Raw genomic sequence first — 63799 nt, 5'->3', positions numbered from 1 at the left:
TTTGTAAAGACGTGTCTAAGGTCATGCCTTCGGGACCTGTGTGAAACATATTATTGTCATGCAGCCCAGACGTGCACTACAGTTTATGGTCATATAGCTGGACCATGGTGATGATAAATGGCAGCCTTTGGAGGCGATAGAGTGAGCATGGTGGTGTCTATACTTATTTCGGAGAAATGGGAAGTGGATAGTGGTATCCACTAGCTAACGGCGAATATGGATGGTGGGATGGTTTGTTGTTATGTGAGCATTGGTGAGACTCATTGGAGAATGATGAATGGTAATGGAGAAAGATAGATTTACTAGGGAGGTGGTGAAGGTTGTGTGTGCAAATGAATGGGTGGGTTAGGGAAGACGTGCATGAAAATGCACGTAAAGGGCGTGTGTGCGTGTGTGAGGGTGTTTTTAGGGTCATGCCTCCTGGACTTGTGCAAAGCAATTATCGTCATGCGGCCAAGATATGCACTATAGTTTAAGGTCACATAGCTTGGACAGTGGTTACGTAGTTTAGAGTCATGCAACTTGGACCATGCAATTTAAGGTCGTGCAGCTAGACCATTGCGTGGGTTGCCGTGTAAGTAAAACTCCGTGGGGGGATAGAGTGGCCCGATTAAAAGAGGACTCACTTGGGATTTATGAGGTAAATATGACTCCACCTAGATAATGAGCAATGGTATGCATGTAACTCCACTGAGAATGGCAAACTGGAGCACAGATGTAACCCCACTGGGAATTAAAGAGATAAGAATGACCCTAACTCCACTAGGGATTGGGCTGCAATACGGATGTGACTTCTAATGGGGATGAGGGACAGTGGTCTGCTTGTAGCTTTAGTTGGAATGACAGTCCGGAGCATAGGTGTAACCCTACTGGGGATAGTGATAGATTACACCCGGTGGCGAGGTGCGTCCATTTCACAATTTAAAGTCATGTGCATGGACTATTTTTCGCGTTGTTTAACGTCTTGCTATAGGGACGTGCGTTACAGCTAAGGTCTTGTAGCTCGGACCATGGATATGCAGTTTAAAGTCATGCGGCTAGGACCATGCAGTTTAAGGTCATGCAACTAGACCTCCACTACGATTTAAGGTCATATAGTTTGGACCACAGCTGTGCAGTTTAAAGTCATGCGGCTAGGATCATGCAGTTTAAGGTCATGCAACTGGACCTCCGCTACAGTTTAAGATCATGCAGCACGAACCATGGTTGTGCAGTTTAAAGTCATGCGGCTAGGACCATGCAGTTTAAGGTCATGCAACTGGACCTTCGCTACAGTTTAAGGTCTAGTTTAGACCATATAGTTTAGGATCGTGTACCTAGACCGTTGTGGTGGAAAGGAAATGCGGTTCCATGAGGAACAGAGTCGTAACTGAAGACTTGACTCCCTGGGGATACATAATGGTGGCCATGCAAATGGCGCTGCGTTAGGCCTTGATAATGCGCATGGCGTTAGCTTCTTGTGAAGGGCACGACGATAGTTTCTTGTGAAGCGCATGACGATAGCTTCTTATGAAGCGCACAGTGAGAACTTCTTGTGAAACGCATGGCAATAACTTCTTTAGTAAAGCACGTTGTGTTAACATCGCACCCCATATCGTCGTCTGAAGACGAGGACTGGAGCATCATTTCGAGCTTGTGAAGGGTACTTTTTGTAACCCTTGTCTATAAATGTCACGACCCCATGCCCGACCCCCTTGCCATGCTCAACGGAGGGTGACCGGTTGCGGGTTCGTGAACCATATGTCACGATTGCCACTCAAGTCGGAGTGCGCTCATCGCTTTATCAACGCAGTAAACAAAGCAAACCATAGCCAGGAACTTAAAACCATGGTACAAAGAGCAGAAGAACATCTAGAAATAGAATTCCCAGTCAAACTAAAATCCACTAGATATAATTTCTTCCCAAAAGTATTACAATGCGTTTCGTGTATCAAGGCCCATTAGCACATATATTCAACAATAAATAGGTGGAAATCATTGCGGCTAATAGGTGGGTGGCGTCGTCAGGCACAGCTCTGACAGAAGCGGCGTTGGCAAATGCGGCTTTGACAGCCAAATCCTCTTTTCCATGCACGGCGATAGCTTTCTTCGCACGTGGCGATACGCCAAACGGCACTAGTTCTCTCTTCGTACACGGAGCTAGTCCATTCGCACGCAGCGTTACATCTCCACACGCATGGTGTTACCTCTTACGCATGTGACATGGCCCCTTATGCGCACGGCGATACTTCCATTCAAGCGTGGTGATACCATTTTACGCACGGTGTTACCCCATCACTCCACAGCTGGCACTACCTCTTACCACACAAGCGACGATGTTCTTTTATCTCTCTCATCCTTTCCAAACGCCGTTGCCTCACACTCCCTACCGTGCATGTCCTTCCCTTCACTTATCTATATGGTTGCGAGTGTGTTATGTTTAGGAGAATTGGGGTCCTTATATCATCCCCCCTTTAAAAAGGATTTTTTCCCCAAAATCGCACGTATGACATCCAACAATCGAGGAAGGGGCATCCTCACATTCACCACCGTCTCATACAACTGTCTATAGTGTTATCCCTAGCATCACATTGTCTTATACTTTATACTTCATAGCAGTACACAGAGTGTGCACCAATTATCCAGATATTATATCTATTCATGTAAACACTAACAAGCTAATACATACAGACTAGGTCTTTCAACCATGAGCAATCATAGCCGATCAGCAACTTCCAGCTGCCTCGCTGGGATCAATCTCCAGTTAGGGTCCAACAATATTCACAAAGTGGCATCTTACAAGTATCAATCATACAGTAAATGCAAAACACACATCTTACTAATATCAATCATGCAGTGTACATCGGAGCACGCATCGCAGAAACACAGAGTCACAAAATCAGAAAAGCGGGTCCTGCGATACACCCAAAGCAGGCACCACAGAGTCACAAAATCTCAACTAGAGAGTCGGGCCCTGCAATACGCTCAGAGCAGGTGCCATAAAATCATGAAACCATGAAGTCACACAGTCAGAAAATCATATCCAACAATATGCTCAACGCAGGCATTCTATTAGTACAATCACAATATCAAGTCCCGCAATACTTTCAAAATAGGCACCCTACAACATCAGCCGTGGTCACGCAATATGCTCAAAGTGTACACCACAAAATCACAAAGTTAGACCCTACAATAAGCTCAAAGTAAGCACCCTATACCAACATCAGTCGTGGTCACACAATACGTTCAAAGCATGAAACAAAAAATCACAAAGTCAAGCCCTAAAATACACTCAAGTAGGCACCCTATACAAGCATCAGTCGTGGCCACGCAATACACTAAAAGCATGCACCACAAAATCAAAAAGTCAGGCCCTACAATAAACTCAAAGTAGGCACCCTATACAAACATCAGTCGTGGTCACGCAATACGCTCAAAGCATGCACCACAAATCACAAAGTCAGACCCTATAATACACTCAAAGTAGGAACCCTATACAAACATCAGTCGTGGCCATGCAATACGCTCATAGTGTGCACCATAAAATCACAAAGTCGGGCCCTACAATACGCTCAAAGTAGGCACCCTATACAAACATCAATCATGGTCACGCAATTCTCTCAAAGCGTGCACCACAAAATCACAAAGTCAGGCCTTACAATACACTCAAAGTAGGCACCCTATACAAACATCAGTCGTGGTCACGCAATACGCTTAAAGTGTGCACCACAAAAACACAAAGTCATGCCCTACAATACACTCAAAGTAGGCATCCTTCTAGAAACAACTAAGGTCATGCAATATGCACAAAGCACGCCCTAGCACTTGCTATAATCATACCATGTTTCACTCATCAAGTGGTACTCGTTGTGAGATTGAACACAGATCATAACATCGAACATTTATCACTACAATCACATGGCTCACATTAGTTCTCAACTAGATGGGGTAAGAAATACCCCCGATCAAAGTTCTACACAATCATCACACAGAAAGGGTCTCCAACCGGTAGCACACAATTTAAGCACAGCCAGGCAATAAAGATTCAAACTTTATTATATGTGCCAAAATATGGTGTTACAATAACAGTGAGAGGAAACAAAGTCCAACAAAATTCTAGATTTCACATTACAATCTAAACACACTTCTAGCTCTCTGATGTTGAGGCCTTAGCTACTTCCCCATCATTTACAGAGACCCGACCCCGAGTCTTTGGTTTGGGCTTGTTTCTCAATGTCGAGAAATTTCTAATCAGGTGGCCCGACTTGCCACAATAGTAACATGCTTTTGTCTTCAACCAGCACACAGCCTTGCTTCCTACAAGAGGTACAATGCACTAGATGGCTTTGCTTGATGTCACTCTTCAGGTCTTGCCATTCCTCTGACTTTTCTTTTCTCGTGGACCCCTAGAGGGCGGAGGCCCTGTCCTTCGCTTCTCTTTTCTCAGTCGGTAATCATCACAATCCTTTTCCACCCTCCTGGCCAAATCCACCAGCTTAGTGTAGGCCATAAGGTTGGCCGACAAAACTCTCCCTCAGATATCAGGCCACAAACCTATCTCGAACTTCCTCACCTTCCTAACCTCCGTGTTAACAATATGCGACGCGTATCGGGATAACTCTGAAAATTTAGCCACATACTGATCGGAGGTTAGATTCCCTTGTTGTAATTCTATCAATTCAACCTCCTTCCTCTCTTTTACTGACTCTAGGAAATAATTTTTATTGAAGGCCCCTAAAAGTCCTTCCCAAGTCGGTATTACCTCTTCCCCTTCCCAAAGCTTGCTGGACCGTACGCCACCAATGTTCGGCATCCGCTTCTATCATAAAGGTACCCAGTCTCAACTTCTACTCATTTGAGCACTGTAAAACTCCAAAAACTTTTCAATTTACGTCAACCACCTCTCAGCTTTTTCTATTCCTCCTTGCCCTAAGAAAGTTGGGGGTGTCAGCCTCTTAAACTTCTCTATCAGATTATTACCATTCTGTTATAGGGCAGGGGTGGATAAGGCCCGCATCGACTCTTTCATCATTTGGGTCATGGCCCCCAAGGTTCCACAAAATTTGCCGAGGGCATCAATGTTATAATCACTGGAATTCGCACAGTAGCCACGAGCTCTCAACATCTTCGATCTAATCACAAGGACACCCAATCACTACTCCACCCTAAAACCACTCTAAGGACACTCCTAAAACTCCCTAGGCCAAAGCTCATATCCTAGCTGCTCTGATACCATATCTGTCACGATCCCGCACTCGACCCCTTGCCGTGCTTGATGGAGGGTGACCGGTTGTGGGTTCGTGAACCATATGTCATGATTTCCACTCGGGTCGGAGTGCGCTCATCGCTTTATCAACACGGTAAACAAAGCAAACCATAGTCAGGAACTTAAAACCATGGTACAAAGAGCAAAAGAACATCTAGAAATAGAATTCTCATTCAAACTAAAATCCACTATATAAAATATCTTCCCAATAGTTTTACAATCCGTTTGGGGCATCAAGTCCCATTAACACATATATTCCACAATAAATAAAAACTAAGGCCAAACTACCCTCTAGAACATACAATGGAGGAGGGTATCTTCGTCTGCTCTGAATCTCAACCGTCTATAGCTTTCACTAGGCCACACCTTCCACCTATGACTCTTGCTCTACAGAGATGGTAATAAAAAAAAAATAGCGGGATGAGCTTTACAGCCCAGTAAGTAAGTCTAGAAACTAAGAATCAATAATTAATCTATCGCAGCAAAGATATCAGATAAATCGGGAATCTCATCAGTAGATAAATCACAAACATCAAAGAAGGTATCAGAATTCTACATTTAGTCATTGCACTAATACAATCGCATTCCCGACGCAGGTAATAGATGTCGCAAGAATCGGAAGTTCAGAACACCCTTTTTAGGTGAACACCATTATATAACATAACAGTCATGCATGTCATAGTATCATTCATTCACCTATAACTGAACATGTTTCACAATATGCATTTCAATTTCATGGAAGCATATTCTCATTTCATAGCATTCACAAGATCCGTTGATGCAATAAACTCAAAGGATGTACCTTATTGGTCTTAATCACATAGGCAGGCCCTGCAATATTCTCAAAGCAGGCCAATTAGTCACATATCATAGCATGGTCATGCAATACGCTCAAAGCATGCCAATCAATAACATATCATAGTCTGGTCATGCAATACACTCGAAGCATGCCAATTAGTCACATATCATAGTATGGTCATGCAATACGCTCAGAGCATGCCAATCAATCACATATCACAATATGGTCATGTAATACGCTCAAAGCATGCCAATCAGTCACATATCACAGTATGGTCATGCAATATGCTCAAAACATGCAAATCAGTCACATATCACAGTATGGTCATGCAATATGCTTAAAGCATGTCAATCAGTCACATATCACGGTATGGTCATGCAATACGCTCAAAGCATGCCAATTAATCACATACCATATTATGGTCATGCAATACGCTCAAAGCATGCCAACCAGTCACATATCACAGTATGGTCATGCAATACGCTCAAAGCATGACAATCAGTCGCATATCATAGTATGGCCATGTAATACGCTCAAAGCATGCCAATCAGTCACATATCATAGTATTGTCATGCAATATGCTTAAAGCATGCCAATCAGTCATATCACATTATGGTCATGCAATATGCTGAAAGCATACCAATCAGTCACATATCATAGTATGGTCATGCAATAAGCTCAAAGCATGCCAATCAGTGACATGTCACAATATGGTCATTCAATACTCTCAAAGCATGCCAATCAGTCACATATCACAATATGGTCATGCAATACACTCAAAGCACGCCAATGAATTCTCATTTTATCTGTCACTTCGGTCGTACTACTAATGGGTGTCCCATTGTGTAATGCTCTATATCATAGTATCATATCAGAATAGTACCCACTACCAATGGGTGCCCATTGCATAGTGGTCAATATAACAGTATCACAATAGAACAGAACAGTCAAGCATCATTCTTTATTCGCACTTAGTCAACATCCCATGATAGACAAGTTCAGTCTCACCAACAAGGTCTGAGACTCATTCAACAATATACCACTGACATGTATGCTATGCCACTATCATGAGGCATCCATCATAAGAGAGCTATCTAATGAAATTTACATTTGTTAATTAGCATTCATACTCATAGTCTCATTTATGTAACATGTATCACAGGGCTATCATAACGCATCTGCATTTGTCAAATTATCACTTAGAGCATGGTGGCATGGCATTAATCACATGACTCCATGGCACTTAACTTGTCGTATTTATCACAGGGAGACCATCCCATGGAATTCATAGTTATCAATCAATACTCATAACACTTAGTCACTTAAATCAATCAGAGAATAGTTCAATCAGAAAGAGTATCATTCATTAGAACCATAACTATGACATTCTTGTGGGAAAAGAAGTGTTATTATCAAGTAGTGGTGATTTTAGCATGGCCTTGAAGTCGATTTTGAAATGGACTCACTCAAGGCTCATTTGAAAGGGATTTAAACACATTTTGGGCAAAGATTAAGCGCAAAAACGTTTATTTCTAGAACATGCACGAATCTGAAAATCTCAGTGTTAAGTAACAGTGATGTAGCCCCTTTCTCGGAGACCTAACCCCCAATCTAGGAGAGTTTCAAAATGGGTTCTCATGCAACTTTAAGCCAACGTGCTGATCTTTCAAATGGCAGAGGTTTTGGGAACATTTGGGTATCGTTTGGTGGTTCAAAAGCTTGGAGCAAAGTAGGCAACAGTGGTTGGAATGCACATGCGACTGTGGCAGTGAAACCCCGCCCCCCCCCCCCCATATTTTGGGGTGTTTATCTCAATCCATGTACAATTTCGAAATGGTGCAAAATGCACGATTACAGTAGACAAGCATATCTTTCATTTAAAACCAGTTTAGTCTTATTTGGACATCGTTTTGTCACTGAAAAATGTGATGCAAGAGTCATCACAATTCTAGAAATTCTCATCCTAAAGTTTTGCATGCTTCAAAGAACACTAAGCATTAAGCATTACACAACCCAAGGCAAATCTTGATGCAAGACCATATTCATTTTTTACTAGTCACACAAGAGATTGACAATACACATCTTTTACAGCTAACAAGTTCATTTGCATTACCCAGACAACCATCGCATACAGTGCACTAATTCAGTATTTTCCATCTCATCTACCCCATTCAAACTTGCATGCCTCCTCGCATCATTTAACACCCCCCCCTACCTATTCATACTCTAAAACAGTCCCTATAAGTTACTGATGCAGAGGAGCTAGACCCACTTACCAATGGTTCACAGTGTCTCCAAGTCTTCGCACTTTGCAGGCCACTCCAAAATCCAATAGCGGCTTCCCAACGATAGCAGCAAAGGGCTCTAACTAGAGCTTCTAGAGAGAGAGAGAGAGAGCATAAGGGGAAAAGCAAAACAGCAGTGCGATGGAAGTGGAAAGGGCTTAACTACCCAAGGGTAGGTGGAAATCATTGCGACTGACAAGTGGGTGGCGTAGTCAGGCACGACTCTGATAGAAGCGGCATTGGCAGATACGACTCTGAGCGCCAAATCCTCTTTTTCATGCACGGCGATAGCTTCCTTCGCACACGGTGATACTCTAAATGGCGTTAGGCCTCTCTTCGAGCACGACGCTAGTCTATTCGTGCACGGTGTTACAGCTCTACGCACGTGGCGTTACCTCTTACGAGCGTGGTTATGGCCCCTTACACGCGCGGTGATACTTCCATTCACGTGTGGTGATACCAGTTTACGCACGATGTTACTCCATCACTCCATAGCGGGTGCTACCTCTTACTACACAGGCGACGATGTTATTTTATCTCTCTCCTCCTTTCCAAACGGCATTACCTCACACTCCCTGTCATGCGTGTCCTTCCCTTTACTTATCTATATGGTTGCGAGTGTCTTATGTTTAGGAGAATTGGGGTCCTTACAATAAAAGGGGGAAAACCCCATTTTACTGTTTCACTTTTAATAAAACAATGTGAGAGTTTTAGAGTGAGAGAGAACTCCCGACAAGAGCTTCCGGCGAGAATCATTGTGCACAAAGACTTCACTGGCAACACTTCAGTGAGTTTGAAGGTATTCACAGAGTACTTGCGAATATTTTATGAAAGTGGCATAGCTTCTGGAGAGGGTAACAGTGGCTTTGCAGGGATCTACCGAGACTTTTTCGGTGAAGAACGGTAGCCATTGAAGCTTCTGTGAGAGAAACAGCGGTGCCATTAGGATGCGACACTATTTTCGGTGTGCATAGGGACTCTTTGGTGGACGTCTAACAATCTTGTGGTCATTGGCAAGTTGCAAAGGCAGCGGGGACACCAGGGAGGAGAATAAGGACTACTAGCACTTACACAGGGCTTTCCAATGACTTCCCGACATCTTTGGGATTAATGTCAGGCAGAACGGAGCTCGAACAGTGGTTCAGCCAGAAGCTAACTGATTTTCTAGTGAGTAGGAGAGTTTGAAGAAGGGAGAAGGAAACCTGTAGGGTCACAAGCGAGCTTCTACGGAGGTTCTAGTGATTTCCCGGTATTCTCGGCTTTTGGTAAGGTGAAGAACAGAGTCAGACGAGGGTTCCCGGTGGATGGAGGAGAGTTTTTAGCGAAAAGAGGAAACACTGGTAGTGGACTAAAGGGTAGCAAGCCTGCAATAGTTGGGGAGACGAAAGGCCATGAGATGACGAATGGTCGTCCTCTACAAGCTCGGTGTCAGGCCACGCCACAAGTGTCAGGCGGCGTGCCCAGATTTCGAGAGACATGGTGTGCCACACGTGTGACGCATGCGAATAACTTAAGCACAACCAGTGTTAGACGCAGTCGGTGTTAGCCCACCTTTAGTCATGAGACGGCGATAGTCCCTTTAGTTGTGAGACGGTGATAGTCCCTTTAGTCGTGGGATGGTGATAGCCTGCCTTCTGCCCATGACGATAGCCTCTTTAGTCTTGCAACGATGATAGCCCCTTTATTCGTGAGATGGACTTAGCCCTGTGTTATACGCATGACGATAGTCCTGCCTCTTATCGACTTGCGTGCAACGGTGAAGCCTTTGCTCTAGGTTCATGGCCTAGCCTTTAGGCGCCATTCCTGACGTGAAGAACCTCCCACGAGTAGGGGAGCTTGGCACTAATGAATTCACCGGTGAAAGCATGGTGAGGGGTGAGCCAATCTGGCTCACCAAGGCTTTGTGTGAACCAAGGTGGCCTTTGAGCGTCACCTTTGCTAGTGACACTGTCCGCTTTAAGGTTAGAGAAGACAGCGACGAGAATGTAAGAGTAGAAGAAGGTGTAGGCCTCCTTCATTTGTGCACAGGAGCATAGCCTCAAGTGGGGACTTGTCGACCCTAAGCAAGAGAATGGTGAAGACCCAGGGCCTGAAATGGACTTCTGTTGGCCTTCGGGTACAAGGGGAGCACCAGTACCTACAAGGGCACTCTTCTTGGACTGTAAGGGTGTTGAGTCTATATAGGGACATTCTAAAATGTGCTTCCCTACTAGCCACCATTCAGTGCTCGACCGGATGCTATGACCGTTGCTCGAACACGGTCAAGGTGCTATTGGAGACCTGGAGCCATGCTAATAACACATGGCTGCTTGGTCATGGGGAAGTAGGGATGTCTCTGCTAGACCTGTACTTCATCAGTGAGCTCCCACTCATCGGTGCTATGTATGACGAGTTCGTTCCCCGAACTCGATCATTTTTTGAGGTAAACGGGTCGGAAAAGAAGACCCGCCAGTTGGACTGCAAGGGTTATTTGAGGTTTACCAGTTGCTCTGCTAAGATTTCAAGAAAGGATGCATCTCCTTCACCCAGTGGGGGGCATTTTTCTATGAAGACTGTAATGATGAGGTCGGTCCAAGCCTAGGAAGAAAGGGGAAGGCATCCGCGAAGGGAACCCCTCCAGTATTTGAACTTCAAAGTGGGAATGACCACAACTTCTTGGTGGTGCACCTGGTGCTCTTTCTGTGTAAGTTTTCTCTCCCCGGGGGAGCAGATACTATTCGTCCAGGCACTTTCTATGTAGCCTGTGACATGGTGAGAGGGCGAGAGTACGCGCTCACATAGCCGGTATTCTGCAACATCTATTATTGCTTGGGAGCCGTGTCCAAGGGAAAATCCTATCAGGGCGATGAAGGAGGGAACCACATAGTGGACGACGAAGCCTTCCCAGGGGACTTCAAGGTGCCTTTCTGCGTCAACTATGTGTATGGCTGGCTTGGGGCTTGTATCCCCAATGCCTACCTCAGGAATAAGGTGTTGGATGAGACGATGTGCCCATTTCTCTTGAGGATTTCTGGGTAGAAAGCAATCTTCCATACTCCTGGTCATGCGCGTAGCTTGCTCTACAATGACCACCTTCATATGAGTAGACCCGCCTTCCCGGTCGGAAACCTCACGGATCGTGCTTTTGCCGATGAGATGAGCAAGAGCCTGGATGGTGCTCCTACCACTCATAAGGAGCTCATGTTCATGTGGAGCATCAGGGGAGGAGTTTTACCTTACTGCACCATCCATAGTGCGAAACTGGAGGGGTATTTCCCTCATTGATTTGCCCGACAGGACGGGATAGACCCGGGGTGCCCATTCTCAGTATTTTTTGAGAAGCGGTATAGCAAAGTCAGCCGTAGGAACAAAGATCAGTTGGGGACCCATCGTGAGACCTGGCTTCCGAGGCATATTCGTGCTGCCATATTTTGGGAGAATGGTGCGTGCCATTGAGGCTTACAAATGCTGGTGGCGGATCACTTGTAAGGGGTATTGAGAAGCCAGTCACCCTTGGATAGGGGAGAACTCCCGCTGGAGCCGGGAGATGCGCCAGAGGAAGATGGCAATGACTCCTCCATTAGAGGAAGTATTCACCCTGGGTTTCCCCTAGAACTGGAGTGACGTTCGGCGACCTCGCCAAATTTCTATGGACAAGTTCTCTGCCATGGTTTCTAGATATGGAAAAGATGACAAAGAGAATTTTTGACAACCTCTTTGCTATTTTCAAATGGAAGGAGGGCAGCAAGGTTCCGGGGTATGAAGAGCGCCCTGTCCAGGATTTGAACAAGTTGATAGGGAGCAGCCCTCACAGCAAACTTGCCGCTGGCTCTTGTCGAAAGGGTTCTTCTGAGACTGTTGTGCCTTCTCAAGAGAAGGAGAAGAAGAGGAAGCAGGCTTCCCGGCCTTTCCTCGTGTACCAGCTCGTCGGGCTCTGAAGCGTAAGGGGCTCAAACGTCCAGTGGTTCGGGAGCTGGAAGATGGTTGTTCACCGATTGCTTCCTCAGAGTCTTACGTGTCTCCTTCTATTTCTGTATCACCCTCTTCTCTTGCCGATTCGTCTTCCTCCTCTAGCTCTTCGGAGACTCAAACTGGTGCCTCAGATCCCACTGCACCGTTCGAAATTTCTTCAGACCAGGAAGTGACATCTGTGGCTGAAGGGGAGGGCCCAGTCTCGATGGAGATGAACGGGGCTGATGAGGCCAGCCTTGATGAGGCAGCTGAAGAAAAGAGCCTCTGTGGCCAAGGAGGTTCTTGTGCTTACTGGGGAAAGGGAAATGCCAACAGAGCTTGTGGCCATAGAGGAGGCTAGTGCCCCAGGGACTGAAGAGGGGCTACCCGAGCAGCAGGAAGTTGCTGCTTCAAACGATGTAGTTATTGATGATGTAGAGACAGGACATCCTCAGGTGGCTGATCTTGTGGGCTTAGAGGAGGTAGCCCCAACAAGCGATGAAGGGGTGGAGGGCCTCATAGCCATTGAAGCGGCGGGCCCAGTAGAAGAAGCAGTAGCTGAAATGGTTGCCCTAGAGGACAAGGGTGTAGAAGAAGAGGGGGGAGGTGTTGAACCTATTGGGGAGGAGATGGTGATTCAAGAAGAGAGAGGGCAGGGAGAAGACGTTGGCCCTGAAAGGACCAAGCCTGCTAATGATGAGGCTGAAAAGCCAAGAGAGGAGTTCGATATTGTGAGGGTCGAGCAGGTTGAGATTAGGGCTCCAAATGATGAGAGTTTGGGCCTTGCAGTTCCTCAGGAAGAGCCAACAACTCACATGGCCACCTTCCCCTCAGGCCCTGCCGTGGAAACTGATGCTCCTTCGGTTGCAGCGGCCCTAGTAGCATTGCTTAGGCCTAGATTGATTGGGATGCCTGGCATAATTATGGACATGCTTTATTTGAGCGTGCAGAGATTGAAGGGTCTGCCTCTTGTTGAACTTAACAATGCAGTCCAGCAGTTAAGGCAGGTAGCCCTTGCAGGGGGTGACCCAGAGGTCCTCCCCTTACTTCGATGGTGTCGTAAACGAGCTAAACGAGTGAAGAATAAGGGCCTTGCATGAAGAAGCAACTGTGTTGTGGCTGAAGAGTTTGCGATTTCCCCTTTTGGAGTCCTCATTCATGTGTCATCACAAACTGGTAGACGCTCAATTGCAGCAGAAGGATGTTGTAATCTCCCAGAGGTTGGACCTTGCTGAGGAGGCCATCACCGGCCATCACAGGGTGATGACCCTGCGGGCAAAGATATTATAACTGACGTAAAAGAATGACAAGTTGGAGAAGGAGACTGCAGCTTGGGAAGTAAAGGACAAGGTGCTTGTCAATAATATTTTGGCCCTCGAGTACTCCTTAGAAGAAGGGACCGCCTTGATGGAGCATGAGGCTGAGCTGATTGCTGAACTGAGAGGCGACATCCAGTGGGCGAGGGCCTCGGCCGAAGAGTGTAGGGGAAAGATCAATGAGATCATTGATCATTTTTTACAGTGCTTTCCTCCTCTTTTTCTTTGCATTTCCTCTATTATAAAGAAAATATCACTTGTAATAGCCTTTTGATTTATGAATGAAACAATTCTTTTCTCTTTCTGTTTGATGCATTTTTTTTATTCTTCCTTCTCTTTCTGCTTCATTGCCCTTTCAGAGTGCGAGATAAAAATGAATAGCTCACTCCTTGCTTTGTCTTATTACAACTTGTTGTGGCTTCAATGACCTCGAATGGGGGAGTAGTTGCTTCCTCACCCCTTAGCGTTTGATTGGACTAGGGCTCATAATTCATGGTTCTCATGATTTGGTGAGCCTGTTCACTGTAAATACTGCAATCTGGGGGAGCTTTGACTTCTCTTCGGGGTGCATTGCTCTTTAGCTCATCATAGGTCTTGGTCTCAGGGACGAACTCCTTTAAGTGCTTAGAAGCGACGAGCATAACCTCCAATTAGATCTGGAGGTTGCGAACCTCACTTCTTAGCTCTGCCATGGGGTCTTGTTCCTGAGAGCCGGAGGGCTGAGCTTTGTCTGCCTGTCCTTCTCCAAGAGCATCTGAGAAGTGTAAGACCTTCTTTTGGCTGCTAGTGATCTCCTTGTTCAAGGAGGATGGGATTTGGAGTACCTTCCTTGGTGGTTGGTATCCCAATTCTACTTCTAGGAGAGCGATGGGGACATGAATGACTTTTTGCTGGTCTCCCGTATAAGTGACCCTTGGTGCTGGAAGGTCTACCTCTAGGGCTTCCTCAACCTCAAGAATTGCTTTTAGCTCGTCATTTTGCTCTAGCGAACTAGAAGTAGAGGTAGAGGGGGAGGCTTCATCTTCGGGGGATGACACCATGACCTTAGAGACATGGCAAGGTATCCTTGGGTAAAGGGGAGTTAAGGGGAGGATCTTGCCTTGTCTTTCCTCCTCTTTGAACATGTTTGTAATCATTCACCTAAGGTCTTCGACATCATTTTGAGACGAGGGTCATGTCTCTCTCACAGGCTTCCAATCATCATCCTTTGGCTTTTCTGGTGCTGGAAGATCAATGAAATATTACTTAGCATCAGCATATGAGTCTCGGCTATGGGGAACAGTCTCTTATTAGAATAGACCATCTGTTGTCGCCCATCTCGACAGTACTTGAAGCACTGATAGAGCATGGAAGGAACCACGCCTTGATCGTGGAGCTAGGGGCAGCCAAGCAGGACATTCTAAGAGGTATCAGTTTCGATTATGTGGAATCGAGCGTAATGGTTCAAATCACCGATCTTGAGGTGAAGGCGCACCATGCCGACCGATTTTTCTCCTGATTGGTTGAACCCCTACACTGTAACGTGGGTAGGAGTGAGGTCCTCAGATCCTAATCCCAATCGGGTGAGGATCCTTCTTGGGATCAGGTTGATTGCTGCTCCATCCAACATAATCCAGTTGATAGGGCAGGCATGTAATTCACCAGTCACGAAAAGGGGGTGATTGTGAAACTTGCCTCCTAACTGAAGGTCATCCTTAGAAACGGTGATCACCAAGCACCCACTCAGGATGGTTGGGTCCACCTTAATAGGCTCCACTTCAGTCTCGTACACCTCTGGATTAGAAAGGGCTTGAACCAAGGCTATACGGTAATCTCTAGACAGCAGAAGGGCATCATAGATACTTAGAAGTGCTGGAAGCTTTTTCAAATGCCCGACTACGTCATTTTTCACCTTATCCTCATCGGCCTTCTATGCTCCTGATTTTTTCACTGGTTTAGGAGGTAGGGTAGGTTTAGGAGCAGGTTTTAGTAGAGCTTTGGTTTGTGACACTGACTAACTTTGCTGTTTAGCTGGTGCGGTTTGGGTTGATGGGGAGGTAATAGGGATTTATATTAGGGATGTGTAGGTTTGAGGTTGAGTCTTACGGAAAAGTGAAGGATTAGGAAACTTGAGGACTTTGAGCTTCTGAGGTATGAGCTGTAGCTTCTTCCCTGATCTTAGGCTCATTTGCCTTGTGCTGGGTGATACTTCCGAGATCTGCACCATATGGGAGGCCTCTTTGGAACTGGAGCTTGTAGATGGCTCGGTCTTGGCTTGGTCTGCCAGGGCATCGGCGATGGTTAGGAATTCAACCGCCTGGGCCAGGATCTTTCTTAAGCGCTTTCAATTCGACCTGCTGATGTTGGTACCTTCGAGCTATGTGTTTAGAGCGTCGAAGTCTCGGCACTGTCTTGCTATACCTATGAAAGAGATAGAAGGAGGAGAAGAAGAAGAAATGGAGTTAAGAGTGTTCTAGGCTGCTTTTTACGTCATCGCCAGAATTGGACTTGTGCAGGGGGTATTTGAGGTCTTGCCCCAGCTCTGACCGTTGAAGGATGCTTTTAACGTCGTCACCTATGTTGGACGAATCCCGAGCAGTTGATGACTCAGGGACATCCACCTGATTGGACGAAGGGATAAGGCAGGTTGCATCTGAGATGAAGTCCTGTAAGGTCGGCAGTGGAGGAAGGGGCTTGAGAAATTCTTCCTCAACTAGTGGCTGAGGAATATGATTCCTTCGACGAGTTGACATGGACGCTCGTCTCCTTTTGGATCCCTTGGGAGGTGTTTGCTCTGTCCTATCGAGAATAAGTGTAGGGAACGAGGCTTGAGAAGCTTGCTTCCCTAGGACGGTCACGAGTGCAGGGATGAGAAAATCCCCAACTCGGATGAACAGGTTGAATAACCCAGATGCCATGGAATGCAGTGTAGAAAATAAAAGGTGATGCTGATCAAGCAAGAGCGAACCGACAAAGGGGTAGCAAGTCCCTAGTGGAGTCGCCAAGCTAGTCGGATGCCTCGATCTCGCCTCCTTAGATCTAGATGATCGGGTGACACGTGTCTCGGGTTCAAAAGACCAGGGACCTGAGACTGCCCTCTCGGGAACCTTGTTCACAGGACAAGGGCAGGTGCCCAACTGGTGAGAGAGGAATTTTGAACGTGAGGTGGGGACCAACCTCACCTAGTTCCGTGACTTACTCGGGTTGACTCACGCAAGTGCCCTCTTAGATCATGATAGAAAGCCTCCCAGCTGCTTCAACTAGTTTAGACTCACCTCCCTTGACCTGTAATCTCCTTGCTTTCTGCACAACACTAATATGGTTAATTTGCAAGACAAGTGGGACAAAGGACCCACCCTTGTCTTAGGACAATGCACATTCATATGGCAAAGAAGATGAGAATTAGGGTGATGAATAAGAGGAGAAAAGAGAAGAGGACTCGACAAGGGGACAAGGCTAGCATGATAGCTGGACAAGTACGGTTACCGACTCGAAGTGGTAACAAGAAGGGCATGATAACTCAGATTGACACGACGGCAATACTACTTGAACCTAAGGCTGATATGACTGCCCTAATCTGGTGTGGCAGCAAAATGGGCATGATACTCTGGACCAGCACGACAGTAATACTGCTCGACAGCTAGACCGCTATAACAATACTAAATTGAGTCTATCCTTCAGTCAAGCGAGAAGCGAAGAGAAGAGAAGAGAAGAAAGCGAAGAGAAGAAAGCGAAGAGAAGATGCGAGAAGAAGGAAAGAGAAGGTCCCAGATGACGTTAGGCATCGCCTTCCACAATTGCGAGTAAGGACGAGCAATGAACTGCAGATGGCGTTAGCCATCGCTGTCGGCAACACAAGAAGGCAGCACGTGGCGATAGGTATAGAGCGCACGAAAGAAGCCTGTAAACGGCGTTTCGCATCCCCTCGACCCTTCGCCGGTAGCGATAGGCACAAGGTGCAAGAGAAGCCTGAGGACTACGTTACGCATCACCACAACCCTTCGAGGGTGGAGATAAGCATTGCCATCTGCGATAGGAGTAGGGCGCAAGAGAAGCCTGTGGACGACATTACGCATTGCCGCGACCCTTCGCAGGCAGTGATAGGCATCGCCATCTACGATAGGCGCAGGGCGCAAGAGAAGCATGTGGACGGCGTTACGCATCGTCGCGACCCTTCGTAGGCAGAGATAAGCATCGCCATCTGCAATTGGCGTACGGCGCAAGAGAAGCCTACGTACGGCATTACGCATCACCACCACCCTTCACGGGCGGCGATAGGCATCGCCATAGGCGATAGGCACAGGGTGCAAGAAAAGCCTGCAGACAGTGTTACGCATCGCCGCGACCCTTCGCGAGCAACGATAGGCATCATCATCTGCGATGGGCGCGAAACATGGGTGAGATCCCAGCCGGCGGGGATAGGCATCACCGTCTGCGACCCATAAGAGGAAGAAAGATAGTCCACGGTTGCGTGACTCCAATTCTGGAACTGAAACAGGAGCCTGACCCACTGCTTGAGCACGGCTCGGCTCATGGTGTGCTCCTTCAGATGGAGTTATGTACAACGACAACTAACGCCATGCATGAACCATGCTGAAGAAAAGAAACGAACGAAGAGAGAGAGAGAGAGAGAGAGAGAGAGGGAGAGAGAGCAGCTCGGGCATGGCGGTGCCATTGCCATGCATAACTTGCGAAGTCACAGGAGGAGGAAGAGAAAAAGAGGCATGCATGGCACTGCCATTGCTGTGCATGGCCTTTGAGAAAGAATCAGCAGAGGAAACGAAGAAGAAAGAGAAGAAGAGAAGAAAAGAAAGAGAGAAGAAAGGAAGAGAGAGAAAATACTTTGAAGGTGGGAGGGATACCGCTCTAAACTTTCCCTCTCCTCTCTCTCTCTCCAAGAAGCACTCACAAGTTCAAGAAAGAATCTCAAACTTTATTGCTCATCGTAGAGAACGAAAGGGGGATCCTTTACAGTGATATTTCCAGCCTCTTCTCAATGAGAGATAGCGTATATTTATAGACTAGGGCTAAAACGTAGGTGGATCACCCAAACCTAACCCTAATTGATGATAATTAAGGTTTATTTTAATGAAAAGAAATAAGAAAATAGGGTACAAAATGACTGATTTGCCCCTACCTAACAATTCATGGAATTCTAAAATAGTCCCTACTGCTGCCATAGAATGTGCGTGATCTTCCGTGGATGATCTGAGGTTGCTCTGGTGCCCGTTTGTCTGAAAGATAATTGTTCTCTTGTAGGGCTCCGCATGGCGATTGATTTGATGCAAAATTTGAGCAATGGATCATGTTTTTAAGCACGATCATGCGACTTGAAATTTGGATGAATATTGAAAACTTCAAATCGATTGTGTACTCGTTTCTTGATATTTTTACATGATTTCTTCATTGGATCACACTGAGCATGCCGTCACGATTCCGTGGCAACAAACGCAGCTCGATTTCATGCCCGGACGAAGATTTTACAACTTTGGAGTTTTGGCCAGAATTTGAAATTTCGACGCTAGAATTTACAGTCACTTTATTGGCTTCGTGTATGAAATCCGACCATTCATCATGTATAGAGTTCGAACCAGAGATAGCTCTAGACCTTATGCATACGATAGAACTAGTCTCGTGTCAATCCGATGCGCGAACGTTGTGATTTGGTTGCTCGAGCAAGGCGTGTCGCTGTTGATTTTCCTGCAACTTTCGTTACGGATTAGCAATTTATCTCTAGCTTTTCTCTTTGTTCGGGCATTGTCACGAGGCGTGCCACATATCGAAATGCTCGTCTTGACGAGACGAACACGCTCAAAGAATTTGAGCACGATCCAACTCGGGACGAATGAGATATGGACCTCAAAAGTTACTGCTCATGGCTGTAAAAATAGTCACCTTTAATGGTGATTTGGTGCAGAGAGGCCACATGGGAATAGTGTGCGGCCTACCCCTTTTCGGTATTTTACCCATAACTTTGTCTTATAGTGCCCGATTAAGTCGAAAGTTGACCCACAAGGTTTTAAACCGTGCTAGATCCAATGGGGGTGGTCCCACTATAATTTGACACTGAAGATACAGCTCTAGTTATGGGGTCTGTTTCACGATGCTAGAGGTTAATTTTTCCTAAATTGTTTCTAGTCTGCATTAACTTAGAGATGTTAGAATGCGACGAAACTTGGCAGGAGACTTTTAAGAGTTATTATGAAGATCTTAATCAGTTTTGGGGCTATTACAGGACTATCAAAACTTCCACTGTTTGTCAGGTTTTATTGACCGGCTTCTCCCTTTTATTCGCCATCGGCGCCCCATGGTGGTGAAAAATGTCTTCAAACAGAGAGAGAAAGTTACTTTCACCAAAGGGTACGAGAATTTTTCTTCTCTCTCCTCTCTCTCTCTCCAAGACGTGTCCACAATTTCAATGTGAAAACTCCCAAATTTTATTCATGAGATTGAAAAATTAAGGGTACTTGACAAGTAGGTTTTGTATGTACTTATAGAATTGGGCCCAAAACATGGACGTACGCCCAAAAACTATCTAAATTGAAGATAATTACAATTTAATTGAATTAAAAATAATTCTAAAAATAGGTGCAAAAGGACTGTTTTGCCCCTACCCAACAATACATGATATTCCAAAACAGTCCTTGTTGCTGCCCTAAAACTTGCGTGATCTTTCATGGATGATTCAAGGTTGCTCTGATGTCTGTTTGGCCAAAAGATGATTTCTTTCTTGTCGGACTCGGCATGACGATCAATTTGATACCAACTTCGAGCCACAGATAGTGCTTTTAGGCCACGATCATGCAACTCGAAATTTGTATAAATCTTGAAACTTCTAATCCATAGTGTGCTTGTTTCTTAATATTTTTCTTTGACTTCTTCACTAAATTTCATTGAGCATGCTGTCACATTCACGTTGCAATAAATGTAGCTTGATTTCGTGTTCGGACGAAGATTTCATCATCTTGGGATTTTGGTTCGAATCTCGAAATCCGGCGGCCGAAATTTACAGAAAATTTGATGCCTTCGTGTGCCGAATCCAACCGTTCATCGTATGTGGGGATCAGACCAAACATAGCCTCGGACCTTACGTACATAATGTAATTGGTTTCACATTGATCGGGTACGCAAGCGCTGTGATATGGCAGCTCGAATGATGCGTGCTGCTGCTGAATTTTCTGCAACTATCTTCACAAATCGTTAAATTCTCTCTAGTTTTTCTACCTGCTCGGGTATCATCACGGGTCGTGCCACATATCAAAACGCTTATCTTGACAAGACGAACATGCTCACCAAATTTGAGCACGATCCGACTTAAGACGAGTGATATACGAGTCTTCGAAGTTGTTGCTCGTGACTATGAAAACAGTCACCATTAATGGTGATTTGGTGCAGGGAGGGTGCATGGGAATAGTGTGAAGCCTACCCTTTTTTGGTAATTTACCCATAACTTTGTCTTGAGACGTCCTTTTAAGACGAAACCTAGGGGCTTTTTATCGCGTCGGATCTAGTGGCGGTGGTTCCATAGCTGTTTGATGCACCGAAAATAGAGTTCTAGTTATAGGGTCCGTTTCAAGGTGATAGAGGCTGATTTTATCAAAATTATTTCTTTATCTGCACTACCTTAGACATATCGGATTACAATGAAACTCGGCAAGTGGCCTTTTGGAGTGCTTAGGAATATTCTAACCTATTTTGGGGCAATTCTGATACTGTCAGAAATTCCACTGGGCATCGAGGACCCAAGGAGCTGAAAATTGTGTTCAAACAGCTTGTCTCGCCGAATGTTGTGCTTCGAGAGAAGAGAGAAGGACAATATTCAGAAAATTTGCTTAGGCTTTATTACTTTTTTCTTTCTAGCCACAGGACCACGTGAATGTCGAGGAGATCCATGCAATGCTGTTACTATGCTCAGACGTTTGGATGCAATGTACAGGTCCATCCGTTGAGAGTTAGGGGGAGAAGAGACTTTTTTTAGGGATCCTATCAAATTCCTCACCCTCGCGTGGATTGTTTGTGATTCTGACAGCTGAGGATTTTGTACGAACCTCGTTAGTCTGAATCAAGCCCGTCTGACGATGGACTGCCATGTTAAAGGAATTTTTCCCATTTAGTTTGGGTTTGTTTTGTTTTGTTGTTGGTTTTGGATGGTCTGCTAAAGGGCCGTTGGTTGGCGTCCATCTGTGTTGTGCACCATAATGTACTTGGAGGGCAAGGTACCTCAGTTTATCAAGGTGACCGGCTTTGGGTATAACTCCTGCCCACTGCTAGCAGTTTCAACAAGCAGGATACCTCCTTTCTTTGTCCAAGGCGTCCCCTGAGGGCTCAATCCTGTTGATGCATAGCAGGCCCAAGGTCTAGCTGACTTGGCTTTCTTGGGGCACTTTTAGCATCTTTGAAGTGTATTCGACCTTGTAAGAATGATGCTCTTCTTCATGAGACTTGTCTTGCCTTTTTGGTGAATCTTCTGTCCTTTGAGTCTTTTTTACAGATGGACTCAGGCTGTTGGAATCTTGCTTGAAGTTCATATTTTGAGTCCTAATATTGTGACACCAAGGATTTTTCTCTTTGAATGCGGGCTGAAGCCGCCTATAGAGGCGAATGCTGCATCAACTTGCTTATTCTCCAAGCGCCCTTTGTGGGTTTTCACTTGGACTTGGGAAGTGGTGCCATAGAGACGGTTTTCACCACCTTCCTTTTATTTAAGACTCTTTTACCCATGAAATTTCTCCACCCTTATTCTTCCATTTTTACTCATAGTGCCCTTTGGGATTTTTACCATGCCCGGGTTTTAATTTTCACGGAACTCTTTTACTCATAGTTTCATGACTATGCCCGTCCATCATTTTTACTCATGCCATTCCCTTGTCCAGGTATACACCATGCCCGTTATTCTTTTTTTTTGTGAAGGCGTGTTTATGGTGACCTGTGTGAAGCCTTTTAACGTCATGCGGTCAGGACATGCACTATAGTTTAAGGTCATACAACTGGACCGTGGTAGTGATGAATGACAATTTGTGGGGGCCATGGAGTGAGTATGGTAGTGGTTTAGACTCACTTTGGGGAGATGACACGAAGCTACCTATGAAAGATGGATGATGTATGAATGGTGGGTGAAAAGTGGTGACCCACTAGCTGACGACGAGTATGGATGGTGGGATGGCTCGCCGTTTTATGAGCACGGGTGAAGCTCATTGGGGAACAATGAATGGTAATGAAGGGATTCACTAGGGAATTATGAAGGTGGTGCACGCACATGGACGAGTTGGTTCGGGAGGACGTGCGTGAAGATGCATGTAAAAGGGCATGTTCGCGTGTGTGGGGTTGAGTTTAAGGTCATGCCTCTAGGACCTGTGCAAAATAGTTTATCGTCATGCGACCAGAACGTGCATTATGGTTTAAGGTCATATAGCTTGGACCATGGTTATGCAGTTTTGAATCATTCAACTAGGACCATGTAGTTTAAGGTCGTACAACTAGACCTCCGCTTAAAGCAAGGAGAGAAGGTACACAAGCATATTAGATAGAGGTGATTAGATCAGAGTAATACGCCCACCAAGATATAAGAATTTAAACTTTCATAAATCCAGCTTAGAGATAACTCTATTTATTACTTTTCTATCTTGACCTCTTTTCTGCAATAGATATCTCATCCAAATGAATGTCATGCACCCTTATCCTTAACTATAGTTTAATAAATGGAGAATAGATAAATAGAAATTAAAGCAATCTGTCACAAAAATTGGAAAAAATAATTATAACAAAGAAATGGTTTTAATAAATTTATTTAAAAAATGACTTTTGCATACATAAATATAGTTTTAAAAGCTATAATTTGAAATATATGATTTGATTGAGAACCAATTTTAATCAATGTGAAATTAGATACTTTATTAATATAAAATTATAATTTTTTAGTATCTTGCCTTTTGAGTAAAATTTCGTTTTCAAACTACAATAGGATAGTGGCTACGTTTTCATTTTATTAAGTAAAAGTCATAATTTTCAAATAATTTCCGCTATTTTCAATAAATATATGGGAAAAATGTGAAATAATAATAACACCCAAAGTTTGTTTAAAAAAATAGGCATGAACTTGTTAAATTCTATTTTTGACTATTATTACTTTGGGAATCTCAAACAATTATCAGAACTCAAAAGAAGTAATATTGACAAGTTTAATATTTTATTGAAGAGAGTGATGATTGAAGTTTTCAAATGTTGTTTATTTATTTCTAGAACATGGGGACACAATTACTAATTTGGCTGCCTAAAGTCTTAGGTAGTAATTGACAATGTGAATGACACTGCGTTCTCTCTTTGTAATTAGAAATACTTACAGTTAAATTTAAAGTTTAATGTTAATTAATGATATTGAACATGATTTTAATTACAATTATAACAATGAAATAACATATTTACAGTTTTTTAGTTAATGTTTTAAGAATTTGTTAGTTTAAAATTGTAATAACATTATAATGCAAATTTTTTACTTTTATTTTTTATTTTTTTCATGGTCTGAGGAGGTTAGCACCCCAAATTTCAGGTCTATAAGTTTATTAATGTAATGGTAATTGAACCAATTAGAGGTTGTAGAGTATATTTCAATTTTATATTAATTAACATTTAAATATTATATTTATATAACAACTTATAAAATTGTAATATTAAAAGAAATAAAATGTCATAATGTCTCAGGTCGACGTTCAATCGGCCTCTTTTCTTGCGTTACTTCCTAAAGAGAATAAATATTAGGTGATCATATTAATAGTTTCAGGTATCCATTTGATATGTGAATGCTACACAATTTTCGACCAATACGTGGCTCCAAAGGGCCCTCTATAGATGTAGATTTATAACATGTGTAAGATACTTGTTGAAAAGTACTTTGTGACTGAGATGACCTTTCTCGTAAAAGAAAAAAAAAATATATAACCATATTATTTTCATTTGATACAGGGAGGTCACAGTTATTATTAACTATTAAATTGAAAATCAGGTGGTTGACAATATATAATTAACGAATCATAAAATTCAAAATAAAATTCTTCGAATATTGTGACATACTTGCATATATTGGATTTTACATATGATTGTAACCTCCATTATAGGAAAAAGTAAAATCTTATAGTATACAATCCCATAAAAGGATTGACCCCTTTAGAAAAAATGAAACCCAAAAGTCTTGTGTGAGCGAGATGGCCTCCCTAAAAAAGAATTGACACCTTCAAGAAAAATGAAGCCGGACTTTTGCCATTTGAAGTCTACTTGTTGATAAATTAATAATAACATGTTAGCGGACTTATAAATTATTATAGAAAAGTATATTATGAGACTATTTATTTTTGGTATAAGGCACTCACAATTAATCTTGACCATTAAATATGAAATTGGATGGCCGCATTTAATCCATTGACCATGCTCAAAAAAGAATTTTTTTCGATTTTTATAACACGCACAAACTATAATTATTTGTGACCACCTTGTATGAAAGATAAATAGTATCATTGTATACAACGACCACTTTGTATGAAAGGTAAATGATATCATTGTATACAACTTCAATTATTATACGCAACTCACCGCTGAGTGAAGAGTGAAATAATGTTACATCTCAAGATTCCTAAAGCATCCAATCTTTGCATGAACAATTATAATCAAAAGATAATTAACCAAATTTCTTCCCGGATTCAACATCAAGAAAAATTTATTTTTTAGTGCACCATCATCTCTCTCTCTCTTACTCTAAAAAGAATCCACACAAGAAGCCATCAACCCAGGCTGCACCACCACCCCCTTGATAGGAAACCCCTTCTCACCACCACAACCAAGCTCCAATCCCTCCCCCAACTCCCACTCCCACTCTTTCTCTCTTTTCCTCCACACCACCACCCCCTCTCTAGACTCCCCATACACATACACAACCCCTTCTCCAGCTACACACTTGTGGGTACCCGCCCCTCTCTTCACCAACCTTCCCACCATATCTCTAGGCACTCTCCCCACCTCGCTCCACTCCCCTTCTCCCTTCAACTCCCACACACACACTCCACCAAACCCATCTCCTCCCACCAAAGCTACATTCCCTTCTCTCTCTACGAGCCCCGAACAGCCGATAAGGCCGCCTGTGGGGACCTCAACCTCCCCCCATATACAACCTCCCTTCCAGTTCACAACCCTGAAGGGTCGAGCTGAGGTCATCCAATACACAACCCCTCCACACCACACGCCCTCTCCGCCCGCCCATACCGCCAGTCGCCCTGCAAGTCTGTCTGGAACTTCACCTGCATGACACCACGAGCCGATCCATGATTTGTACACTTCGACCGTGCGTTCGTAGCCTGAGCTGCTTGCGCCTCCGGCTACACAAACCTGGAAGGAATTTTTACTTTTATGCCTCCCCTTCATTTTTTTCTCTTACAAAATGGAGAAAACTTTATATCGATCCATGGATCAACGTGTGTAGACCCTTAGACCCCTCAAACCGGGGCATTTGTTTAAGCCGAAAACACTCAAACTGTTGTTAAATCAATTTAGGAAAAATGACAGATTTGGTGCTTAAACAATGCATTAGCCTTGTTCTCACTTTTAAGCAGTGATTTATAGGCTCTTCAAGGTGATGAGTTCTTAACATTCTAGATCTCTGCATTTTCCTTAAACCAAAAAAAAGAAGAGAGAGATGTAGAGTTTTAAAAATTCAAAATGGATATTGTTTAATGGCTACACGGTGAGTTAAAAAATATTTAAAAATTAAAAATTTCAGGTTCTGAGATTCCCCTAGCAGATGATTCTGCCATGACTCAACGCATGCATACTGGTCCATGGAAACTTAACCTCAAGAAATGTGCAAATTGAGAGTAGAGAGCATTGTACTGCAAGTTTAAGTACTATAGAGAAATTGTCTTACCATTTTATTGCTTTTTTTTTGTTCTAACCTCTAAGTAGGAAAGGCTATTCTCTGTTATGCCGCATATCCAAGATTTTAAGTAAGACATTGCCGTACATTCACACCAACATTTCTCCTTACCGTATTTACTGTGGACGTCTTACCTTAAGTTGGGGTGATTTACTATGGATGTCTTACAAATTGGGGAAGGCAATAAATGAGACATGATTATTTTGAAGGATGCAGTTTCTATGCAGCCAGTTCGCATATTGTAAAAATGTAGACTTTACAATAAATATATTTTTGAAATATAATTTGATCTTAATTTTTTGAGAATATATAATCTTCAACATGGTGATCATGAATATGAAAAAAAAAAAAAACTAAAAATAATAATTACATTAAGAAAACATTTGGACCATTGGTTACACTTGTTTTCAAATGGACCACCTATTTGCATCCATCTTTAAGATGGATACTTTATACCTCTGGACCACGTATTGTAGAAATGTGGTCCAACCCGCATGAAACAATTTTTTTAGTTTGAATGTGCGTCAACCAATCAAAGTTCACAAAAAGGTCACCTTTGCCAACAAGAACTTTAGACATAAGACATCCCAAATTCTTACCCATGCCCTTAGTTTCAAGCTTGGTTAAATACTTTTTTAAGAAGGAAAGTACGTCATTATCAAAAGTTATGATCTCGGCCGTCCGCCCCACCTCCAAGGAGAGCGATGCTCTTGAAGCGCATATCACATGCCTCGAGTAACAAAACATTTCCCATCACTTTGCAAGCGGCCTTAACCATCTTTTTATTTTCTTTTCCCTCTCTATCTCAACTATTTTCTTTCCCCTCCATTCCCGCTCGACTTTACTCGAAACAAGCCAGCCTTTGTTCGCCCCTCTAATCTCACACAGTGATTGAAGATCTTGCACAATGACAACCAGTGATTTGAGGTCTGAAACTAGAAACTAGAGATAGAGAGAGAAGGGACCTTGTTCATTCCAATCTCTCTAGAGAGAGGGAGTATTTGGATTTTCAAGAAAGCAACTGGGTATACGGAAGCTGAAAGTTGGATTATGTGATCAAGCACAATGTATGTAAATTAAAATTTTTTTTTTCTTACTCTTACACTGGCAAGACCACTAACAATGTCCAATTACGAACAAATAACTCTTGAAAAATAAATAAAAGACATGAAACACAGTTCTCATTTGCTACTACTATTGAATATAATTCATTAAATCAAAACCTTAACTCATTGCTTTATGGGAAGATAAGATCAAATCACAAATAATGATTTAAAGAAATAAAATTGCCGGATATTACCTCAAACGAGCTTAGTATACCTGACACCGAGTCTCCAGTGCTCGGGATCTATGATTGGTCTCTTGATTCTCCTACATATAGTAAAACCCTCTCAATTGCATATGGATCTCAATTTAGAACCAACTATCTAACGTGTTGCCTTAATGCCTTAGTCTTTCTCAAACTCTTTTGGATTGATCTTTGGAGAGATGAGATATAGATCAAAGAGAGATCTACTAGCAAGGGATCTTCTCCTTTGTTACCCAAAAATCAAACTACCACAAGCTAACCTTAGTTTTGGTGTGTCACCTAGAAATGTAAGAGAGAGATGACTTGGGCATGCCCCCTTGGCTTGAGAGAGATTTTGTTTGGAGCGTGCCCCATTTAGAAAAACTTGTAAGAGATCTTCAAGCCTCCAGACTTGAGAAAGATTACTTGGGTGTGCCTCCTTGGCTTGAGAGAGATTTTGGTTGGAGCGTGCCCCATTTAGAAAAACTTGTGAGAGATCTTCAAGCTCCCTGACTTGATAAATATTACTTGGGTGTGCCCATTTGGCTTGAGAGAGATTTTGGTTGGAGCATGCCCCGTTTAGAAAAACTTGGGAGAGATCTTCAAGTCCTAGGTGGGGCGTGCCACATAGAGAGATCTTTGAGAAAGGGGGTGTGCCACCTATAAGAGATCTTTGAGAGAGAGAATAAACCTTTAGAAAGAGAAGAGAAAATAGGGGTAGAGGTTTTATGAGATGAGATAGACTCTTTTTATAGATTTTCTATGCTTTGGGGTTTGCCTCAATTCATAAGGTTAAATCTTGATCGTCGATCTAAGGATACCTGTGGGGTGAGAGATTTTAGTAATCTATCTCTTTGATCCACCATGAAGATTCAAAAAGATGAGCTAGAGTCATATCCTCCATTTTCTTGATTTATTCCCATCAAATATTTAAATAAAAAAAATATATATCTTAATTTCTATTTTGTATATCTAAACCTTTAATCTTGGATCAATCAATCTTCAATATTCACTAAATATTTCAAATATTCAACCTTAAGTTTACTATACCCAAAAGATAAACCAACAAACAAGGGGAAAGCTATCCATATTTTTTTAAATATGGATATTAGAAAGGGTGGCACACCCCACCTATAGGGACCCCACCCAATGGACCCCACCCAAGGTTTCAAATATTCAACCTTAAGTTTGCCACACATGGACCCCACCCAATGGCACATGTTCTAAATTGGGCCCCCATATTTATTGAGGATCCCATATATTTTATTTTGTATTTAAAAATTTTCAATCTTATATTTTATTTAAAATTTTGAAAAATTAATTTCTCTTAATTAATAAATCCAAATGAAAAAAATAAACTATCAGAAGATTCACAAAAATTCAAATAAATATTTTAAAAATCATATATCTTAAAAATAATTAAAACTAATTAATTTTGATGAGAATTAGATCCGTTAGATCTTAGAATTTATCAATATACGAGAGCGCTCCACCTTCAGTTGTGAATCATGACCCACCTAGCTTTCTCAAACTGATCCAGTAGTTCTCATGACCCAAACTCCACTGTCGGGGCTCATGATTGGACCACCAAGGTCAGCTTGGTCCAAAGTTAGCCAGCAGATTATTCAAGTGCTCCACTAAAGATAAAACTCATAATCCTCAGACCATGATGCAACTATGACTCTATGGTATATAGGGGTAATTTCTCGTACATGTACAAGCTTCACCCCTCTGGTGAATCTCAATACGACTATCTATGTACAAGTCATATGTTGATATACCAATGAGATTTTTAGCCATGTTTCTAAAAGCTATCCATCACACGCAAGGGCCACACAGTCCCTTGGTTCTTATCTATACATACTCCGACCTCATTAAGGGCTAACCCACTAAACTCTTCTTGATAGATCCATATACCCGGGTATTTGAGTTTTTCCAAACTCGCCTGGCCTAGTATGTCGAGCCTAGTCCGAATATCGGCACTAGCATTTGCTCAGTGTGGTCCATAAGAAGACCACACTCTCACTGAGTTTATTTTTCACTTTATAAAATGCTCATACAAGCTCTCATAAGACCTTTAAAGGCTACATAAACACAACAAAAGCATGCTCTAATCTCTTTAAAGAAAGTATTTGGATGTTCCATAAAGCAGCTAGGTATAAAAAAGCAAGCCCTAAGCCCTATTTTTTTGATGCCTGGTTCTAGTCAAACTATCTAAAGAGAAAGAATGATCATTTGGATTTCAAGAAAGCATCTAGGGATATGGAAGGTTATTGTTTGGTCATTTTCAACTTGCTCTCTCATTATTTATGATTAGGGAATTTTTATTGTGTTACTTAGAATTTTAATGGGTTTTCTCAATTTTACAAGAATTCACTGATAAATGAATTAGGTTAAATTTTATGACAATGAAATTGAATTTATGGGAAAGCATGACGTTACAATTGAGTACAGGGCTGGCACCTATTTTGGCCTTCTTCAATTATACAATGAATTAGATTTTTGAATTTTATGTCGTGGACACAAGCAGTAATACTCATAGAAAACTATAATGTAGACCTCAAAGGATCAATAGACTGAGGTTACTTATACCAAATTCTCTATTTTGGTTACTTCCTTTGATTACTTATACCAAATTCTCAAAGGACTCAAGCAGTAATGCTCATAGAAAACCATTTAGGTTACTTCCTTTGATTATTTTCTGTTTGCAAGGCTGCTTATACCAAATTCCATATTATTTGCTCCTTCAATACTAATTCATGCGGTTTTAGAAGGATATGTTATTCATTTTTTCTTTTAATATGGACTTTTTTTTTTTGTATTAACAAGGCAATATTGTGTTCCATGGAAATTACTTCATGCGTCTCGAGTGTAAAAGTAATAAATTAAGGCAAAAGAATTTTCACACAAAGATCCAGGATTTGAGGAATCCATAAATTTTCCCCAGCATATAGTGATGGCCGTTTTTTTAATATACAGAAGAAGATGAATGCTTAGTAAAGCTGTCCATTTTTTGAAATAGTTAGTGGTTTTCGTATCACTAAAATACAACATGATGCAGATGAAAATTCAAAAAAATCATTTAATTTTGTTTATTATTTTTTAAATGGGTTAGCTCTTTAGTAATTGGGTGGGTGTGGCGTGAATGTTTTAGTTAGGAGCTAGGATAAGCTATTTCTTAGTTGATTTTAAAGAGATAAGTTAGGCATAATTAAGATTTTTCAGGATATACACTTGGGGTACCTTGAGATTATCTAAAATGTATGGGCTCACAATCTAGGAAGAGATTTTTATGGTGAATCCCCAGAAATTCACGTCATAAGGGAATAGGGAGATAAAGAGACAAAAAATAGGGGGAGAGAGTTTTATTGTATTGTGGGTTTTTTTTTTTTTATTTGTTTTTTTTTTTTGGTAAAGTATATTCAAATGGGATAACCCCTCATTGTAAGGATTATAGAATGAGAATGGAATAAATTGAGTTTGTGAAGAGATCGTTTTTGGGTGGATTCCCTTGAAGACATTAAAAAATGCTATATTTTTTCAATCTTTTCTTTTCTTTTTTTATTTTTTTTATTTTTTTCCAATATTATTTTCTCCCTGCATCACAACAAATTACAAACATGAAAAATTCTCCCTGCATCACAACAAATTACAAACATGAAAAATAAAGTTCTTAGTTAAAAAATAAAACGGTTAAATAATAAAGCACTAGATCATGACTAAGGCCTTGTCATTTTTCACCGGTTATAATTCATTTGACAACTTAAACTAATTTAAGCTAAAATAAAAGAATATGAATACCAAATTCTCTGACAAACTAAAATTGATTAAGAAATAGTGAAGTATGAGTATGAAGTTTTACCATAGTTTTAAAAGATCAAATGTAATAGCAAGGTAAAATTTAGAGAGAGAAAGAGAGAGAGGGGGTTCAATGGGGCTGGAAGAATGAACTAAGTAAAATTTAGAGAGAGAAAGAGAGAGTGGGGGTTCAATGGGGCTGGAAGAATGAACTAAAAGATATAAGTAAATAATTTAACATGCTTTCATTCTTTAAAATTTAAAATTTGAGATAGTTTTCCTCTAGTTTCTCTTTTTAAAAGCTTTCAAGTATTCTCTCTCTCTAATTCTTAGAAATTCGATATAGTTCTATCTCTAAAAGTATTGAGATAGTTTCTCTCAAATTTTTGAGATGTTTTCTCTTTAAAAATTTTCAGTTACTTGCTCTCTCTTTAAAACTTAAAATTTGAGATTGTTTATCTCCAATATTTGATATAGTATATCTCTAAAAGAATTTAAGATACTCTCTCTTTCTCTCTCTCTATCAAAAGCTTAATTTGAAATAGTTTTGCTCACTAAAATTTTTGAGAAAGTTTCTCTCAACAAGTTTTCAGGTACTTCTCTCTCTAAAATTTAAAATTTGAGATGGTTTCTCTATCTAAAACTTTTGAGATAGCTTTTTTCTCTGAAAATTTTTAAGTAGTTTGTCCCCTCTAAGATCTACAATTTGAAATACTATTTGAGATAGTTTCTTTCTCTAAATATTTAAAGTATTGTATTTCACTAAAATTTAAAATTTGAGATAGTTTCTCTATCTAAAACATAAAATTTGAGATAGTTTCTCCTTTAAAATTTTGACATATTTTCTCTCGTTACAAAATTTTCAAGTACTTTCTCTCTCTAAAACTTAAAATTTGATATAGTTTCTCTCACTAAAACATAAAATTTGAAATAGTTTCTCTCTAATAGGTTTGAAATAGTCTCTCTTTAAAAAATTCTAGTACTCTCACTTTAAAACTTAAAACTTGAGATAATTTATCTCTTTAAAACTTAAAATTTGAGATAGTTTCCCTCTTTTAGAATTTGACATAGTTTCGCACTGTAAAAATTTTCCTGTATTTTCTCTTTATAAAACTTTAAATTTAAGATAATTTCTCTCTCTAAAAATTTTAAAATAGTTTCCCTCGCTAAAATTTAAAATTTGAGATAGTTTATCACTCTAATTTAATTTCTCTCTCTAAAACATTTTTAGGTGCTTATCTCTACAATTCAAAATATTTCTTTTTAAAATTTTAAGATATTTTCTCTCTCTAAAAATTAAAATTTGAAATAGTTTCTATCTATAAATTTTTTGAGATAGTTTCTCTCTAAAATTGTTTTGTAGTTTTCCTCTCTAAAATTAGATATTGTTTATCTGTCTATTTAAGATACTTTCTCTCTTTAAAACTTAATTTGAGATAGTTTTCCTCTCTAATTCATAGGGTTGTTTTGGTCGAATTAATTGTATTTTATAAAGTAGGTGTCTCCACAATGCTGAATTCGAACTGGAAATCAATTTCTAAAGGTCAAGAGAATGATACATTTTTTTTTTAAGTTTCACTTGAAATGAGAAAAATAATTTATGGCGAAAAATGCTTTTCTGTCCCAAAAGAGTCTTCGGCATAAAAAATAGTTTTAAAAATATATTTTCAGGTATCCAAACCATCCCTAAACGAATATGCAAATGAAATATAGAAAAAATGATCTGGGCCAAAGAAAATCTAAGTTAAAGATGGTCCTGCGTCATTGATATTGATGCCCTTAGAGCAATGGATTCTTTACAATTGCATCGCATTTAAGCGATTTCGGTATCATGTTCATTGGTTAAGCTCAATCTTTTTAAACTCGCTCGGGCCTGGAATCGAGTCGGATTCAGCCTAGCAGTTGTTTAGTAAAAGTCTTTAAAAAAAAAAAAAAATTTCAAAAATTTATTTTAAATACAAAATTGTAAAGGAGCAAGTGAAACAAAACTACAAAAACATAAAAAGTATAAAAACAGTAAAAACAAATCAGCTATCGACGTAGAAAAGAAAAAAAGGTTATATAATGGCAAGGCCCTAAACAATTAAATTAAGGGGCACCTCTAAAATCTAATAGGAAAGGTTATTTTGATGTCAAAAATTTTTCAAATCGATCATCTTGATCTCAAGATGTTTGCACATGGGAAAAAATAGATTCTAAATCTTGGAAACAATCAATATTGTAATGTGCTTTTGGACTATCAATTTTCAAGATTTTTCAAATGTTAATAATCTGCTCAATGTACAATATTTTTGAAGCTTTAAAATTTATAATTAGATATAAAAATAAATTTCCAAACAAGCACAAAGATTTTTTAGTACTGAAAAACATATTCCTATACTATTTAAATGTGTATCTTTCTTTGATTGTTTGGGACCTTAGCCCTATACAAACCACACCCTTTAGAAAAACAGATTTGGATGGATGATATTTCAACATATAAAAGGGATTGTATGACTACTCATTTTTGGTCAACTAAAATCTATCATGTTGAAATGTGTCACGATATTTAGAAAATTTTATATTGAATTCTAAGCCCTTGATTTTACATCTAACAGTCCATAATAATTGTACCCTTCTAAACCACACTCTATACAATTCCAAATAAAAAAAGAAAAATTATGAAAGTAGGGTATTGATGTTATTTTAACGGCTGGAGATGCACCCCATTACTCATCTCGGCAAGAAGTATATTCAAGTAAACTTGTCCGTGTTCCCGATCACTGGTTATGCGAGTGAGAATTCAACCACTCAATCTCGAGTTTCAATCCTACCACTGAAAAGGTAATCTTTGATGAAATTATGAGTTAAGAATTAAAAGGTTAGGGCACAGAGAGACTAACCTGTAGGCCATGCTGGGTAACACAGGCGGCGAGAGCAGGCGCGCGTCGAGGAGAGAGAAGAGGCGGAAGGATTCGAGAACCACCAAAAAATGGTTCGCAAATTGAGAGAGAGAGGGAATTGGAGGAAGCGTTTCGGCAGAGGAGCAATCCTCCGACACCAGACACCGGATGGCAGAAATTGGCAGGAAGGGAAGGAAGAAGGGAGAGGGAGTGCCATTTCTTGAGCCTGGGATTGCGAGCGTAGCAATGGTGTCGGCAATCGTGAGGCGCCATCGCGAGGAACCAAGGGGGGGAGGAGAGAGAGAGGGGGGAGATGAGAAGGGAGAGCCAGAGCTTGCAGACTGATCTTGATGTGGCTTGGGTGTCTGGAGGGAGGAGAGAGAAGATGAGAGAGAGGACCTCTGGAGGCAGGGAATCCATTGATTTGGGTTCCACTTGCTTTTCTGGCATCTTTGCTTAGAGAAAGAGGTCTGTTATTGCAGAGTGAGACTGCTGTTATATATATTCCAGCAAAGAGAGAGAGAGAGAGAGAGAGAGAGAGGGCTTAGTAGATAGGGAGATGAGAGCGTGGGAGTTTTGGGTCCTGACGTCATAGACAGAAAACATTTATGAATTCTAGAGAGAGAGAGAGATCAATTGGTAATGACTCCTGAGAGAAAGAGAGGTGTAACTGGTTCTTATTCTAGAGGTGGAGATTGAATATCTAGAGAGAGAGAGAAATTGGATAAGTCTAGAGAGGGAGAGCTTGGATTTGTATTCCTTAGTGGTGAGAAATTAAGACTTGAAATTGAATGCCATGTAGAGGGAGGTGAGAAATTAAGACTTGAAATTGAATGCCATGTAGAGGGAGATTTCGATAATATTAAGGGAAAGTAGTTAGATTTGGTGGTAGAATTGTTTTTCCTTTTATCTTAGGGTTTAAAAAACCCATCTAGATCAAAATCAGTCGATTTAGATTGGAATCAGTTTGACCGATTCCGATCCCTTTAATATGGAACTAGCCGGTTATCCTCATTAACGGGCCGATTTTTGTACCAATTCTGCAACAAAACTGATTGATTTTGTCAGATAACTCATATGAACTGATTCCACCGTCTTTTAAATTTTTTACTTTTAAATTATTAAATAAGTCGGTTTGTTCGGACGGGTTCTCTTGCGAAACTAGCTAGAGTTCTATCAACGAATGGACCTCAATTATTTTTTTTAAATTTTATAAATCTTCAGTTCGATAAACCCGATTGTGGATTTGGATTGCTAAACCAGATCGAAAATCCCAACGGCGGGGAAACATTGACATCTTGTCATCGTATTAGAGCTACAGCTCATAGAGAGAGACTGATTTTCCTTTTATGGTTTTATTACCAAGGTGAAAGTTTGGCATTTAGAGGGAGAGAGTTCTATAATTTTTACTCTCAATTATTGGGGAGAAGGAATGATAAGATTCGAGGCCTTCAAAAGAACTGAGGTGAACAGGGTGTGAGTGGGATTAGTACAGTGACCTTTGTTTCTTGGGAGTATCCAAAGGCCAACCTTGTGGACCTCTCTCTCACCCTTAAAAAAAACTCTCTTTCAATGCAAAGCAGAAAAATATCCAAAAAAATGTACCGCTTTTTTGTATGCGCATTTCTTTTTCCATTTTAATTTGATTAAACAAATGTATTCCACGTGTTATGCCACAAGTATCCTTTAATAGAGGTCAAGGCATAGGATCGTAGGGCTGGCAATGAACCTGTATCTGACCCGGGACCTGGCTGGTAGGGTTCGTGTCCAACAATGCATACCTAAAAATTTATGGGTATGAGTACGGGTATTGGTGGACCCCTTCTCCTTTCATACGTGACCTGGACCCATAAGTTATTAAGTTAAATATATACATTTAGGATTTTAAGTATATAATGATTAATAATTCATTATTCAATTAAAATCATATTATATATTTTAAAACATAAATACCTAACTAAACAATAATCTAACTAACTATAATTTAGCCCTAATTAAACGAACTTAAGGCATCCCTTCCCAAAGGCAAACCCTACCTGCTCCTAGTCCAGCACCGTTAAAGCATTGAGGCTTTGAGCTCCCTCCCTCTCTCTATTCGAAGCTACGACCACATAAACCTTAGTCGGCCAAGCTCTGCATTTGTTCGAATTGTGAAGCTTTGACACTAGATTTGCATTTTTTTCTCTATCTTCTCCTGCAAAACGTTACCTCTCTTCTCTCTTCCCATGCAAAAGTCCAACTATCTCTCTCTCTCTTCCCCTGCTGCTGTCAAATCCTATTTCTCTTCCAAGCGGGATCATTGATGAACAAAAAAGGAAAGTTTTTTTTGATGAGCAAAAAAGGCTAGCTGGATCATTGATGAGCAAAAAAGGCAAGTTTTTATTTGATGCTTGGTGTAAGATTGGCAAAAATGCTAAGTTTTTATTTGATTTTTTTGTATTCTTATTTTTTCATCTTGATGCTTGGTGGAAGATCAGCAAAAATAGCAAAATTTTCTTTAATTTCGTGCTTTTTTATTTTTATTTTTTGCATTTGCTGATCAGCAAAAATGGGAAGTTTTTATTTGATTTTCATACTTTCTTTTTTGCATCTTGATACTCGGTGGAAGATCAACAAAAATGGAAAGTCATTATTTGATTTTGGAGCTTTGTTTTTTGCATTTTAATGCAGTTTTTTTGGTAACTTTCTCTTTGTGGAAGAAGCTGCATTGAGGAAATTTGGGTGATTTCAACATAATTATGCATTAAAAATGAAATTTGGGAGTTTTTTTACAGAATTATGCATTAAAAAGGGGATCTCCTCATTTTTGTCCCAAGTATGGGTATGGGTCCGGGTCCCAAGTCTTAATCCATATCTCGGATAAGGGGAAGGGTCCATAAGTGGTATTTAGGGTCAGGATTCGGAATTCGAGTCTAGTCGGACCTGATCTATACCTGACCAGTTGCCACCCCTATAAGATCATTTATGTCTTGTACAAGGAGGTCATGATTATTAGTGGCTCTTACATTTAAAATGGGTGGTTGGGATATACCATTGATAAAGTTCAAAAGAAAGGAAATTCCCCACTAACTTAGATTTAAAATGGGTGGTTGAGCCATGGTGGTAGTATTGTCGAGCTCTATAATTAGATATCTGACTTTATTCTCATTAAAGGGTAGGGGCCCAAATCCCTACTTAATTACCATTTTTTTTAGAGAATAGCCTAGGGCTTTGGTAGTAGTAATGCCGAGTCCCATGATGAAGTCTTTGACTCCATTCTCACCAAAGGGTAGGGGCTCAAATCCCTACTAACTTACCACTTGCTTAGGAAAGAGCCTAGGCTTAAGTGGTAAGTGCTTGACAATTTGCAATGCTACATCCTAGGCTCAATTCCTATCAGGGTAGGGGCTCTTTCCCCACTAACTCATCCAAAAGAGAAAAGAAAAAAAATTCCAATATTTATAAAAGGATTGTATATAATAAGATGATTTACCTTTAGTGCAAGGAAGTTACAATTACTTATAACCATCAGATGTGAAATTTGATAGCTTGGATGTGTCACAATATTCGAGAAAATTTCTTTTAAACTTTAAATTTGGTCAATGGAATAAATTTAACCACCCAATTTCACATTCAATAGTCAAGATTAATTGTAACCCTTCTATCAAAGGTAAATGGTAATATTTTCCATAATAAAATACAACAATAATTTTGATTTCTCAAGTTATCTCCCATATTACTTTTTGAATGTATTTGCTTCGGTTCTCTTTCGTCTGTGAACTTCTTGCCAAATTACTCAAATTATGAAGCGGCAGAGACTTTACCATTATCTAATACTCGATAAAACAATTGAGTCACTAAAGTGAACACAGTAATCCACTTCAATAAACTCCCTACTTTTGAGCAATAAGGGTGGCAGTGGGCTGAGTGGCCCGACCCCGCCTGGTCAATCTAGCCCCAAAAAACTAGAGCTTAGGCCACAAAATGTGGCCTAAGGACAGGCTAAGGTCTGGCAACCATGGCCCAATGGTAGAAATCCCAGCTCTCTTTTTCTTTGATTTTTTCTTTTACTTTTTTTTTTTTTTTTTCTTTTTTTTCTATTTTTCTTGGCCTAGCCCGGCCTTGATAGGGCTAGGGCCAAGGCCGGGCCATTGCATCTTTGGCCCGATTAGGGCTGGGCTCCAACCTGCCTGAAATAATTTTTTATTGAGAATGGTAGAGAAAGAAAATAGATATGGAGAGAAGAATTTTATTGTGAAGCATATAGATAATTTTTTACTATTTTTTTATTATTTTACCTAATATGACATAGCTCGCTACAAAGTTTTGTACATCTACATGATTTAGTCCTTTGTAGCATTCAAATGTGCCTCTCGGGAGAAAAATTTATATTCTCTAGGTCCCATCATAGTCACATGTGTAGAGGACATTTTAGCAGTCAATCCCTTGGTTAAAGGATCCGCCATCATATCATTGGAAGACAAATAACGTATTGCAATTTCTTTGTTTTCCACTATGTCTTGGATATAATGATAATCACCTGCTATATGTTTACATTTAGAGCTAATTGGTCAATTTTTAGTTAACAAAATTGCAGTCTCGTTATCACAAAATATCTGAACTAGCTTGTCAGTTATTTGCAGCTTTAAATCCCTAATGAAGTGGTTTGTCTAGACGACAAAAGTAGAAGCTATAGTAAAGAGATGTATTTCGCTTCTAATATGCAACGGGCAACACATTCATGTTTCTTACTAAACCAAAAAACATAACCTCATCTAAAGAAGAAAAGATTTTCAAAAGTGAGTTTTCTATCATCAGGATCTCATGTGAAGTCTACATTAGAGAATTCATGAATTTGCAGGTCATCAACTTGATTACACAATTTATTATGTTTGATCCCTTGGATATATCTGAGTATCCTTTTAATTGCTTGCCAGTGAGTCATACTTGAGTTACTTTGAAATCCACTGATATATCCTATTGCCAAACTAATGTAAGGTATTGTACATAGTAGACCCAATTGCTTGTTTTATATGAATCATGTTTCATTTTAGCTTTATCTGCATCATTAATTAGACATTCTTTATTTGATAGCTTCATGCCCTTACAAATAAGAGCTTTCATTGTTTTGTAGTATTCCATCTTAAATCTCTTAAGAATATTTTTTCAAATTTTTTTTTTAAAATAAGTAGAGAAGCCTATAATTTCTATTCCTTGTAATCTCCCAAACATATAACGCTTCTCCCATATCCTTCATTTCAAAATTGAATTAAGCCAAGATCTAGTTTTATTGATCATTTTCATATCATTTCTAGCTAATAGAATAACATCTACATCTAGGGATAAAATCACAAATTTACTCCTACTATTCGAAACATATACACAGTGATCCAATATATTAGCTATATATATTCAATTTGGGCAATTGCCTTGGGAAAATTTATGTACTATTGCCTAGATGATTGTTTTTGGCCATATAAAGATTTTTTTAATTTATATACTTTTTTTCTTGACATAGAATTATATATCCCTCTGGTTATTTCATATAAATATCTTCATTTAATTCTCCATTTAAAAAAAGCTGAATTAATATCTAAATTGAAATAATTCCAAGTCTTAATATTCTACCAATGCTTATAATTATCCTTATAGATGTAGATTTTGCAACAAGGACATATGTCTCCACATTCTCTACTCCTTTTTTAATAAACCCTTTGGCTCCTAATCTAGCCTTATCAATGGTTCCATCAACTTTAAATTTCTTCTTGAGAATCCATTTGCATCCTATTGCCTTCCTATATTCAGATAAGTCGACAAGTTCCCATACTTGTTTTCTCTCAGTAATGTTAATTTCATCCTCGCTAACAATGATTCAGGCAGAGAAGCGAAGAGAGTGAAAAAAGATGAAAATCTCTCACAACTCGAACACTGTATAACCCGGTGGTTAGAGTAGTATAAGGGTTAGAACTCTAAGAAAAACTAGCTCAGGATGACCCCACCCCAAGTGATCGAGTGCAAGAGAATCAGTGTCTCTTATGACTCAACAACATTGTACGAGCTGATGGTTGGATAGCAATCCTAGAGTTAGAACTCTAAGGCACTATCACAAGAAGACCCCAGATTAAGTGCTCAAGGGTGAAAGAAGTAGCAAGTAAAGAGAGGAAATAAAAAAATGATAAAATAATAATAAAGAAATGATAGTTGAGAGATGAATATATGGGTTAGAGAGAGAGAGAGAGATAGAGTATGGAGTTTAAAGAAGTGAAGAGGTGATGGATCCACTTATGGTGCAGGTCTGTGTACTTTGGAGGAGATGAGAATGAGAGGGGGTAAGAGGTGTGGGTATAGGAGATGGACCCGCTTTAGGTACGGGTCGGGGATTTTGTGGTGCGAGAGAGGGTGAGAAGAGGTGAGAGAACAAAAAAAGAGGAACAGACCCGCCTTAGTTGCAGGTCTGGGACTAAGTAAGGCATGAGGGGGTGAGGGAGGATGAGAGTATAAGGGAGAGAGAGATTGTCTCACCTTAGGTGCAGGTCCGAGCTCTAAGGGAGATGAGAGAATAGGGCAAATGAGATGGACCCGCCTTAGGTGCGGTTCCGGACTCTATGGGAGATGAGAGAGTAGGGGAAACGAGATGGACCCGCCTTAAGTGTGGGTCCATGACCTTCGTAGGGTGAGAGAGAAGACGAGAGAATAAGAAAGGGAGGGAGATTACGAACCCCCCTTAAGTGTGGGTCCGGGATCTTTGGATGTGAGGGGATAGAAGAAAGAATATAACAAAAGAGGGAAGAGTCACCCCCCAAGGTGCGGATCTGGGATTTCAGAAGAGAGAGAGAGTGGCAGAGAGAGAGGAGAGGAGGGGGCTCGGACTCGCCTTGGGCTTGAGCAGAGAGAGAGAGAGAGAAAGAGAGAGAAAGAGAGAGAAGAGAGAAAGAAAGAAAGAAATAAAGAAGAGAGCAAGAGAGAAGAGGGAGAGAGAGAGAAGCAAGAAGAAAGAGAGAAAGAGAGAAGATAGAGATAAGGAAGAGGATAGAGAGTGGACCTAGAATAGGCTTGAGCTTACGTAGACCTTCATTGGTTCCTTTGCATGCACTTGACAGAGAAATCTTGATCTTTATGGGTCAAGGTTAGGGTCTAAGGTCTAGGTATATCGCTTAGGTGGGTTGGGTTAAGGTATGGTATATGGGAACTAGTGTGTATAGATCCTATGATGTATTGGTGTAACTAAAGTGTATAGATTAAGGCAAGGTATAAGAGAACTAAGGTGTATGGAAAACTATGGTGTATGGAGTACTATGGTGTATGGAGTAGGGTTGGGTGTAGGAAAGCTAAGGTAGGGTGTAGATTGTATGGAGTAGGATTGAGAGTTAGCATTTCTAGGGTATATAGGAACTAGAGTGTATAAGGTAAGATTGGGAGTTGGGAATCCTAAGGAAATAGAAATTTTGGGGTTCTAGGGAGTGAAGGGTTCCTAAGAGTATTTTCTCTCTCTAAAAATTGTTTCTCTCTCCTCTCTCCCTGAGTCTTGGGTTTGGAATCGACCCAAAAGAGCAAGCTTAAGCTCTTAGAATTCTCAAGCTCTTCTCACTAATTTCCAAAACTCTCAAGAGTTTCTCTAAGAGATATATTACAAATGACTTAAGTTTTTTATTCAGAGCAACCACAAAACAAGGCTGGATTGCTCAAAAACCACTAGAATTGTCAAAAAGCACACATTTAATGGATTAAAATAATAATCCCATTTTTGGAATTATTGACCAAAATACCCTAAATATTTTTTAACAAATGATAAAACCATCCCTCATGAAGGGCCTCTTACCATTGTTAAGCATTGGGAGCTTTTTCGGATGTTTACTGCGGCAATTCGAGTCATCAAATATCTTAGAATTGATGCTTGGATTGTTACATGCGTTTTTATACCCATTGATCGTCTTGGAACAATGTTTTAAGAAAAAACCCAAAATCCGGCCAAATTTCATAAAATTATGATTCTTCGACTACTGATTCGACATGATTCATGATGTTCCGAGCCTTCATTTTGATCACAAATTGAATAGAATATTATCATGATCATTTTGTGATGAATTTCATCCAATTTGGTCTTAGTTTGAGCGCGTTTCAAATTTGGGACGTCGCCGAAAAGTGGGATTCCAGCAACTGGAAAAGTATGCCTTTTTTGACCTCAAAATTTGATGTCATTCGACCTCTGATCATACTAAAAAATTATGTCAAACTGAATCTCTTCGATGCACGGTCGCAATGGACACATACTTGCGACGATCCGACATCGGAATTTTGAGCTATAGCCTCTTAAAGAATGAGATGTTCCTCTTTTTAAAATCTTAATTTTTATGTTTTGAGACCGACATCTCTCTAAGAATTCTCTCGTTTCGGGCTACGCCATGTGGGTGCCATATGTCAAAACGAGCGTATCGCTGAGATCTAGCTCATGTCCGAATTTGACCTTAATTAGACAAAAAAAGAGCAAGGTATTAGCATTTGAAATTCATTCTGCCATGAGAAAACAAAGTTTCCATTTCTGGTTCAGCGAGGCTGCACTAAAATAGTGTAAAACCCACCTTTTTTTTTTAAGTTAGGCCTAGAATGGTCTCGGGGGGTCTGATTGAGCCGAAATTTGGTCCTTGAGGGTTTTTCAACTTTTCGGATCCAATGAAAGTGGCATGTTACTCTTTTGAGACCTATAAAGTAGGGCTATAGTTATATAGTCCATTTTGAACATGACATGAACTAGATTTGAAAAGTGCGTTTCGTCCTGATTAACTCAAAACGTATCAGAACGTGACGAAACTTTATGGGTGTTCTTGGGGTATCCAAAACTACCCTCTCATGCAATTAGAGGCCATTCTGACACATTTTCAGAGGTCGCCCAATATTGCTACAGTGATCACATGATATGGCGGCGTCTTGGGCACCGGCAGGACCAGGTTACTACCAGCTCTTTCATTATTCGTTCAAGGGATATAGGTACGTCAAAAATGACATATAAAAAATTTTGCCATCGAATTCTACTCTTTGAGAGAAGCAAGGAGGGTAATATTCGGAACAAAATGTCATCAAAGTTCATCTTTCAAATCCTTATTGAGGTGTGGTTGGACTTAGTTCTTGGCGGGTTGGTATGAGAAGCATCTCTTGGACAACTGCAGGGTGGCTCGCACGAGGAGGTGCGGGCGCGCACCGGTGAGGGGTGCGCGCAGGTGTGCGGGACTCCTATGGGTGAATAGGCACCAACAATGAGAGAGATTTTTAACAGCTGGGGGGGCTTTGGGACGCTAGCCTCACCGCTTGGGGATCGGGGGACATGTTCGGGTGGTCATCCCTCTTAGAACAGTCATGAAGCCCTCCGGCTTGGACAAAGACTCTCTTCAGGCTCGCAACCTCTCTACTCTCTCTCTCAGTCGCTTAAGACCGGTATGAGATATGGCTGTTCCTCCTTATGGCTATTGTCTCGAGGGGCTGGCTGATGGGGGGATGTGAGAGAACCCAAGGGTTGGAGCCCGTGGCCTTCCTCGCGTCCGTGGATCTGTTGGTGACGTGGGTTGCATAAGGGGGAGAGAGAGAGAGAAAAGGGTTGGAGCGTGACCCGATTTTGGAAAGAGGAAGGAAGAGTCCGTGCACTCGGAGGTGCCCATGGACCCGTGCGTTCAGGGGTTTTTTCTCTCCCTCAAATTTTTCTCTGTTTTCTTGATGGAACTAAGAACTCAGAAGCAAACGACAAAAAGAACAAGCGTAATGCCTCTGTTTTATAATGGGTAAATACCCCGCCAAAAAGATTTTTCTAGCCCCGTTTACAAGTGACTTAAGCCTACTTATATAGATGATTCACCAAATAGGGATGAATGCTAAAAAAAAAAGCTTAATTACAATTTAAGAAATTGGGAATAAATCTCGAAATTAGGCGTAATAACCAAAATGTCCCTGATATGTTTTCCGCTAACGAAGAAGCTGTCCCTGCATGTAGGTTGTTCTGCCATGGTAGATCTTGGAACCTTTTTCTACAACTTGCGGTGATGCTCAGAAGATTTGTCAACATATCTTCAATGTCCTTGTGACTCTGAGCATTTTGATACCCTTTAGTCATGCAACAGTGGCCTTTTCCCAAGGGGTGGAAGTCTAGCAAGATTTGTGAACTTTGATCGCCAATGCATTTCGACCTGTGATGTTCTAACTCTTAGCTCTGCTTGCAAATGAAAGAGGAGACAGTCACAGTAATTTTAGACCAAGTTTAGGCTGATTCCATTCTGGTTTACGTTTTTGCCCAATTTGAGAGGTCAACGGAAAGAGGGATTTCGGTAACCGGGCAGATTTACTTTTTTTGTGACCTAGGGACTTGCATCCATTGGACCTTGGATTAAACGTAAGAGTTATACCAATTTGCAGCTCTTCGCGAGGTAGTTGCATTAAACTCATCCCTGCGGTGATCCGATGCGTGGATGTCGAGCTGTGCTTCACTGGATTCGAGGCTTCTTCTTCTTGAACCTGGTCTTTTTGGTTTTGCGGGCACATTCTTTTCAGGAGAAGTTTGACTCTATGTCTCACAAAGTGCTTGCCTTAGGTCAAAATGACGAGGTTGGCGTGATCTTGAACATATTAGGATCTGAGCCCTTCCTGGTTTCAGTGGAAGGCACCATGGGTTCTTAAAGCTGCTCCCAAAATATGATGTTGCAGTCTTCATGTTTGGGGACTGGTTCGGTGGAGCCTCACTGCGCTAGTGTGAAACCCGCCTGCTGCGAGGCCGCCTGGGTGTATACCCCTTTTGGGTGGTCCGATTATGTCCAAATTTGGTCCCCTGAGGTTTTCTGACATTCTGAATGTGATGGCAGTGGTTCGATATAGTTTTGAAGCTGCTAGCATAGGTCTACACTTATAAGGTCCTTCCTTGGTGTGATGGCACCGTACCCAAGTCATATGGTTCGAGGCTTTATTTTAATACACAACGTTGGCCTGCCGGTGTCTTGTGTACCTGCAAGGCTAGGCTGTTGCGGCTCTCTCCTTGTTCGCTTGGGAGATGAAAGTATGTAAAAAATGACGTACAACAAGGTGCTTTTATTATCTATTAACAATCTTTTTCTTCTCGATCATTGACATCAACATAATTCTTGAGGGGGAGACAATGCCAAGATTCTTTCCTTGGGGATGTCCGAAGTGGATTTTAACGATTGGGGGCCTTTTAAGGGCTTGATAAACCCAATACTGCTAGAATCCCCTTTCTGAGGTAGCATGATAACCAGGGGCCTTGCTTATGGGCTTGCTTCCCAGCTCAACAATGCTTCTAAATGCGCTAACTGGTGGGTGCCTTTGGGGCTTGATCCCAATCCAGTGGTATTTTTTGTTCCAACAACTGGGGGCCTTGTTTAAGGGCTTAGGAGCCATTATTATCAGAATCCAGATGTGTCTGATAGTCAGGGGTCTTGCTTGCAGACTTTGTTTCAATCTGTTAGATTTTGTTTTTTGAAAGTCTAGCAGCGGGGGCCTTGCTTAAGGGTTTCCTTCCCTTTTTACATTGAAAACTCCTATCATACTAGCACTAAGTTGATGGATTTTTAGTGGCCGTCCCAAAGGTCTAAACTTGCTAATAGATGGGAACATTAATAAGACAATTACCCTCGAAACTGGGGTATCGATTCAGGCTAGGCAATCAATTGCCTTATACGAACTTCTATGTTGAATTGTGGACATGCTCTTCCTGTTTTTGGTTGACATCTTAGATTGGAGAATCTCTTCAACAAATGGCTATCCTGACATGCCATCTTGATGATTCTTCTAATCTTCAGGAGTCATTCACCATTCTAACCAAAGTTGTTGGATTTTCTTAAGCTCTTTTTGGTCGATGGTAAGGTATCCATGAGGGTATTAATTCCTAAACCACCGAGCATTTGCTGTAATTGGTTGAAGCCACCTATGAGGGTGAATGCTGCATCAACTATTTATTATTCCAGGAGCCCTTTCAGGTTTTCACTTGAGCTGTCGCAGAACGATTTTCACCAACTTCTTCGTTTATTGAGGTTCTTTTACCTGTGACTTCGAGGTCACATCCACCTTTTTATTTCCAGTTTTACTCATGGCACCCTTGTGGATTTTCACCATGCCCACTTTTCTATTTTAGAACACGTTTACTTGTGGCTTCATAGCCACGCCCGTCTTTCATTTTTACTCATGGTGACCTTTCAGGTTTTCACCATGCCCAACTTTTTATTTTTGGCAATCTTACCCAGAGCTTCATGGCTATGTTCACTTGAAGTTCTCACGTTTACTCATGATGATCCTCATTAGATGTTCATCATGCTTGGCTTCTTTTTAACAATTTTACCCACAATTTCATGACTGTGTTTGTCTTTATAAATGGGAAGACCTCCTCCTTGATGATGAATATGATGGAGGGGTTATGACCGTATAAGGCTCACTAAGGTAACAAATACTATGGGTGAGGCGTTTATTAGGAGGATGCAAACTAATGGAGATATTTTGGGTTTATGCAAGGTGATGAATGACTCACACTTATTGGGATATAGCGGTTTAAGTATACCAGGAGATCACTGGTGCATGATAACTCCTTGGGGATAATAGGTATCTTTAGGGTAGAGAAGTGGTTACCTTCTTGGGGACTGAAAGGCTCCCTTGGGTGATGAAGATATAACATGTTTCATACACAAGTCATATTGTATCTACACCATTGGGGATGACGACCAGTCACTGTGGCTTATGAATCGCTAAAGTGATAGACCACCGGGGTGATGGGGGTAATGATCCACTGGGGCTAATGAACTATTGAAGGTCCATATGACTCTTCGAGCATGGTAGTACTCATGAGGTCTTATGAAGGCTCAAATGAGATCTTATGAAGGCTCAAATGAGTAGGGTATGCTTTAGTGTAGCCCCATGGGGATAATGGAGTTCTTAGGTGAAGCTCAGGTGAAGAGGTTTCTAGGATGGTTTATGATAATATTTGAGCTGGTGGATGGAATTTCAATGAAAAGGGTAATTTCTTAGACAAAGAGATGATTTTTTACCTAACTTACGGGGATAATAAGCCAAGTTGATGGGGGTGATTGGGACTCCCGTGGCTTTTATAAGTCATCATGGTCTACAGTGGAAATCGTGATTATTTTGTAAGTCATGCATCAACCAAATGATAGGCTTAACTACAATTTTGAAGCCTATGCAAAGGTGTATCTCTAGTGGCATTTGAGGGACAAGGATACCTTTGTAAAAAGTGCTCAGTGTGTCTTCATTGGGAATAGGACACATTAAGCATGTGTCTCTACTGGGGATCAGGCACATTAAGGGTAGAAAACATCCTTTGCAATGATGATGACCTGGTGAAGTACATCATTTTTAGGATATTTGAATCTGGTGGGTTTGTAATTGGTTTAGAAAGTGGGTCTGGGATGGGTTTTACTGGGCTAACAGGATCATGTTTTGAATGTAGAGGGTATAAAAATGGGGCTATTGAGCTCAAGATTATAGGCTTCACATAGCTCAAGGTTGCCCATTGGGGGGTTAGTGTGTGTAGGTAAACAAGAGCATAACCCCTTTGATCACCTTGTATCAATGTGCACAAGTGTGTGTTGAGCTCATGGTTAAACCATAGGCTCATGTGAGTAATGATGAATGAGAAATGAGGGTGAAATTTTGATAAAGTAGAATAGAATGAGAGAGGATAATGGACACACCCTTTGGTTGGGGGTCCATACCTATCAAAAGAGACGAGAGAAATGAAAAGAGGATGAGATGATGGGTCCGCCCTTGGCACGGACCTAGGACTTTGATGAGAAAGGGGGTGATAAAGATAAACGAGAGGATGACGGGCACGCGCCTTGGAGCATGCCCAAAAATATTTATCAAGTGGGCATGAGAGAGGCGGAGAATGAGTGATGACAGGCCCACCGTAGGCACAGGCCTGGAACTTCGATGAGAGGGGAAAGCAAGACAAGAAAGAACAAGAGGGGGAAGAGAGAGACGGACCCACCCTTAGGCGCGGGGTATGAGCATTTGACAGAGGAAAAGGAGAACAAGTCCACCCAAGCCTTCATGGGCACAGTGGCCTGGGTAAGAGGCCCAATCATGGCTTTAAACAGACATTTTTGGACTAGGTCGGGCTCGAGCTTTGCAACAAGCCCGGGTTCGCTCCATTCTAACACCTTTTGAAAATGTTTTCCCTTTTTGCCCTTGGGGGATATTTTGAATCAAAGGGGCAGTCAAGGGCAAGGGCAGTCATTTTGCCTCTTTCTTTGACCTCTAATCCCTTCATATTCTTTAAAATTCCATTGTCTCTCCTTGTTGATGTAAGGACCACAAATTTTCCTGATCTTGAGATGCACACGACAATAGAATCAATAGAGGGACAACGCCGTGTAAGTAGCAAGAGAGTAGGTATCGCCGCACGAGAGCGGATGTATCGCAACGTGAGAGAGGAGGCATCGCCGCTTGAGAGAGGAAGTATCGCCGCACGAGAGTGAAGGTATCGCCATGCGAGAGAGGAGGTATCGTTGCGCGAGAGAGGAGGCCGCACGAGAGAGAAGGTATCGTTGCACAAGAGTGGAGGTATTGCCGCGTGAGAGTGGAGGTACCACTGTGCGAGAGAGGAGGTACCACTGTGCGAGAGAGGAGGTAACTGCGCGAGAGTGGAGGCATCGCCGCAATAGTATCGCCGACTAGAGTATCACCACGAGTGTATTGTCGTTTGGCACATCATCACGAGGGTATCATCGGCTGGAGCGTCCTTGCGAGCATATTGTGCGTAGCAGGTCAGCTTCGCGCCAAATTTGTCATCACCGCGCAGCTCGTGTGATGTTAGCCACAACCCTTTTCCCCAATCACCCGCGACGTCAGCCATAGTGAATCCCACCAACCCACATGCCTATTAATCACACCCCTCCTCACCCTCAGCACCGTTTTCCTTCTCATTCCCTCAAACCTTATTTTTTAGAGAGTCTTGTGCTACTGTCGTTGGGCAGTTGCCGGCTGGAGCAAGGGCAACCTACATGTGAGAATCCAAGGGTAAATCTGCCGTGGGGGAGTAAGGGGCGACCTGTGCAAGGGAGTTGGGAGCATCGTGGCCGTTAGGTAAGTGGATTTAGTACTAGGCCTTGAGATTTTTCATGAAGTTATTGCTATGCCTTGAGATCTCCATGGAATAAAGTGATATGAAAAATAGGAAAATGGTAGGTTAAAATGCAAGAACGTAGAGATTTGTGGAAAATGGAAACGGAATGAGAAATTATCCATTGTCAATGAACTTGGAAAAAATTATAAAGGAAATCTTCTTGCCAAACTTTCTAATTCAACTTATAACTGGTGTGTATTATGATAATAACATGTGAATACTTGTGGGAAAGGAAATTTCTAGCAATTATGAGGGCTCTTGCGTTTTGCTGGCCAAACAGCACCCAAACGGACTCAAACCGATCCCGAAAGAGAGATACATGTGTCCACTTTAAGTTTTCTTTTGATGCCATATTGAAATGCTGTATAGATTAAAAGATGTAGACCAAAATGTGAAACTTGTCACTACTCACAGTTGCTGTAAATCCCAGCACCTGTGACTCACTTTGGGACACACCTTTGCCCTAGCAAAAGGCTTCCAAAAGCCCGTAAATTACACCATTGGAAATGTCTATGAATGGGCACCAATGTGCATGTTTTGAGATTTTCGAAATTTCCTATAAATTATGAGTTATGCCTCAAGATGTATTATCACGTCACTGCTTACTGTTTTCCAACAACTATCGCGTGTATGGGGCCAAGCCTTTGATCTAACAAATAAGGGCCGATTTCCTTTATAAGTGAAGTATTTAATTTCTCATTTAGCTACTAATTGGAACATCAAATTTTTCCTTAATAAGTGAAAAGTGTGAATGATATATGATAATTGTCATGCTTGTACTCTAAGACTCTGTGAATGATGCTTTGCCACAATGTGCTATGTGAAAAGTGATATGGCAATATCAAAGCGATAACTTAATGACAAAATTTTCATGATTAGTGCCAGATTGTCAATAATAATAACCACTTGTAAGTACTCCATGCTAGCCTATGTGATGGGTGCCTTACGCTAAATGTCATATTATTATAATGAGAATTTGATTTATTTGTTACAAAGCCTTGAATTGGCATGGATGAATGGAATGTTCGACCGAGAGATGAGGCCCTAATGGTGATCATTACGCAGTGGGACGCCCATTGGTAGTGAACACTGCTCTGTTATATTATTGTGATAATAACCATCGTTTATGGATACTGGCCATTTAGCGATGGGATACCCATCGGTAGTGGAGACTGGTACGCTAAGACAGTAATGCCACCAGGTTCCCTAACATGAACAATGACAGGAAATGGTTAGGGGAGAAAAGACAATTGCTCCCTGTAATTTATGAGATGAGATATGTGATTTATTGATGCCTTGCAAGGTAAGGGTCTGTCGAACCCCAATGCGCGCTAGAGACCGTATGCGTGAGTTGAGGGTATTACGAAGCCGATTACCCCACTTGTCATTACCCTCCCTCCTATGGGATGGTAGAAGTCCTAAGCAACGGGTTTGGCTTGGCCTGATGGATAGGGCTTCTACTAAAAGGAGTCGGTGGATTAGGGAGTGAGTGTGTAATGAATGAATTGTGTATGTGATTTCCTGTAATTGTAATGATTGCATGATTATTGCTATTTGGATGTCATGTTTGCAATTGACGTATTGATATATTGATTACTGCATAGGACCACTACTGTGCAACTTCCTATATTTAATAAAATTGTTACCAATGCATAACACTAGATTTTCTTACTGAGCTTCAAAGCTCATCCCACATTTTTTCTCCTTGGCGATTGAGAGTGGCAGGTTCAGAGCTGGGAATGCGAGTTGCAGTTAAGGATCAAGGCGGCCATTTCAAGGAGAAGTTTTAGATCTTGTATGTAGTTGGGCTCTCAGCCCTGATTGTCTTGTTTGATCTAAACTATGTAACCTTAGACCACGGAGCCTTGAACTCTATTGTACTAGTTTTGGGATGTAATGTAATAAAACTTCTTTTCTTATAAATGAATTTGCTAAGTTTTAGCTTTTTAAGCTTGTAAGCTTCTACTTTCCTTGGTTTACTTGATTACCGAGATTAAGGCATTGAGTCTGTTCCTACGCAAGTAACAAATGCTACTTTGGGATCACAAACCCACGCTCGGTCGTTCTTCGGCATCAGAGGTGAGGAGGTTGTGACAGTTATGGTATCGGAGGAGCCAGGATAGGGTCTTTGACTTAGGGGGTTTAGGGGGGAGTCTTTAGAGTAGCTTTGGGGTAGACAAGTGACTGGGTGCTCTTGTGGTTAGGTTGAAGATGCTGAGAGATCATACCCACAGTGCTAGTTCCAAAAATGAGAACACCGAGGTGCTCGGTGAATTCTATAGGACTCTGGGGGCTATGACCCAAATGATAAAAGAATCAATGCCAGCTTAGTCTACCCCTACCCCGAAACAGAATGACAATAGCCTTTTAGAGAGGTTTAGAAGGCTGGCACCCCCTACCTTTTTGGGGCAAGGAGGAGTAAAGAAGACTGAGAGATGGAAGAGACAGATAGAAAAGATCCTAGAGGTGCTACATTGCTTGAGCTAGCAGAAGATCAGATTAGGAACCTTCATGCTGGAAGGAGAAGCCGGACACTGGTGGGACTTGGTGAAGCAGTCTTGGGGAAAGTCGGGGACCGAGATCATATGGGAAAACTTCGTGATAGCCTTCGATGAGAAGCATTTTGCTGACTCCGTCAATGAGAGAAAAGAAGTAGAGTTTATTGAACTCCAACAAGGAGGTATGACAACGGAGCAATCTACCACCAGATTTGTAGAGCTCTCTAAGTACGAGCCCCACATTATTAACACCGAGTTGAGGAAGGTGGCTAAATTCGAGTGGGGTCTTCGGCCGGATATTAGAGGAAGAGTGATGTCGGCCAACCTGAAGTCATACGCCCCATTGGTGGACTTTGCTTTAAGGATTGAAAGGGATTGCGAGGACCATATATCGAAGAAGGAAGGAAAGATGAAGGCTGTGCCGCCAGGAAGGTTTGGAAAGAAGCCTTGACAATTTCTAAGAAGGGATATTATAGGAAGCCCTACTAGCTTAATCAGAGGGCCCAGAAGAATCACCAGGGCAAAATGGAAAGCGATTGACACTCGGTATTCTCTCATTGTGGAAAAGACAACCACACTACCGCCGAATGCTATAGGAAGCAGAATGTATGTTTGAGATGTGGCAAGCCTGATCACTGAGTTAAAGATTCCCCATGGAAAAGATCGAGGACCAACCAAAGGCACATGGACGAGTGTTCGCTCTCACCGAACAAGAAGCCAAGGCGTCCACCTTGGTGATCAGAGGTACATTTTCTATCTGTGGTGCTAGAGCCAAAGCCTTAATTGATCCTGGTTCCTCTCATTCATTTGTTGCACCCCAATTTGCTTACCATTTAAATGTTACACCTGCATGTCTCAACTATACTCTGGTAGTAAGCACACATGTGGGGGTTCCCTGGAAACTGATAGGATATTTAGAAAGAGTGGGATTAAAATTGATGGGTGCAACCTACCTATAGACTTGATCCTCTTAGATATTCAGGACTTTGATGTTATCCTGGGCATGGATTGGTTGTACACTCATCCTGCCACCGTCAATTGTCATGAAAAGATGGTAACCTTTAAATGTCCTAATCAAGCAGTACTGCACTTTGAGGGCACCAGAGACATTTACCCTTTGCATCTTATTTTCGCCCTCTTGGCCTCCCGCCTCCTGACTAAGAAATGTGAAGGCTATCTGGCTTATGTAGTAGAGAATAAGGGTGTTCAGGCCCAACTAGAGGAAATACCAGTTGTTAGGGAGTACCCTGAGGTATTTTCAGAAGAGTTACCCTCCCTACCTCCAGTAAGGGAAATTGAATTTGAGATAGATGTAGTCCTAGGAACGGTTCCCATCTCTAATGCCCTGTATAGAATGGCCCCAGCTGAGTTGAAGGACTTAAAATAGCAGTTGCAGGAATTATTGGACAAGGGATTCATCCGACCTAGAGTGTCACCCTAGGGTGCACCTATCCTATTTGTGAAAAGCAAAGATGGGTCCCTGAGGTTATGTATTGACTGTAGGAAGTTGAACCAAGTGACAGTGAAAAATACGTATCTTCTTCCTAGGATTGATGATCTTTTTGATTAACTCCAGGGAGCCCAAGTGTTTTCAAAGATTGACATCCGATCGGGGGTATCACCAATTACGAATTAAAGAGGGAGATGTCCTGAAGACTGCTTTTAGAACTCAATGCGGCCATTACGAGTTTCTTGTAATGCCGTTTGGGTTAACCAATTCCCTTGCGGTGTTCATGGATTGATGAATCGGGTGTTTTGACCTTTCCTATACGATTTCATAGTAGTTTTTATTGATGATGTTTTGGTGTATTCGAAGAGTTGGGAACTGCATGGGCAGCATTTGAGAACCGTCTTGCAAGCTCTGAGGTCAGAAAGATTGTATGCCAAACTAAGCAAGAGCGAATTTTGGCTCCGCAATGTAGTCTTCCTTAGTCACATCATTTCTAAGGATGGGATCACGGTTGATCCCTCTAAAATTGAATCAGTGCTTAAGTGGGAGAAACCAACAAATGTAACCAAAGTTCATAGCTTTTTGGGGTTAGCAGGATACTACCGACGCTTTGTAGAGGGATTCTAAAAAATAGCACTCCCCCTTACTCGGCTGACCCAGAAGAATATGGAATTTTTGTGGTCAATGACTGTGAGAGAAGATTTCAGGAACTTAAGAAGAGATTCACCACAGCCCCAACACTAACCTTGCCTGAAGGGAATGAGGACTTTGTGGTTTATACAGACACATCCCATAAAGGACTTGTGGTGGGGGGCAAGGTTATTGCATTCTCTTCCAGACAATTGAAACTGTATGAGCAGAACTATCCAACGCATGCCGTAGAGCTTGTGGCTGTAGTGTTTGCGTTAAAGATCTGTAGACACTGCCTCTATGGGGCCTGATTTAAAGTATTCATAGATCATAAGAGCCTCAAGTACCTATTTTCCCAAAAGGAACGGGATATGAGGCAAAGGAGATGGATGAACTTATTGAATGATTACGACTGTATAATTGATTACCATCCAGGAAAAACTAACGTAGTAGGCAATGCCCTAAGCCAGAAAGCTGTGGTCTCTGTGGCACACCTGATGATTCGAGAGATGCGATTGCTAGAAGACACAGTAGAGTGGCACCCAACTCTACCCCTTGATGATGGGGTCGGTGTACTCTCGTGTGTGAGGGTCGAACCCCAACTCTGTCAACAAATTGGAGTAGCGCAACAAGAAGAACCTCATCTCATGAAAATTCATAAAGAAATGAAAATGGGAGAAGAAGAGCATTTCACCTTGGGCAGTGATATGATGTTGAGGTTCAAGGGCCATGTGTGTGTCCCTAATAACAATAGTGTAAAAAGGGTTGTTCTGGAAGAAGCACACCACTCATGTTACACGATACGCCCTGGGAGTACAAAGATATATCAGGATCTGAAAAAGGCCTTTTAGTGGAACAACATGAAGAGAGATGTGGCTCAGTTTGTCGCTAAGTGCTTGACGTGCCAGCAAGTGAAGGCAGAACATCATAAATCTGTGGGACTATTGCAGCCCTTGCCCATACCGAAGTGGGAACATGTCACAATGGATTTTGTTTCTGGATTGCCCACGTCAAGTGATGGACATGATAGTATCTGGGTCATTGTGGACCGATTAACTAAGGTCGCTTATTTCTTACCAGTTCGCATGACTTATACCCTGCATAAGCTGGCCCAGTTGTACATCAGAGAAATTGTAAGATTACATAGTGTACCCATGGGCATTGTGTCTGACATAGACACTAGGTTTACCTCTAGATTATGAGCTAGCCTGTAATCAACTTTGGGGATCGAACTTACCTTCAGCACTGCCTTTCATCCCCAGACCGATGGCCAATCAGACAGGATCATTGAAACACTAGAGGACGTGCTAAGGGCATGTGCCATTGATTTTATGGGAAACTGGGAGGACCATCTGCCCTTGACAAAGTTTTCTTACAAGCCAGCATCCAAATGACACCGTATGAGGCCCTATATGGGAGCAAGTGTAGATCGTCCACCTGCTGGGATGAGGTGGGCAAGAGGAAATTACCTGGGCTCGAAATAGTCCAGATAACTTTTGAGAAGATTGCCTTAATTAGAGAACGGCTCATGACAGCCCAAAGTCGGCAAAAGATTTATGTCGATAAACGCAGGAGAGACCTCGAATTTGAAATAGGTGATCGGGTCTTCCTGAATATATTACCAACCAAGGGTATTATGAGATTTGGCAAGAAGGGAAAGTTGAGCCCAAGATATATTGGGCCTTTTGAAATTCTGGAAAGAGTTGGGAACATGGCATACAGACTCTCCCTGCCACCTGAACTGACCAATATTCACCATGTCTTTCATGTATCATTACTGAGGAAATATCGATATTACCCAACCCATGTTTTGAAATACGAACCAATCCCAATCAGGGAGGACTTGACCTATGTTGAATGACCAAATGGGATATCTGACCGGAGAATAAAAGAGTTACGCAATAAAGAAATTCCCTTGGTCCGGGTGAAATGGCAACATCACACAAGGGAAGAATCAACATGGGAATGGGAGGATCAAATTAGGGGGAAATACCCCTACCTCTTTAACTAATGATTTTGAGGACAAAATCCCTTTTTAAGGGGGCGGGGGGGGGGGGGGGGGGGTGATATAAGTACCACAAATTATCCCGGTCATGAGACACGCACGATGATAGAATCAGTAGAGGGACATCATCGTGTGTGTAGCGAGAGAGGAGGTATCACTGCGCGAGAGTGGATGTCACCAACCTTTCCCTAATGGAGGGCGATCGAGCACGGGTTCGTGATCCTAATGTAGCGTTTGTCTATCAAGTAAGAGTAGATTCAATGCCTTTTTCTCAGTAATCAAGCAAACCAAGGAAAGTAAAAGCTGCATAAATCTAGAATTTAAAACTTGGCCAAATCAATCATAAAAAAGTTGTTACATTACATTACATTTTAAAAGTAGTAGAATAGAGTTCAGGGATCTAGGGCCCATAGTTACATAATTCTAAGAAGATAATACAAATAGGGCTGAGAGCCCAGCTACCAACAAGGTCAAAAAATCCTTCTCAGGTGGCCGCCTCAGTCTTCAGCTACGGTCCGCACTTCCAGCCCCGAACCTGTTACTCTCTGTCTACGGGGAGGAAAATAATGGAATGAGCTTTGAAGCTCAACAAGCATTGGTGACGATTCTAATCATGTGTAATAAACCATTATTTGATCATAATTAGTTGCAGTGCAGTGGTTATGCATCTTGGTCATCAGATCAGTGCATGGGTTACAATCATGATATCCAAGTAACATTGCATCAAATATGAACAATATCATGCATCGATTATGAACAATGTTAGGCATCAATCATAGATAATATCAAAAAATCAATATCATGCAGTCATTACAACTATCGGAAATCATATTCACAATTCATTCATTATACACTCACTCCCTAGTTCACCTACTCCTGCTAGTAGAAGCCCTATCAATTAGGCCAATCCAACCCTGTTGCTTAGGGCTTCTACTATCTCACAGGAAGGAGGGTAATGACAAGTGGGGTAATCCACTGCGTAATACCCTCAACTCACGTACACGGTTCCCAACACGCATTGGGGGTTCGATAGGCCTTCACCTTGCAAGGAATCAATCAATCTCATATCTCATCTCATGAATCACAAGAAGCGACCTCTTTTCTCCCCTCACCAGTTCCTGTTATTGTGCAGGTTAGGGAACATGCCAGTATTACTGTCTCAGTGCATCAATCTCCACTCTCGATGGGTGTCCCATCGTGTAGTGGCCAGTATCAATAAAGCAGTGGCCAGTCTTACATCGATATAACAGAACAGTACCCACTACCAATGGGTGCCCCATTGCATAGTGGTCATCATTATGACCTCTTTCCATGCTCGAGCATTCAATTTATTCATGCCAATTCAACGTCTCATAATAGATGAATCACATCCTCATCATAACAGTATGGCGATTAACACGAAGCATTCACTACAAGAATTGTAACATAACATTTATACATGAATATTATCAATGGAATTTTGGCAGTTATCATGAAACTTTCACCATGAAGTAATAACATCAATATGACACGTATCAAATTTCACATAAAGCATAGTTGCATAATACCATTCATAAAGCAGTATGGTATTTAGTAGTTTTCACATGAAGATTATCACCTGGCACTCAGACGGCAGTGACACGCATGACGCTATGCACATGGTGCTATGCGCACTACGCTATGTGCATGACGCCACACGCACGACGCTATTATGTGCGCAATGTTACGCTCACGGCGTTACGCACGCAGCGCTACCCACATGCAGTTTCACAAACGGCAATGCTCAAACACATGCAGCAATGCTCATGCAATTTCATGCAGACGACAATGCCCAAACACAAGCGGCGATACACATGCAATTTCACACAGACGGTAATTCCCAAATACAAGCGGCGATGCTCATGCAATTTCACACAGATGGTGATGCCCAAACACAAGAGGCGATGCACATGCAAGTTCACACAACTGGCGATGCCCATGCAAGTTCACACAACTGGCGATGCCCAAACACAAGCAGCGATGGACATGCAGCGATGGACATGCAATTTCATGCAGATGGCAATGCACATGCAATTTCACGCAGATGGCAATGCCCCAAAGGAGTCACAGATGCTAGAATTATAGCGACTGTGAGCAGTGACATGTCCCACGTTTTAGGCCATATGTTTTGATCCATGTGTTATTTTTATCATAATACAAAAAAAAAAAGGCAAACTTTAACTAGACATGTGTATCTTTCATTTAAAACTGATTTGGGCCCATTGGGGCTCCATTTGGTTAGAAAAAGGCATGGGGCAAGAGACCACACAGTTGCTGAAAAAATATCCTTCCCTCAAACATTAACATTTCATCACCATATTATACCTCATTTATAAATCACTTAGATCATAAATTTTGTCTTAATCGTATCAAGTGAACTTGTAAGTTTGGCAAGGAAATAACTTTGTGATTTTCCAAAAGCTCATAGGCTATGTTCAACATTCATTCTAATTCATTTATCTTCCATTTAACATTCACTCGTTCTATCATACATAGAACTAAATCCGCTTACATGGTCATGGCTCTCCTAAGCTTCCTTGCGCAGGTTGCTCCTTGCTTTCCCCACGCGCAGGTCACCCGTATCTCCTTGCACGATTTGGTATTTCCCCAATGATAGCAGCACAAGAGAAAGTTTGAGGGGAAGGAAAGAGAAAATGACATTGAGAGCAAGGAGGGGCATGATTTATAGGCGTGTGGGTTGGTGAGATCCACTGTGGCTAACGCCACGGGTGGTTGGGCAGAGCGTTGCGGCTGGTGTCACACACGCGGCATGGCATTGACCTACTCGGTACGATGCTGACTGATACGGCGCAGCGCTGATGCCACTGATGGTTGCATACTAGACCAACCACGCACAGCGTTAACCCAGGCGGTGATAAGCTCGCGATGATGCTCCAGTCGACAATACACACACGAAGATACCTCTTACGCTTCTCTCGCTCGCGGTGATACCCTTCTCTCGCTATCGGTGATACCCTTTGTTACCATCTTTTCATCCTGACGCACAGCATTTGCTTTTATGCTACATGGACAGGAGTAGCCCAAATCACGCAGACGACGCTAATCTTCCCTCTCTCTCTCCACTGCCGCGAGTGGTCTAGTTCAATCGAATTGTGGCCCTTACAGGAGGTATCGCCGTGTGAAAGTGGAGGTATCACCTCGTTAGAGAGGAGGTATCACCGAGCGAGAGAGGAGGTATCGTCGTGCGAGAGTGGAGGTATCACTGCAGGAGAGAGGAGGTATCGCCGCGCGAGTATGGAGGTATCACCGCTCGAGAGTGGAGGTATCGTCGCTTGAGAGTGGAGGCATCGCTACGAGCGTATCGCCAGCTGGAGTATCGCCGCGAGCATATTTCCATTTGGCGCATCACCGTGAGCATATCACCGTCTGGAGAGTCGCTGCGGGTGTATTGTGCGTAGCAGGTCAGCGATGTGCCAAATTTTTCATCGCGGCGACGCTCATGTGACGCCAGCCACAACCTTTTTCCCCAGCTACCCACGACGTCAGCCATTGTGAATCCCACCAACCCACGTGCTTATAAATCGCACCCCTCCTCACCCTCAGCACCGTTTTCCCTCTCATTTCCTCAAACCTTCTCTGTTAGAGAATCTTGTGCTGTTGTCGTTGGGCAGCTACCGACTGGAGCAAGGGTGACCTGTGCGTGAGAATCCAAGGCTTAATTTGCCATGGGAGAGTAAGGGGCGACTTGTGCAAGGGAGTTGGGAGCACCGTGGCCACTAGGTAAATGGATTTAGTGCTATTGAGATTTTTCATGAAGTCATTGCTATGCCTTGAGATCTCCATGGAGTGAGGTGTTATGAAAAATAAGAAAGTGGTAGGTTAAATGCAAGAACGTAGTGATGTGAGGAAAATGAAAAAGGAATGAGCAATTATCCACTGCCAATGAACTTGGAAAAAATTATAAAGGAAATCTTCTTGCCAAACTTGCTAATTGAACTTATAGATGGTGTGTATTGTGATAATAACATGTGAATACTTGTTGGAAAGGAAATTTCCAGCAATTATGAGGGTTCTTGCGTTGATCTTTTTGCTGGCCAAACGGTGCCCAAACGGGCTCAAACTGGTCCCGAACGAGAGATATACGTGTCCACTTTAACGTTGCTTTTGATGCCATATTTGAAATTTTGTATAGATTGAAAGACGTAGACCAAAATATAAAACGTTTCACTGCTCACAGTTGTTGTAATTCACAGCAACTGTGACTCATTTTAAGCCACGCCTTTGCCCAAACAAAAGGCTTCCAAATGCCCTTAAATTACACCATTGGAAATGTCTATGAATGGGCTCTAATGTGCATGTTTTGAGATTTTTGAAATTTCCTATAAATTTTGAGTTATGCCTCAAGATACATTATCACGTCACTTCTTATTGTTTTCCACCAACTATCACTTGTATGGGGCCAAGCCTTTGATCTAACAAATGAGGCTCGATTTCCTTGATAGGTGAAGTATTTAATTTCTTATTTAGCTATTAATTGAAACATCAAAATTATCCTTCATAAGAGAAAAGTGTGAATGATATATGATAATTGCCATGCTTGTGCTCTAAGACTATGTGAATGATGCTTCACCACAATGTGCTATGTGAAAAGTGATATGGAAATATCAATGCGATAACTTAATGATGAAAGTTTCATGATAAGTGTCGGACTACCAATAATAATAACCACTTGTAAGTACTCCATGCTAGCGTATGTGATGGGTGCTTTGTGCTAAACGGCATATTGCTATAGTGAGAATGTGATTTATTTGTTATTAAGCCTTGAATTGACATGGATGAGTTGAAGGCTTGAGGGAGAGATGAGGCCCTTATGGTGATCATTACGCAATGGGACACCCATTGGTAGTGAACACTGCTCTGTTATATTATTTTGAGAATGGCCATCGTTTATGGATACTGGCCACTACGCGATGGGATACCCATCGGTAGTGGAGACTGGTGTGCTAAGATAGTAATGCCAGCATGTTCCCCAACCCGCATAATGACATGAACTGGCTAGGGGAGGAAAGAAGGTCGCTCGCTGTAATTCATGAGATGAGATATGTGATTGATTGATGCCTTGCAAAGTAAGGCCCTGTCGAACCACACTGTGCATTGGGGACCGTGTGCATGAGTTGAGGGTATTAAGAAACAGATTACCCCACTTTTCATTACCCTCCCTCCTATGGGATGGTAGATGTCCTATGCAACGGGTTTAGCATGGCCTGATGGATAGGGCTTCGACTAGAAGGAATAGGTGGATTGGGGAGTGAGTGTGTAATGAATGAATTGTGTATGTGATTTCTTGTAATTGTAAGGACTACATGACTATTGCTATTTGGATGTCATGTTTACAGTTGACGTATTGATATATTGATTACTGCATAGGACCACTGCTGTGCAACTGGCTATATTTAATAAAATTGTTTAGGCTTGTTACCAATGCATAACACTAGATTTGCTTCTTGAGCTTCATGGCTCATCCCACCTTTTTCCGCCTTAGAGACTGAGAGTGACAGGTTCAGAGTTGGGAGTGCAGGTTGCAGTTAAGGATCAAGGCGGCCATTTCAAGGAGGAGTTTTAGATCTTGTATGTAGTTGGACTCTCAGCTTTAATTGTCATGTTTACTCTAAACTATGTAACCTTGGGCCTTGGAGCCCTAAACTCTGTTGTACTACTTTTGGGTTGTTCTGTAATAAAACATCTTTTCTTATAAATGAATTTGCTAAGTTTTAGCTTTTTAGGCCTGTGAGCATCTACTTTCCTTGGTTTGCTTGATTACCGAGATTAAGGCGTTGAGTCTGCTCCTACCCGAGTAACAAACACTACTTTGGGATCACGACCCGTGCCCGATCGCTCTTTGGTATCAGAGATGAGGTGGTTGGGGGCGGAGTCGTGACAGTTGACTTAAAGGGAGTAGAGACTTTGTAAGGGCATATGAGGGAAAAGGTTTATATAAGGGGTATATAAGGGCTCAGGGGGTTCCCTTTACTTCATTCCTCCCCATTTTCTGATTTGTAGACAGAGAAACTGAGAGAGACCCTTCTTGTTAGAGTAAGAAAGAGAGTTTTAGAGGCGACTCATGGCTAGCTCAACTCAACCCCCAGGTAACCATTTCTTTCATTCTTCTTTTCCTTTATAATTTTGATGCTCCTTACTCTCTTTCTTGCTTCTTCCTCTCTTTCTTGCTTCTTCTTTGTATGCTCCATGTTTGAGTTTATGCATGAGTAGTCTTCTTTAAGCATAGTCTTGATAGTTTGATCATCCTCGAGTATGTTTAAACCTTGCTTAAGCATGCTTAGCATATCTTGCATCTTCATTTAGCATCTTGAGCACACTTTGAGCTTCATGAATGATTCTTGAGCATCACGAACATGTCTAGGCATCACCAGCCTCTTAAACATATTCTTCACAAATATTTCTTTAAAGCATCACAAATCAATACCATAGAGTTTTACGAATTTATTTGAGCATTTCGGATATCGCTGATCACCACGATCATGTTATTGAGCATTTTCGATATTTTCTTGAACATTATCAATGTTACTGAGCACCATGCATATTTTTTTCTTGAATATCATGAGTATCACAAATGTCTAGAGCATCGCAAATTTTTCTTTGAGCACCTCTAATAGTTCTTGAATACCCTAAAATATTTCTTGCATACCCCAAAATATTTCTTGGACATCATGGATGCCTTTTTTTGAGCACTTAGAGTGTCACGAATATTTTTGTGACCACCATGACCATCTTGAAACATTCTCTTTAAGTGAGCCTTCACATCCTCATGTAACCTCTCTTTTCCCATATTCTTTTAAGCTTGCCTTATCATCGAAAAACATCTTTGTAGCATTTTCACCCACCCCTTGTATTCCAAGTGCAGTTTTGCATCACAGTATGATATTTTCAGCACCTCCACTGCATAGTTATGCATCCTTAGACTCCACTGAGCACTCCTAAGCATTGTTATGGATTTTCATGCATCTTCTGATGTAGTTTAGCATAGTTAAGCACAATTATGCACAACAATGTATCTTTTGAGCACTTCCATGCATAGTCTTGCATTTTTACTATAGTCATGTATTCTCGAGCATTCTTGAGTACTTCTATAATAGAAAAGGGTGTTCTTTAGGGTCACTTTTCGTGATGGGAATTGACCCATGGACTTGTGATTTCTTAAAAGATCCTGGGCGTTTTGGACTAGCCAAACACCTTTTCTGTCAACCCTCTGCATATAGGGGAGATGCTACCATATCTTTGTAAAATTATTGATGCTTTCTTTTCTTCTTTCACTTGAAAACCCTTATCATATTGAACTGTCATTTTGCTCAATTTCTCACTGCTTTCTTTTGTGCTTCTTCTAGAATCAAAATTCTTAGGGTAAATCATCTATCGGGCCTTAAAGAATTGGGCACTGATTCCTATACAGGCGTTTCATTTACAATATCCACTACCCTAGGTGTTTTTGACATCACTCCGAAACTGGAATGGCCCCTGATCATCACCTACATAGGGGAAGACACTAGGTTTTATCTTTATGAAGATGCAAATGGTTAACCTATGATTCAGGGAGATGGTGTACCCATGTAACATTCTCTTCACAGGAACTACGACTCAAGTGAAAATATTCCCACTTTAGGGAAAAGAATGATGGAGA

General features: G+C 41.5%; 2 protein-coding genes and 2 long non-coding RNA genes across 4 annotated transcripts; 3 read left to right on the top strand and 1 right to left on the bottom strand.

The window, feature by feature from the left end:
- Nucleotides 1–25042: 25042 nt before the first annotated feature.
- LOC18432672 (F-box/kelch-repeat protein At5g43190) lies at nt 25043–35321 on the bottom strand. The gene is made up of 2 exons (XM_006842775.4): nt 34439–35321; nt 25043–25926 (listed from the first exon to the last, which is right to left on the bottom strand). The coding sequence occupies exons 1-2, from the start codon at nt 34886–34888 to the stop codon at nt 25300–25302; spliced, it is 1077 nt and encodes a 358-aa protein (XP_006842838.2). The 5' UTR covers nt 34889–35321; the 3' UTR covers nt 25043–25299.
- Nucleotides 35322–36439: 1118 nt separating this feature from the next.
- Nucleotides 36440–51464, top strand: LOC148782054 (uncharacterized). Its single transcript, XR_016055364.1, has 2 exons — nt 36440–36809; nt 51267–51464. It is a non-coding gene; the product is annotated as an uncharacterized LOC148782054 (long non-coding RNA).
- A 588-nt stretch (nt 51465–52052) lies between these two features.
- LOC148782053 (uncharacterized) lies at nt 52053–53426 on the top strand. The gene is made up of 2 exons (XM_088866272.1): nt 52053–52471; nt 52913–53426. Exons 1-2 carry the CDS (start codon nt 52053–52055, stop codon nt 53424–53426), a joined length of 933 nt encoding a protein of 310 aa, XP_088722398.1.
- Nucleotides 53427–58612: 5186 nt separating this feature from the next.
- Nucleotides 58613–61889, top strand: LOC148782052 (uncharacterized). Its single transcript, XR_016055363.1, has 2 exons — nt 58613–59883; nt 61682–61889. It is a non-coding gene; the product is annotated as an uncharacterized LOC148782052 (long non-coding RNA).
- The last annotated feature ends 1910 nt before the right edge of the window (nt 61890–63799 follow it).

Source organism: Amborella trichopoda, chromosome 5 (assembly GCF_054954075.1).
Source record: "Amborella trichopoda isolate Santa Cruz 75 chromosome 5, AtrichopodaSantaCruz75HAP2 v2.0, whole genome shotgun sequence".
In the NCBI taxonomy this organism is placed as follows: domain Eukaryota; kingdom Viridiplantae; phylum Streptophyta; class Magnoliopsida; order Amborellales; family Amborellaceae; genus Amborella; species Amborella trichopoda.
The sequence above is the reverse complement of the archived record's forward strand: the minus strand, read 5'-3'. Positions and strand labels throughout refer to the sequence as shown.

Coding starts and splice junctions, on each gene's coding strand:
- LOC18432672 (XM_006842775.4), bottom strand. CDS start 34,888: ATGCCAGAAAAGCAAGTGGAACCCAAATCAATGGATTCCCTGCCTCCA. Junction 25,927..34,438: donor TTACCCAGCATGGCCTACAG/GTTAGTCTCTCT, acceptor AATTCCTTCCAG/GTTTGTGTAGCCGGAGGCGC.
- LOC148782053 (XM_088866272.1), top strand. CDS start 52,053: ATGCTGGAAGGAGAAGCCGGACACTGGTGGGACTTGGTGAAGCAGTCT. Junction 52,472..52,912: donor AAGGCTGTGCCGCCAGGAAG/GTTTGGAAAGAA, acceptor ATACTCTGGTAG/TAAGCACACATGTGGGGGTT.